The sequence below is a fragment of the Sorghum bicolor genome, chromosome 3 (genome assembly GCF_000003195.3).
Source record: "Sorghum bicolor cultivar BTx623 chromosome 3, Sorghum_bicolor_NCBIv3, whole genome shotgun sequence".
NCBI lineage: Eukaryota > Viridiplantae > Streptophyta > Magnoliopsida > Poales > Poaceae > Sorghum > Sorghum bicolor.
The window spans coordinates 13,392,495-13,463,557 of record NC_012872.2 but is presented as its reverse complement, the minus strand read 5'-3'; the positions used below and the strand labels follow the sequence as shown (position 1 = coordinate 13,463,557).

Here is a 71,063-nt window from a genome sequence, read left to right as displayed (position 1 = left end):
TGCCGCCCTTGGCTGGCCAGTGGGCTCGGGACTGCTTTTGTACCCCCTTCTGTGCAGGCTGCTCTACACCAACCTTGCCTTTGCTCGTGAATTTAACACACTCAATGCCATTCACCAGGTCTCTTCCATTGGTCTTTCCTCCTTTTGTGTGGCCAAGTCCATCCTTGACTTTGGGATTTCTCCCATCCTTGTAGTTTGGCCTATTTTGCTGAACTTCTTTACCTTGTGGTTTGTTCTCACACTTGGTGTTCAACAGATGTGTGAGCCTCGTGATCTCCTTTTTCATAGCCTCCATGTTTGCAAGATTTGTGGAATACATGTTTAAGTCAAGATTATTGCATTTTCCACAACTTTCACTAATGGAGGGAGTACTAGTCTCATTTGACTTAGAGGACTGTGAGGTACTCTCCCAAAGAAGATTGTATTGTTGCTCAAGACCTTTATGCTTTTCATCTAAGCCATAATACTTTTGCTTGAGTGCATCTACTTCCTTCTTTGTGAGAGTGTGGCTTTCTTTTTCTTTCTTTATACTTTTCTTTAGTGCAGCCACCTCACTCTCCAATGAGTCGATTTCTTTAATTTGAGCCAGATTTTTCTTAGCTTGCTCCTTGATGTCATCATTTCTTAAATCAATTTCATTATTGAGATCTAGTACTTCCTTCATTAGCCTAGAGATGTAGACTTTAGTTTTATGATCACACTTTTTAGTCATTTCATTAAATTCATCATCACTAGAGTCATCTTCACTAGAGGAGTCACTTAGTTCACTACTAGAGATTTCTTTGGGGATTGGAGAGGATTTGGATTTGGTTTGTACCTTCCCACCCTTTGCCATAAGACAAATGTGGGGGCTGCCATCTTGCTCATCATCGGTCATGTTGTCGAAGAGTCTTGGTGAAGATGTTGACTTGAGGACAGCCATGGTAGCCACCTTCTCATCTCCACTTGAGGTCTCTTGAGTTGAGTCCCATTCATGCCCGATGTGTGCTTCTCCAACCCTCTTGTAATTTCTCTTGTTTGCCTTTGTTCCTTCTTTTTCTTTGCCTCTAGACATTCTGCAACAAGATGCTCAGTGCTGCCACAGTTAAAGCACAATCTCTTATTCTTGTTTTGGAACTTCCTTGGAGTGAACTTAAATCCATGTTGCTTCAGCCCCCGTCTATGCTTGCTTATGAAGAGGGCAATATCATCTATCTTCTCATAATCACCATCATCACCATCACTATCACTAGAGGATGAAGATGGATCACATTCTTGAACTTGCTTTGCTTTCTTGGGCTGACTTGTTGATACTTGCTTGCTGCTCTTGGATTTGCTGCAGCCACCTTGCTTGTTTGATTGCTTTGCCTTGAGTGCTATATCATTGACCTTCATGCCTTCTAACTTGGTTTGCAGCTCGCCAAGCTTTCTTCTCTCATTAGCCTCTTCTCTTTGCATGTCAAATGTCAACAATCTTCCAAGCACATCACTTGGGGTGAAGTGCTCGAAATTCTTCTTGTCTCTAATGAGAGTGACCACGGACTCATTCCTCGGTGAGTATGCTTCCAACATTACTTTCACAACTTTATGGTCATCAAGGTCACCACCATAGCCTCTAATTTTTCCAACTAGCACCATCAACCTATCAAACATTTCTTGTGGCCCTTCATCACCAACAATCACAAACCTATTGAGCTTGGCCATCATCAAATCAATTTTGGCCTTCCTCACTTTGTCAACACCTTCATGAGCTAAAACCAAAGTATCCCAAATTTGCTTGGCCACATTCACATTCATCACCCGGTTGTACTCATTTCCATTGAGAGCACTAAGGAGAATGCTTGTGGCTTGATTATTGAAGTGGACAGCAATCATTTCTTCATTTGTTGGATTCTCTGGATCTGCAGGTTCCTGAAATCCATCACAAACAACATCCCAAAGACCGGGGTGAAGAGCTCCAAGATAGAGACTCATCAAATGCTTCCACTTAGCAAAGTCGGTCCCATCGAAATGAGGCAACTTGCCAGCGGGCACGTTGACAAGACACTTCTTGTCTCGGTTAGACAAATAAGAATAGTTAAAGGATACTGTGGAGTATTTCTTTTTGTTGCTGTTGTCCTCCTTCGTTGATTTGCCCTTCTTGTCCTTATTGGAGCGGTTATATGATTCATCATCATCACCATCATCCGTACTAGATGATAGCTCACTTGATGATGTATCATACACCTCCTTTTCTTTCTTCTTCTCTTCTTCTTTCTTTGCTGCCCTTCTTTTGGCTCGCTCTTCTCTTTTGGCTTTTCTTTCTTCTTTTCTCTTCTTCTTGGCAGCTAGCTTTTCATCTTCTTTTCTTTTTGCTTTAGCTTCTCTTCTTGCTTGCCTCCTTTGCCTTCTCTCGGGGTCGGTAGTCATACCACCATCAGGCTTGAGGGTGGAGTTGCTGGCTGTTGAGACTGATAGCTCACTGCTATCACTCTCAACCAGCGCATCCTCAGCTTGTGCAGCTGGAATGGACTTATCCTTCGCCCCCGAGCTTCCCGCAACTTCCATGCTTCACGCGGTGAAGCGTATACGAAGCAACTTAGCTCTGATACCACTTGTAGGATCTCTGGACGTACAGAAAGTGGCCTAGAGGGGGGTGAATAGGCCTGTTCAAACTTTTTCAGCAAAGTTTATCAGTCACACAGGCAAGGGCGGCAGTGAGGCCCTCCCAGGGCGGCACTACCGGCCTCAACAGAAAAACAGACAGAAGCTTAACTGAATTGATTCAAACTTTACCCAGGGAAATTTAGATCGACTAAATTTCCAAGCTTCCTGCAAGATGTTAGAGCACAAGTATGTGGCTAGAAAGTGCTGGAGCCTCCCCACCACGTAGATCGGCCTCAAATCCTAACACAAACTCATACACAAGTGAAAGCACACAAGACACACGATTTTTACCGTGGTTCAGCTGTTGCCACAACAAGGCTTGGCCTACTCCACGTTGTTGAGGCGCCCACACTAGGACCAGCTTAGCCACACAGGCTTACCTTCTCCTCGTTCTCAAAGAAAGGATTTTACCCCTTGCAAAGAGTAAAGAATGTATTAGCTGCAAGGGTAACCTTACAAACCTTCCCTTGGCTGCCACACAAGTTGGCAAGCTCTAGGGCGACGCCTCGCCAGCTAGGAGCAAGCTCCAAGAGTAACAAACTCAAGGCTGCCGGCCAAACGTGAACCAAAAGCTCTTTTTGACGCTGGGAAACAATGGATCTGCTCTCCAATCGAAGTTTGCTGCATTTTCCCTCAAGTTTTGATGGTTGGAATCAAGGAATGGCTTGGGGGCTTGAGGAGCAACAATGGAGGGAGAGAGAAGTGAGCTCTGGTCAGTTTGCAACGGTTGGGAGCAAGGAAGATGAGCAGGTTACCGTTTGAGACGGTCTGAAAGGGTATTTATACCCAGCTCTCCAACTGTCACAGAGTAGGGCGGCAGTGCCGCCCTTGCCTGAACCAGCCTGAAAACACCAAAGTGTAGAGAGAAAGATATGCTGGCTAGGCTTGGGTCTGAGGATGTTGAGGAGCTTTTGAGCCTTTGGTTCACAATTTGATCAACAAACTTAGAGTCCCTCTTTATAGTACGGCTTTTCCTATACTCAAATTCAAACCGAAAATGAATTAAACCTCTTTTGGAGCTAGGAAAACCATCCTTTAGAAATGGGGGATCCTCCATGGTATTCAACAACCTCTTTGCTATATTCCCTGCTTGTCATCTCAGCAAATCTCATTAGTTCCCTAATTCGGTGGTCATCAACGCCAAAACCCACAATAGGCTTGATTGCACTTACAAACTTGCTAGTTGCCTTCTTGCTTGTGTAGCTAGAAGTAGTTTCCTTGCGTGACTAATTTGGTTTGTGTAACCTTGTTAGTCATATTGCTTAGTTTGTGTAGCTAAGTAAGTTGCGCTCTCTAATTTGGCATTAGTTGCCTTGTTATTGAGCTTGCTAGTGAGCTTAGGCTTTGTGCGCTTTGCCTCACTAGTTTGAGTAGGAGCTCCCCCGGTTTGCAAAGTACTAGTTGCATAGGTTTGTGTGACCTTGCTCCTAGAATTGGTTAGGTGAGCTCTTGCTAAGGTAGCACCTTGCTTGCTTGTTTAGGATCTTTTCAAGGTGCTAGAGAACTTAGATAGAGGGGTGTAGTCTTGGCTAGACCGATAGTTTTAATTCCGCATTTGTTTTCGGTTAGCCGGCGTAATAAATTTTAGAAAGGACTATTCACCCTCCCTCTAGTCCGCCATCTCGACCCTTCACTATGACACAGTGAAAATGAAATACAGTCCTGCCAATTGTGATTTTGTTAAAATATAGGTCTTGTTTGACCTGTAAGTTTGCTGGGCAACTACAGCAGAACAAACTTAGCACATACCCAAATTCAAATGACATAACATGTGCTTTTCACTTTATGAGGTCTTGCAATCACACAAATAACACCTAAAACACCCTAGGATGATATGCCTAGTGGCAAAAGTTAAGTTGTGCACAAAAAAGATATTTTAGTTGAGAGTTGTATTGAATATTGATATTGCATTAATTATCCTGAAGATAGTAAAAGGGCATGCTTTTTGACAATCAACTAACATAATAACTCTTCCAGAAATTAATAGTACACTTTCAAGTACACTTTCAAGGACAGCATCAGATCCTAAACCAACAAAAAACTCAAAATAGCCATACCAACAATTTTTCCAAGGTGCATTGATACTGAATTTAGTTGAGCCTTGTTTTCGTAAAGAATACTAACAACATATCTTGATCTTACAAGTTCTTTAGGAAGAGCCTGGCATGAAAAAGATATCACAACATTAATAGTACACCAAACTGTTAGGCTTATTTTGATATAGTGATGCCAAATTGACAATGTATGTCTGTTATCAAAACTTGAAACCTCAAATGACAAGGAACAAAACACACAGAAGTGCCTGTACATGTGATAGCCAGTGATTTGGCACACACACATGGAGACCAAAGGACGTTCCGTTTACCTCATGGGCATTCCATCAAACACCTCATGTACGCTATTGATGTTAGCGTCGAGTCCAGTGTTGAATGTGGTGGTGGTGGGCGTTGTCGGGGCTGTGAATGTTGGTGTAGATCGATGAGATGCCTTGGCTCCTTCCCCTTCGACTTGGGGACCTCTATTGGTCCCTCGTCTCCTGGAACCTGTCACAGACGCAGGAGTAGGCCGATGCACACACGAAGCCGCCGATGGTTGAGCTCGGCCTCACGCAGCGGCATGGCGGGCCTACCCACTGTTGACCGCTACTCACCGTCGACCGTGCACTACCCTCGCTCGAGATTGCCAGCCATGATTCGGCGTCCAAGCGGCAGCGGCGTTGGCGTTCGGTGGCGCCTTGCTGGTCAGGTAGGTGCCCGGCGCATGGCGCACAACGACTTGGTTGGTAGAGCGGTGGCGCCCGGCGCACGACGGCTAGGTGGGAGGGGTGAGAGCTAGAAGGTGAAAGGGAGGGGAGCTCGCTGCCACCGCCGCGTACGTAACTGGGGCCATTGGTGCCCGTAGCAAGAAGAAAAACAAGATGGGGATGGGGATGGGGCTGGCGGCGGGCGCGGCGACGGCCGTGCTCGGAGGGTTGGCGAGGGTGGAGGAGAGCCTGGAGAGGGAGGACTCGTACAGCGGCGGCGGCGCGCGGCGGCAGCTACGGGAGTCGCTGTGACCATTTCGGTCAGGCCAAGGGTAAGGGAAGTGGATGTGGACGATTTGGTCGGAGGCGAGGGGAGTGGATGTGGATTGTTTTCTACGTTTTTTAGTTGTAGAGGTTAGTCAAATTGTTTTTTAATTAGTCCCCTCAATTCATTTATCTTCTCATCTAAGAAAAAACTTTTATTCAAAAATTCTTTTCACCATTTGCATGTATGACTGTTTTTCACTTATGACTTCTTATGCCCATAATGATTAAATACAAATTAATTTTTCTTTTCAGCCGTATTTTTTCTACCAACCGGTAGTAGTTTTTTCTCATAATAAATTAGCCAACAATAGTTTTAGTCTTGACTTTTCAGATCAGCAAACAGACCTGTCAAAAACTAAAACAATAAAGATAAATAAACAAAAAAAGTATTTAAAGAAAAAACATCTTCTATGCAGTACATGACTCTAAATCTAATAATATCTCTTCTTTTCATTCATAACTCTTCGATGCACCTTATTCAAAAAGAGTATTTAAAGAAAAAACATCTTCTATGCAGTCTGTACATGACTCTCTAAATCTAATAATATCTCTTCTTTTCATTCATAACTCTTCGATGCACCTTATTTGCGCCCTTACTAGTATCTTAGGCACGGCTTTACTTTATCAGTGAAATTTTTTTAAGCTTCAGATCTATAAACAACTTTATTGATGAAGCATGAACTATTTTATTAAATCGTTTGATAACATAGCTCATTTTTTTAAAATATACTCTCACATAAAGTAAAATTGAGAAAAACCAATATTTTTAACTCCTTCGCACCTCAATTTAAAATATGCTCTCACAAAAGTAAAACTGAGAAAAATCAATATTTTTAACTCCTTCACACTTCAAAGCTTGTGAGAATATATTTTTAAAGACTTTATTAGTGAAGATATTTCTTTATTTCATTTAGCAGAAAACGACTCCAAAGAGCTTCGAAAAATGCAGAAGTCCAGGGACCTTAAAATACTTAGTATCCTTTTTTGTCAAAACTATTTTATAAACAATAGCTAAACTAGTAAATTTAACTAGTCTTTTCTATTAATTACTTAGATTTATTAATTACTTAGATGAAGAACATGTGAATTGAAGTACCACGTCTAAGAGCATCTCCAACAATTTGCTAAAGCACTTGCCATCCTAAAAAATTTAACAAAAGAGGCAAAAAAAACTTGCTCCAACAGTTTGGTATTCCCACTTACCAAATTGTTTCGCTTGCCAAATATCTGACCCGCGCGCGTAAGTTTCCGCCGCGCGGACGCGCTTGCCATCGCGCGATTCAGCCTATCGGTGCCATTCCCGCCAGACATGTGAAAGTTCTGGCCTGTTCCTGCCGTCCTGCTTGTTGCTGCAGAGATGCTGCAGAGCTGCTCGTGATGACATGTTGCTACTGATAGTGATGGATGAGACACTTTGTACAGCCAATGATTTAATTAAATGACGATGTTCGTAAAGGTAAAGCAACTGAGAATTCGTCAGAGGTCAGACTAGAAGCCGCCCGTTTTTATGCGAAAAAATTTTAGATTTCGCTACTATAGCATTTTCGTTTGTTTGTGGCAAATATTGTTCAATTATGGACTAACTAGAATCAAAAAATCATCTCGCGATTTACAAGTAAATTGTGCAATTAGTTTTTATTTTTGTTTATACTTAATACTTCATGCATGTACCGAAAGATTCGATGTGACGAAGAATCTTGAAATTTTTTTAGTTTTCAGGTTGAACTAAATGGTAACAGGAGACGGCGCCACAGACAACAGCGTGCCCTCGCGACGGTTGTAGCGGGTACGATGGATCCATCGATCTGGTAGTTGGTAGTTTATAGTGGTGGGCCTGTTTTTTCATAATTTGGCAAATCTAATTGGCAAACTGTTGGAGATGACAAATTATTTCACTTGCCAAATCTTTTAGCAACTTGCCAACACACAAGATTTGGCAAACGTTTTTTTAGCAAACTGTTGGAGATGCTCTAAGTGTATATTCCCTTAGTCCAAAAAAAAAAGAATGACATTTTTTATGTTTAATCGTTCATTCTATTTAAAAATTTTTCTATAAACTATAAAATAAATAAACAAATATTAATATTAAAACATACTTAATTGATAATATAATTCATAACAAAATAGATGATATTTAGAAAAAAAATTAAATAAGACAAATAGACAAACAAGATATCTAAAAATAAAAAACAACACTTCTTTGAGAAGAAGACAATATCAAAAGTTCAGCCTCTAGAAAAAGCCAAAACACCTTAAAAGCAAGCAATCTATTTTTGTGGTAATTTCATGGCAAGTCCGCTGGTGCAAAAAAATTTTCAACTAAAGAATCTTGGCGGATTTGAACCACCATCCATCCGAGACAGCACGCCTGGGCTTGCAGTCAACGGAGGACCTCACCGTGCTGAGGAAAGATCCACATCTCAACGAGCAGACACCAGCAACCACGTAACATTTTTTTCCCAGTTATTTAGAGGCAACTATGCTCGTTTTTAGAGGGGTCGTTGCATATGATTGCCTATTTTGTACAAGCCTACAATTTCCACGGCCTACATTATTCTTGTATGATTATATATATAAAAAACTGGCAACATCTCGAGCTGGGATAAGACTACTAGTATGCAGAAATGCACAACATGGAGTTCCAAGTTGTAAAAAACTCTGTTTGGCTGACGAGCCATAGCAGGAAATACATTAACTGATTTATTATAAAAACAAATATTGTTGAATAACTGAATGATTTGACTGATAAACTCGAACAAAACGATATGAATAGAACTCAAGGGTAGAAATCTCAGGCTTGTGGTTACTTTCTGCGATGCAAACAAATTCTCAATCAAAAACCTTCTCAGCTACTCCCCTCGCTCCAAAATTGTAAGACATTCTAAAAATATTTAAAGAGTCAAAACTATCTAACCAAAATTTATATGATAAAATAATAACATTTATCAGGTATCATTAAATTCTTCATTAATTATATTTTCATATTATACCTATTTAATGTCATAAATCTTGTAATTCTTTCTATAATTTTAATAACTTAATAACTTAAAATACTGACTCCAAAATTCTTAAAATGTCTTATAGTTTAGAATTCTTAAAATATCTTATATAATTTAGAATGGAAATGGAGAGAGAGCTAATCTACCCAACCACCTTTACCTTCTGCCGCCAACTTACCTAAACTTCCACAACATCAAGAAATTTCCAAACCATCAAATGAATATAATAATGAGAAACTTTGAAACAAATTGGTCTCCTGGTAAACTTGTGTTCTCATACCCCTCGAACTTCTACTGCAACTGCCAAGAAATAAATTGTACAACAATATATACAGTGCCATCAAAAAGAAACTTATGACCAACTGTCCATGTGCAGTGCCGTCAAAAAAGCAACGTACAAGTAGAAGGAACACCTGGGCAGTCACAACCACCGTCAGCAAGATGGACCATTTGGAACGAAATCTTCACCAATCGATTCCGTCAGCATAGCCACCGGCTCCATAGCATAACCACGATTTAAGCACACCATAACCCATCAGTTGCATCAGCACTGCCCTCCAGCATAACCAAGATTGAGGCACCCCATGGTCAAGAAACTCTTATAATATGGAAATGGAATCCATCATACTGCAATTTTGCGACCATCTAGTCTACACAAGCCCAACAATTGCTATGGCTTGACGAACATAAACCACGCTAACAGGCTTACAAAAAAGAACAAATATCCGATTTGACCACATATATATGATAAATACAAACGAAAATCCGAGACATGATAAGATACAGGAACATAGAGTTGCTTACAGATAAATTTCTAATGAAGTCCAAAGCAATTAGGCAAGAAAAATTGCAGAAAATATAATATACAAATGAAATAGAAACGCAGTGCCATCAGACAAAAGGGTTTTACAGATAATACGCGAATGATATTATCAGGCTCAACAGCAGAAATATAATTTGCAGATGCAACCTAAACTTTTACACACTTCTGAAGTTCATTGAATCATTAATAACGTGTGCTTCTTTGAGTTCATGCCAGTCTTCAATTATAGAAGACTAACTTCAACTGAGCTGGGCAAAGTGGAAGTTGATGGAGTGGAAGTTGTTGGTAGGGTGTTTTAGGATCTTCAGTTCGATGGCTATTCATGGTTGTTTCAGCATATTTTGAACATGCAAGCGCAGAATAAGAACATAGGCTTCGTGTGGAATAGAAGGAACACGAAACGACTTAAAAGATTGTTTCAACTTAATTAACGATTGTACCTTGGGATTCTCGCTGTAGCTTCGTTGTAGATCTCCGTATTAGTTGCAAAAAAAATCCGACGTGTTCTGTAGATCTCCGTGATAGTAGATGCAAAAACCCGGCTTGTAGCTGATCAACACGAGCGGAGAACGCAGGCAACGGACGCAAGGACAAGGGAACACCATGGGGGAGGAGAACCCGGGGCCAAAAAAATCAACCCCCGTGCGATCTCCTCCCCCGGGACACAATAATCATCTTTTTTTTATTATCACCGTGGCCTGCCATGCGAGCGCACCCATCATGGCAAAGGCCTCTAGCATCACATCTTTTTTTTCCTCTTTTTTTCCCCGACGCACGCAGAGACTCTTGACTCGACTCTTACATGTTGCATCTTACCTCGCCTCTTCAAGGCGGCCACATCTCTTAGATCTACTAATAATTATCGAAATTCATCCAATAATTATCAGCGCAGAGACAATCATCCCGCGAGGTGGAGCAGACCAATAGATCCCGCCACCGCCGACGCCTCCTTCAGCCACCGTCGCCACAGACCCGCTCCAGACAGAACCACCGGTAACGTCGCGATTTCGCCGGATCTGAAACCTGAAGCAAAACAACGCGGCAGATCAGCAAAAACGCCGCAGATCAGCAAAAACGCCGCAGATCAGCGCGTTTGATGCTTGACCACCAACACGAAACAACAAGAATCTTGCGGGCAAGGACTAACCGGTGCCGGATCCAACGCGTCATGCGCGCGCGTTTGGTGTATCCCCCGGGATCAGATCCACGCGCTCCAAGCTCGATTCATCAAGACGAAAGACGCCGAATCCAGCAATCAGATCTGAGCCTGCGCAACATGAAGCAAACAGAATTTCCCGGTAAATCAAAACGAACGCAGCTCACCGAGGGCGCGCGGGCGATCCTGGATCCGGAGGAGGAGGAGGAGGTTGCGTGCAGGAGGGGAGCGCGTCGAACAATGGTTTGGTGTTTTGGTTAACGAACAATAATTGGGGGAAGCAAGGTATTTATGGTCCCGTTGGCCAAAGCGGACGGCGGAGATGAGGCGGTTCGATTCGGACGGCTCGGATGGAGATTGCGTGTCGGGGTATCATTGGCCGTGAGCTGTGACAGCCGGGTCGCGAAGGAGACCGGCCTGCGCTGCGGAATTAGCGTCATTGCATGCGTCATCGTGTGGTTGTCGGATCCTTTGTGGGCGGAAGAGAAGAAGGTCGTTTGTGGCTGCCACAGCGCTTGAACTTTGAAGGCCCTGGTTGCCTGGTTCGTTTCCTCCGTGAAAATTTGTACTTTACACACAAAACAAGGCCCTAAATGTTGTCCTGGTGTCTTTATATATATATATATATATAAGCTTGACTATGTCGTTCTATTCCATCAAATGGGAAAAAATAAGATAATAGAATGTCAAGATCACATTATGGAAATAGGTAAGTTGTACATTGATATATTTAATATTAAAAGTATTGGACTTAATAGAGATGACATGGATAATTTTTATAATTCATAAGAGATGAGATAGATAGCTTTCATGAAAGAATTGCAAGTTAATAGAGCACTTAGTAAAAAATGATACGAACACTATACATGAAGAGATAGATTAGCTTTATTAGTAGGAATATATAGATAATGAAAACCAACTTTGTTTATAACTCCATTTAAATTAAATCTATTTTTTAAGATTGAATTTGTTTCCATTTGTAACTTACAAAGCCCTGCCTTAATCCCATAGAAATCACTCTCTCTCTCTCTCTCTCTCTATTTTTGCCTAGCAAGAAATTTTAAATAAAAGATCGCTAAATTTAGATAACCAATTAAATAGGAGTAAAATGTTTTAGGGTATTTTTCGTCAAATATTTATTTCTAATTATTAGAAAGAATATAAAGAGATATTTGAAGTTGCTCTTAGTTTTCGCTTCTTTTTTGACTGTGTAGCCATTTCTTTTTTTCTTTCTATCGTTGTATTTTTATTTTTGTTTTTTATTCTCCACTTATATTCTTTTAGTAAAAGTCAAAAAATAGAGATTACCCTCATCAAATTGTTGATATAATTTTTATTATAACTTATTTTTATTACAAAATACCTAGATCAACCCATAATCTAACTAATCAAACCCTTTCTTATTACAAAACTAAAATTCTTAATGGTTTATTGTTTATTGTCTAATCTTGTTTAAATAAGGGTTTGTTTGGTATAGCTCACAACAGCTCTATGAGAGAGTTGTTTTTTTGCCAAACACTTATTTCTAAAACAGCTTCATGGGTGGAGTTGTTTTCCTTCTCTCATGAAGATATGAGTTGGGATGAAGTTGAAAAAAGTAGCTTATTGCAGCTCTCTCCCTCATTTCTCTCTCTCATCTATACATGAAGTAGTTAGTGAAGCTATTTTATCAAACACTTTTTCTAAAACAGCTTAGCTTCATCTAGAAAGTTGCTCATGAAGCTATTTTCTAAAAAACAACTTTACTAGTGAAGTTGAGTTGTGCCAAACAAGCCTTAAATATACCCATGCAATCTCCAATGAGTCTGGGGAACTTGAAAGAGATTTCTTGTCATGATTATTTGTAGATAAACCAATCATTGACATGTCGGCAACTTACTCATTTGCAAACTTTAATGATATAATTTTAGATTTTTATGAGTCCTCAAAGAAAGACATCCAACTCAATGTTTAGATGTAGCTTTACATGGATAATATAAAAACTAGGAGGATTCCCACGCGTTGTCGCGGATATGAAGAAAAAATTTATATGTATGATATTAGTAATGCGGAAACATAATATAATATATGTATAGATCTATTAGCATAATCGTGGAGATTGTATCCATAGTGGATGGTGTGTCTCGTTAACATGGATATCATAATTCTTGTGCTACTGAACTTTAATTACAAATAATTGTGGACTGTTGAGGTGGACATCTTGTATGTCAAGGGAAATTGCTAGTGACAAATGATAGTAGATTGCTAAAGTGGACGTCTTACATGTCAAAAGAAATAGCAAGTGGGGTTTTGCTTTATAAGAGTTATCTGAATGTTTATGTGTTTTGCATGGGATAAAAAAATCTATCTAGGTTGTATTTTACAATCCTCACTCTCTTTTATAAGACACACACATATCAAGATCAAACTTCATGTAATTTGACTAATAATTTTTATTTAAAATTATTACAATACATACTTGATATGGTTAGGTTCGTAACTAAATCTACTATCCAATATAATAAATTTATAAGTATAAATAATATAAAATAAAATAAATAGATGCTTACATTGTAATTCAAAAGATCGTGGCATGTCAAATTATGTCTTATAAAAAAGAATGGAGGGAGTAATTTGATATAGGCTTAATAGGACATTATCATATTATTGCCAACTTATTTTTTTTTTGATGTCTTAAGTTATTTTGTATAGATGTCAAATAAAGTTATATTTCAATTAGGAGACCCACCAATTTGGAAGGATGGCTTGAAAGCTCAAAGAGCTAGTTTATATTTATATTTTATCTTTTGAAATCGACTATAGGACAAGTTGTACTGTTAAGTGAGTGCTCATAACTATATACTCGAACATATTGAAAATGCCAAACCTACATAGAAAGCTAGGCCTACGTAAAAACCTCCACGCTTGGAGGCAAATCCTCCGCGTCGCTGAGCCTTCACGTGTTATGGGAGGAACCTCTATAATTTGCCTAGTCAACTGTTTTGTGGGAGGTATTTTTATACTCTCCCACACTCTTCTCTCTTCTCTATTGATGCTCTCAACCTTATTTGTCCAAAGCTTTGATTGGCTCCTGCAAAGAGAGAAAAGGCTAGAGAAGAGTAAGATCCAGACATCTTGAACACTTGGTGAAACCCTTGTCACTCACAGTGTTTGTTACTCTTCAAGCTTGAGCTCTTAGACAACTAGAGGTTGCTTGGGAGCTTCCAATTAGTTATGATTGAGCACCAAGAAGTTTGTATTTCTCTCTGTGACTTAGTGGATACCTCAAACTCACTACATTGGTGGTGCGTTTAAGAAGAAGTGTGTGTTGAAAGAGACTCTTTAGCCTTTGTGGCTTCCTTAACAACAATATGGACGTAGGCAAGCCTTAGTGGCAAGCTAAACCGTGAGATAAATCTTTATGTCTTGCTATGCTTTTTGTCTTGCTATTGTTTGTGTTTGAATTTGCATTTTAGAGTTTGCACCCATTCTACCTTCCCAACAAGATCTAGATGCAACCACTGCTTTGAGGAGGTCAACAAACTCCCTAGAAAAATTGATATATCAATCAATTCAAAGTTCATTCATTATATTTTGTTGTAGTTCAATTTTATACTTTGCAGCGCGGAGGCTTCACGCATTTGTTGTGAACCACCACGATGCAGAGGTTCCATGAGGATACTAGAGGCTCCGTGATTTGCCGGTTTTGGTTGGGTTTGGCCTGGTTTAGTTCCTAATTTTTTTTAAGATTTCTTGTAATTTTTGGACGCATGCATGGAACATTAAATATAGACAAAAATAAAAACTAATTGCATAATTTGCCTATAAAGACGAATCTTTTAAACCTAATTAGTTCATGATTAGACAATAATTGTCAAATACAAACGAAAATGCTACAATAGCCAAAGCCAAAAAATTTCACGAACTAAATAAGGCCGACCTATTCCTCCTCTAAATCCTTGCCAGATCCTTTCATGCCCTGTTGCTTTTTCTTGTATGTAGTGTTCCATGACTATTTGCTCGTGCTTTCTGCTCTATTAATAGAAACAGACATTGTCGGTGCCGGTTCATTCAAAAAAAGATAAACATATTAAGGGCATGGCCGCATGGGACGAGCTGCAAAGAAATAAATAAATTAAATATATTCATTGATCTTGATATAAATGCAATATTAGCATGAGATATATTCTTAAATATTATAAGGCAACGTCACCTAGCGCTTAATAGTTGTGGACTAGTTTAGCCTATCGGTATGCAGTCCCCATCAGCTCCTTGTAGCCTGTAGGGCAGCAGACCACTCGGTTGCCTCACTGCAGCAACTTAGGCCTTGTTTAATTCCTACCAAAATTCAAAAAGTTTTCAAGATTCTCCATCACATCGAATATTGCGGTACATGCATGAAGCACTAAATATAGACGAAAACAAAAACTAATTACATAGTTTACCTGTAAATCGCGAGATGAATCTTTTGACCCTAGTTAGTCTATGATTAGACAATATTTGTCACGAACAAACGAAAATACTACAGTAGCGAAATTCAAAATTTTTTCATATCTAAACAATGCCTTACACGGGTTCACTGACTAAACGACAAGTGCTTTGCGAGTTGGATAAACAAGTGCCTCACTGCAGCAACTTACACAGGTTCATACCATGATGCAGTTTGCTTTATTTAAGTATATGTACTGCATTAGCATTAGTTAAGTTGTACAGTCAAATGATTAAAATATGTAACTTGGGTAGAACACGAGAACTGAAAGCCAACAATTTGAGAAAAGATTCATATGGAATGTAGCTAAAGGTCTTTATAGGATCGGAGCAGGGACCTTAGCAATGATATATCACCATTTGCTGGTTTCGAAAGTAGAAGAGTATCCATCCTGCAAAAGCAGGGAAATCGAGCATCCAATACTGCAAGCACTACTGAAAAGACAAAAGTTCTGAAGCATGCAAAGGGTGATTTTGCATATCCTTAATAGTCGCATCAAGTATGGCCTAAAGACGGATTCCCAATGCGATATGAAACACATAGCATTACCGCCAAATCATTGACCTAAAATAAAGAATGGAGTCATCAGTCAGATGCTTTTGGATAAGGAAATACTAGTGGAAGTCCAGGGCATCCATCAGAGGTATAGAGAAATAAAAGAGTAAATTGCTTCATTGCTTGGCTTCCACTCACGATTTACTACTGGATAAATATATATTTACACATTGTACGGAGTAGGAGGAAACAACGAAGTTCAAAATCTCAAGGGTAATGAAGGTAGCGGAGTGGCATTTTCAGCACTATATATAATGACACTTTGTTGTATTATAAGTTAATAGTGCTTTCCGATATATACTTTTGAATACAGCATATCACTAAAGAAACAATAATGGTGCAAAAGGGGAGGCTTCAGGTCCATCTTCAGACTTCATTTGGAACAATGCTTCACCCCCCAGGGTGCAGTTGTAAAAGGCAGAATTCAATGTCGGGCAAATCTGTTCAAGAAGCATATGGTGGACAGCTCGGCCTATGTCTCCTGCGGCGCAATGGAGGCGGAGACGCCAGAACACCTGCTGTTCTTTTGTGACAAGGCATCACAATTCTGGAACAGCATTGGCGTCCACTTACCCCAAACAGGGATCTCCACTCGTGACATCCACTCTTTTCTCAAGATCAGTGCAGTTCCAACTCTGCAACACAACATGTTTGTTGCCTTTTACTGTTGGCAACTATGGAAATGCAGAAACGCTTTCATCTTCCTTAATGAAACCATGACTCTACGACAGCTGCTGCTCTCTTGTGCAGCTGAAGAGCTGGAAGGCAAGGATGTCAAAGAGGCAAAAGCCAATAGCCGAAAAATGGTGCAAGCTGTTTGAAGACACAGCACAAAGCATTAAACGATCTAATGTTGTATTCAAAGAGACCAATATTAAGATTACCCTAAACTTCTAAACAGTACTTATTACCCAAATGCATGACTTAAATAGTGACTCTTCAAATTAGGCGGTTCTATGATTTACCCTATCAACAAAAGTTGAAACATTATAGGCGTAAAAACATGTTTCAGTACAGGCTAGACTCTAGACTTATAAAGGGCAGGGGCTACAACAACCAGTAGTCAGCACAGCAGAGAACATGCTACAATAGTTCATACTTTCATCAAGAAATTGAAGTGAGCGAACAAAGGTAAAAAGGCATATATAGTTGAGCGCAACAACAGTTTCAGTTAGAGAGAGCCTTCCCAGAAGGTCTCATCTTGCTGCAGGAGAAACCATCAAGAACAAGCTTATGGACAGCATCTCTCAGGGTCTCATACTCCTCCCTGACATTGTAAACCTGATGTGAAATTCTCACATACCCACTGACTTGATCGCCCTTGGCATCCTTGGCCAACTCTTGACCTTCTTCAACACTTCTTGAGTTGTGGAATATTGGCACCTCGACCTTGAATTCGTTCCTCAGCATGTCCCTTACTCTCATCGCATCACCACCGCTCTCAATGGCAAGGCAACCAGGCAGCCCGACCATAGCCATGCTTCCGCACATTTCCGGCGGCGAGCCAAGAAACGTCCCCCATGCCTCGGCGAGCATCGTGCCCATCTCGATCACCTTGTCATGGTTCCGTCTGCTTATCGCCTCGACGCCGCCCTCGAACCGGCTCATGAAGTCAACGGCATCAGGCACAACGAGCTGGGCACTGTAATCCCGCACCCCAATCCAGGCGCTCTCCATGGGCAGCCCGTTGCCGTACTCGCTAGACACGACGGGGTGGTGGAGCTGCTTGGCTACGGGGTCATCCTTGCGGATGTGCAGGAACGCCACGGCGGAAGGGCAGAAGAACCACTTGTGGAGGTTGCTGGTGTAGAAGTCGGCGCCGATGTCGCGCACGTCGATGGGCACCTGGCCGATGGCGTGCGCGCCGTCGACGAAGACCTTGTCCACGCCCTCCTCGCGGCAGATGGCGACGAGCTCCTTCACGGGGAGGAGGACGCTGGGCATGGAGGTGATGTGGTCGATGACGGCGAGGCGGACGCTGCGGCCCCCGGCCTTGGCGAGCGCGAGCGCGGTGCGGAACTCGGCGACGACGGCGCCCGGCGAGGCGACGGGGAACGGGAGCGGCACCTCGACGACGGTGGCCCCCGCGCGGACCACGTACGCGTGGATGGAGTTCTTGACGGAGCTGTAGGTGTAGTGGAGCATCAGCACCACGTCGCCGCGCGCGAAGACGCCCTCCGCGAAGCTCCAGGCCACGTGCTGCATGATGATGGCCGCCGCCGTGGTAGCGTTGTCGACGAGGGAGACCTCGGAGGCGTCACACGCCCCGACGGCAGCCGCTACCGCGGCACGCGAGCGGGCGAGCCCCGGCTGCAGGGAGTCGAAGTAGAACGCGTCGGGCTGCGAGAGGAACAGCCGCTGCCACCGCGCCCGCGCCGCGAGGACCGAGGCCGGGCAGCACCCGAAGGTGCCGTTGTTGACGCGGGCCACGCTGCCGTCGTGGTGGGCGAACTCGGCGCGGATATCGGCTTCCGTGATCGGTGCGCTGGCGCGCTTTGCCGGCGGCGCGGCGTTCCTGACCTCGGCAGCGTCGCCGTGCGGAGCCGAGGCCATCGGGGATTTGGATTTGGAGGATGGAGAGGGATGCGGGGGCTGGGAATTGGGATAGTGAGGAGCGGAGTAATGGTTGACTTGCAAATGCTGTTTTGGGAGGAGTCAGGTGGCCATTGATGTAAACGACTGGTCAACGGCCAAAGGCATCTCTCCGCATAAGGTTCTCTTTGTCTTTGGGGTTTGGGCCTTCTTTATTTCCATCCTAAAATCTAAATTTTTTTAAAATTTCTCGTTACATCGAATTTTTAGACGTATCTATAAAGTATTAAATATAAAAAAATAAAAACTAATTGTACAGTTTAGTTAAAATTTACGAGACGAATCTTTTGAGCCTAGTTAATCCATGGTTGGACAATAATTACCACAAACAAATAAAAATGTTACAGTGTCGCGAAATTTTTCCCTTCCGAAACTAAACACGGCCTTGATGCACGAATTTTGTAGGATTGTAAGTCTACGAATTTTTTTTATATATGGTCATTCGAAACAAAGTTTCTATAAAATGGCTCAATCTATGGGACGTGCGGTTCAACTTTTTTGAAACTTTTATTTGTGTTTATCTCTCTTCTAATTCCTATTTTTCTTCTGTGTTGTATCCAAATGCTCTATTAAAGATTTTCTGTGTTTTTTCTAGGGTTAATTGGAATGGTGACATTACAATTTTCACGATTATGAGAAATATTATTATATTCATTATAATTCACTTATTTTGATATATGACATTACAATTCTACCACTCCTTGAGATACGTCACACTCTACGCCTTTCAAGGTCATGGGCCCAGCTACAGGCGATGTCTGCATACGGTATTTCTGTATGGACTGTCATGGCCTTTTCTTCTTCCTTGTCCTCTCTCGTCCTACTTGCTGTGAAGTCTGAATCCATTGAAATCCTTGCTCTGTGTCGTCTGTAGCCTCCTTACAACCATCCTACAACCATCAACGTTGGTAGCGCACGCGTGAAGGCCACAAGACGATAGCGTAGGGCACACGTGAGAAATAGCGAGGCGCGGTATACGCAGAGGTGGCCATGGCCGGGCTCGCAGAGGTGTCACGCCACTCGTTGGGCTCGTGCGCTAGCTCACTACCATGCCACTCTCCGTGTCTCTCGCTACATCTTTCCATCCTTACTGGCCACGCTCGCACTCGTTGGCACTACTGCCCTCCATGTTGAGCTTTTGGCAGCTATTGTACCTAGACAACCACAATCAGTACAGTGAGCCGTTAGTATTACTTATTTGGAGTGTGTATGCTGAGCTCTCCGAGGCAGAGTAGGAGGTGGTTGAACTCTCGGCGTGGAGCTGTGCGGGGCCGCCACGTCGTGCTCTCATCGAATCGTAGCTCCACGCCCTCGCTGCATACATGCATACACCATTGTCGACGAAAGCTGGTCGGCAGTCTACCCTGGGGTATACCCACGGTAGTAGTTTATCGGTAGACGGTGCGCAAGCTACGAACTCGATGGTGACGCAAGACACGGACAAGCTTTTTATCCAGGTTCGGCCGCCGTGTGGGCGTAATACCTACGTCCTGCGTCTTGTTGTATTAGATTGTGTTGAGAGAATCATGTCTGATGTATGATCTGTCCTCTAGGGAACCCCTACCCCTCCTTATATATCGTGAAGGGACAGAGTTACAAGTAAACTATCCTATTTGGTACAATATCTTGTAGCCTTGCGGTGCACGCTAACCAGCGTCGTGTGCCGCACGTCTTCATCTTGTGGGCCGAGCCACCTCTGATAGTGCGGCCCATATAGGTCCATGAGGCTATAGGGGTTTATACCCCCACAGCTAGTCCCCGAGCACCATGTATTGTGATGTAACACGCCATCTTGAGCTTCTTCGATCAGTGAGGCTTGACGTCTTCAATAAGTAGGAAAGTCGCCCAAACAGTTGCAACGGTATTTTGACCAACTCAAAAGACAGTTGATCAACATTGACATCGAAGAAGCAGGTTGTTTGAAGAATGCATGGTGCTCTTAATCAAAAAATATTTCTTTCCTTGTGAAGTGTGCCCACTTTACTTTTCTGAAAAGTATAGACTTTCCAAAAGCAAGCATATTCACCGCAAGGTGAAGTGTGCCCACTTAGTCCCCGAGCCTGGTAGTAGGTGACGTAGGCACGTGGTGTGCCAGGGTCTAAAAAGAAAATCATAGAAATTTTAAAACTGAGATGCATCGCCAGATGCATCGTACCGATGTAGTCCCCGAGCTTGCTGGAAGGCGAAGTATGAGCCTTGTAGCAAGGTCAAAAAAATTGAATTTACCAGTCCCCGAGCATATCATGCTCGTCTGCAATTGAATAGACTAATCGACCAGTCCCCGAGCATATAACGCTCGGTGGTCGGTACAGTCCCCGAATTCTTAAATTGGTGGGCTGGTCAACCAGTTCCCGAGCGTATAGTGCTCGGTGGTCGGTACAGTCCTAAAACTCTCAAATTGGTGAGCTGATCGAAAAGTCCCCGAGCGTATAGTGCTCGGTGGTCGGCACAGTCCCCGAGTACGGTGTAGGGACCGGTGGACAAGTCCCCGAGCGTGGTTGGGAACGTAAACATGCTCGGTGGTCGGCACAGTCTTCGAGCACAGCATAGAAAGTAGTCGACAAGTCCCCGAGCATGGTTGGCAACGTAAACGTGCTCGGTGGTCGGAGCAGTCCCCGGGCACAGCGTAGGGAATAGTCGACGAGTCTCCGAGCGTAGCTTGTCGACTGGGCCAAACTCCTGAAAAATAAATATAAAGAATAGGTAGTACATGATGTATAGATAAACTTTAGATAAAAAATCAGCACTAAGATAAGTTTTAGATTTTTTGTTATAAAATTAGCACGAGTAGTGAATTCATCATAGAGCTTGTACCAGCTCTGGTCTAGCCAACAATTAGCATGAGGTGCGGAACCTAGACATGCGTGGGATTGCCAGCCTCGCCAGAGAGCTACTGCCGACCACCCGGAACGCAGAGGGCGGATCTCATACACGTGTAGGGAGAAGTCGGAGACAGTACCGGCTCTGGAAAACTCGTGTAGTTGAAAAAACTAGTCGGCTAACCAAAAAGTTATTTTGAAGAATAAAAAATATTATGCTAAAAATAAATAAAATATTAGAAGTGTACTTATCTTTGGACAAAAGTCTGGTCGGGAGAGTTGCTTAACTTGTTGTCGTGACGGTGGTCGCGGTTGTCGTAGCGCCGTTCTTCACGGCGATTATTATTGCGACTCGTGGTCAGAGCAAGTAGGCCAAACAACTTGGTCGATAGCCTGAGCAGGTCGGTGTCGTCGATTTGCCTCCCTTTGTAGCAGAGAAGCGGCGACGCGTTGTCGGCGTGGTCGGAGACGTTGCTGGTGTGGTCGAAGCCGTAGCCAGCGTGGTTGGAGCTGCAGCCGACGTCGGTGAAGAATTGATCGACACAGATCGGATCTACGCCTCCTTCACGAGCGTGGTGGTGAAGCTGTTGAAGCTGACGGTGAACGTGAAGCCGCCCGCTATGGCCGCGAAGTCGGGGATAATGGCCATCTTGTTCGTCGGGAGAGCTGTACGCATACCTCCTACCTGGCGCGCCACTGTCGACGAAAGCTGGTCGGCAGTCTACCTTGGGGTATACCCACGGTAGTAGTTTATCGGTAGACGGTGCGCAAGCTACGAACTCGATGGTGACGCAAGACACGGACAAGCTTTTTATCCAAGTTCGGCCGCCGTGTGGGCGTAATACCTACGTCCTGCGTCTTGTTGTATTGGATTGTGTTGAGAGAATCATGTCTGATGTATGATCTGTCCTCTAGGGGACCCCTACCCCTCCTTATATATCGTGAAGGGACAGAGTTACAAGTAAACTATCCTATTTGGTACAATATCTTGTAGCCTTGCGGTGCACGCTAACCAGCGTCGTGTGTCGCACGTCTTCATCTTGTGGGCCGAGCCACCTCTATGGTGCGGCCCATATAGGCCCATGAGGCTATAGGGGTTTATACCCCCACAACCATATATACAAGCGAGCGCGCAGGGCAACGAGTGCTCGGAGCCAACGACACGGATGGGGAGGCAAATCGGAACCGTTGACACAATGTTCCACGTTCATGGGGCGACGTGCGGTATGGCGGCCTAGCGTGCCGCGCCCACGGAGATGGCGCGTAGCGAGCAGGGATACGACCATGTGTAGTGCAGCGAGTGTCTCGAAGACAACATGGGCGACGCCATCCGTGGGTGGTGCGGGCGAGAGGCCGAGGAAGAAGATAGTAGAGATGAAGGGGGCTGGCGTTAGGCCCACTTGTGAGGTAGAGAGAATAGAGTAGCTAGGATATTTTGGTCCATATAAAAGTGAATAGTGTTGCAGCTAGGCCTAGTGGCACTACAGACGTAGAGCGTGGCATATTTTAGAGAGTGTTAGAATTGTAGTGGTATATCTCAGAATAGATGAATTATAATGTCATTTCTCAAAACCATGAAACTTGCAATGACACCATTCTAATTAACCCTTTTGTCTATCGTTTCGATATCGTTGAAAGAGACCCTAAGGCTTTTTTATGATCACAACAACTTGACATAAAATCATATAGTAAAAATGTAACAGAAAATAATTATTTTTATAAAATATATAGAAAACAAAAGAACTTTTCATGTTTCCGTTGGGCCTAAATATGTAAGGGTCTGTTTGGAACATAAGAATTTCACATAATTCGCAAATAAGGAGGTGTTTGGTCGTTCTCTTGTTTTTGCACTGGGTCTCTCTCATCTTGTACCTAATGTGGGTTTGAGTTGCATCCGTAACCTGGCTCACTAGAAATATAACTATTTTCGTTTTCCCATAGCGAGGCCAAAAAAGCTATCCCTTCCACTCGCATAATTGGACTTTGTCCTTGCTTCAGCCAACCAAACATCAACCTTTATATCGCATGGACCTCGTTAAGATAAAAGCGACCAACCAATCATGCCCTAATAAGGATATATTTGGAATCTAGATACAAGAGCTAATTGCTAGCTAGCTCAGCCAAGCTTTCAGTTACTAGTTGTTACCTACTAGCTATCCAACCTTAGATAATTTAAGCTATTTTTTAGACCAACTAGTAAAGCTCTAACTCATCCAATCATGCCATAATACCCGTATTGTTCTGTTGCTATTCATGATACCTACTTGTATTTTTGTTCAAGCGGTGAGTTGAGTCCAAGTGGCAGCATTACGGGCTTAATTATTCCATCCTCAATTGCTCATACCTATTTTAAACTTCCTTCTCGTCACTAACTAGAGACGGTAACTCTATGTTATTGTCCACTAAAACTCAACGGATCAAGTGCGGCTATATAACGACCTCGGCGTGCCCAGGCTCGGTTCTAGAGCTCCTACAGCTCCAAGAATCTCGATCAGGGAATGTCGTCGTGGTGCCGCGGTTGCAGGCGTGGTCTCTTGCTTTCCACGGCCTTTCGACCGTTTGGCAGTCGATGGGCCGTGGGACCCGTCGCCGCGCCCGTCCACGCAGCAGACGACGCAGGCGAACGGCTGACGAACCCGGGCGGCCCAAGTCCGGCCCGTCGCGGACCGCCTCGAGTGGCGTCTCCAATCCATCCTCAACAACACACACGCGCACACTACTGTCTCTCTCCTATCACTCCCAATTCTCCCTCTCTCTCTTCCCCATCCGGGCCAGCCAACCCTAGCGCGGCGGCGATGGCGTCGGACCCGGCCCCTGACGACGCGGCCGCGGCAGAGAACGGCCACGGCAACGACAACGGCCACGGCAACGGCAACGGCAACGGCAACGGCAACGGCCCGTCCCCGAAGCGGGCCCGGTCGGTGATCTCGGCGGACGAGATCCGCACCGAGTTCGCGCACCACGACGCCGCCGTGGCGCGCGTCAACAACGGCAGCTTCGGCTGCTGCCCGGCCTCGGTCCTCGCCGCGCAGGCCCACTGGCAGGGCCTCTTCCTCGCGCAGCCCGACGCCTTCTACTTCCACGGCCTCCAGCAGGGCCTCCTCCGCTCGCGCGCCGCCGTCGCCGAGGCGGTGGGCGCCGGCGACGTCTCCGAGGTCTCCCTCGTCGACAACGCCACCACGGCTGCCGCCATCGTCCTGCAGCACGCGGCCTGGAGCTTCGCCGAGGGCCGCTTCGCGAGCGGGGATGCCGTGCTCATGCTCCACTACGCCTACGGTGCGGTCAAGAAGTCCATCCACGCCTATGTCGCGCGCGCGGGGGCCACCGTCGTCGAGGTGCCCCTCCCGTTCCCTGTCGCGTCGGCCGACGCGATTATCGCCGAGTTCCGTGCTGCGCTCGCGGTCGCCAAGGAAGGGGGGCGTAGGGTCCGGCTCGCAGTCATCGACCACATCACCTCCATGCCCAGTGTCGTCATCCCCGTGAAGGAGCTCGTCGCCATCTGCCGAGAAGAGGGCGTTGACAAGGTATTCGTTGACGCTGCACATTCTATTGGGCAGGTGCCTGTGGACGTGCGTGACATTGGAGCTGATTTCTACACAAGCAACCTTCATAAGTGGTTCTTTTGCCCACCTGCCGTGGCATTTTTGCATACTCGCAAGGACCCGATAGCTTCCCAGCTCCATCACCCTGTTGTCTCGCATGAGTATGGGAATGGGCTGCCTATGGAGAGCGGATGGATTGGAACGAGGGATTACAGTGCCCAGCTTGTTGTGTCTGAGGCCATAGATTTTGTGAATCGGTTTGAGGGTGGAATCGAGGGGATACGAAGCCGGAATCATGAGAAAGTTATTGAGATGGGTATGATGCTTGCTGAGGCTTGGGGCACTTTTCTTGGCACACCTCCGGAACTGTGTGGTAGCATGGTTATGGTCGGGATGCCTGGTTGCCTTGGTGTCGAGAGTGATGATGATGCATTGAGAGTGAGAACTATGTTGAGGAAGGATTTCCAGGTGGAGGTTCCAATATACTACAACTCAAGAAGGGTGGAAGGACAGGAGATGGCAAAGGATAGGAATGGTGATCCAGTGACAGGTTATGTGAGGATATCACACCAGGTTTACAATGTCACCAAGGACTATGAGAGACTCAGAGATGCTGTCAATAAACTTGTTTCTGAAGGGTTCACCAGCATCAACTTGCGGCCTTCTGAGAAGGTACACACTCTGCTGAAATGACTGCTTGCATGGTTAGTCCCTTAATTTTCTTTGTTTATTGGCTTGGATTCCTCCATTAATGATTTCCCAGGTTCATGCCTAGTTTAATTCTAGGAACGCTGTATGAGTATCTGTTGTTTTAGTGGATTTAGTCCTCGTCTCCTTGAGAAGGCGTGCTTGTACAAAGATATTAAGTCCATATGCGAAGACATTCTTATGTGTACTGTTTCCAGACTGTTAGAACTTGAATGTAGCTAATATTGATGATTGTTACTGGTGTAAACTTGTTTAGTGAGACATTAAGCAAATATTATTTATGAAGAATGCATAAAGAAATTCAGTCTGAAATACACTACATAACCACTGGGTACCAACTATGATGGCAACACCTGTAGGAAGTAGGAACAACATGACGCTTTTCCCTTTATCCATGGCTTGTTTTTGAACTGCTCAATTTGTGTTGAGGATGCTCCCTACTGAAGCATAATCATTTTCTTCTGCTTTGTGAAAATGCTTGAGTCAATAACTTCAAGTTAGTCGTGAGTCAAGGGAGGTTTTTTTTTGTTGAAGAATTGATATCTTTTCTTGTTTTGTTATAATAAAATGATCTCAGTTATCCTTTTTGGACATCAAAGCAGTTCCTTCTTACTGTTAACATCTTATTATGCAGTTCAGGATTGTCCTTTAGCAACATTTTTTTTGTTTCATAAAAGGATGTCTATAATATGGTAATGATTTACAAAGCTGCTAGGAGTATAGGCATCGCTTTGTGCATGCCTTGAGGGATATAGACATTTGTTTGTCCAAGATTCTTGCTTGCGGTTTCTCGTTCATGGTGAGGCAGTGTTGTAGCACTAAAAGTTTTATGATTTTGTGAATGAGTTTGTGCTGTATGTCAACGTGTCTGAATCGCTGGTTTGAGACCCTATCCTACTAAAGCTAAAGTTATGGAATCATTATCATATTGAGCAAGTACATTTGCTAGCACCTAGAGAATACAGAGCTGTATTCACATTTTCCTTGAAAACTAGGAAGGCATGAAGTAGGAACTTCCCTTTGAAAAGCACTTGATTTCCATTCTTTCTTAAATGGTCCAATGATGTTGCTTTCTTTTTATTGTTTCCTGTGTGGATAGGCCATGTCAGATTAGAAGTTGAGAACTAATCTTAAGAGAAGGATAGAGTGAATTTGAGAACTAAGAATATAAGGATAAGTAGTTCTAATTTTAAGGGTATTGCAACTAGATAGGTTCATGCAGTCTTAACAGTAAGGGCCATTTACTGGGAAATCAGATCGTTGTACCTGTAGATATTGAGCTGTATTTCTTGTGTATGCCTTTCAACTTCTATTGGTTTCCACCATCCATTATCGGGAGCACATGCCAATGCCTAGTGGTAACACTAAATGAATCATATTGGTGTATTGCATGTGCTGGTTAGAGGTATGCTTTGCCTTAAATTCAATAAATGAAAAAATTGTCACCCCTCCATGGCATCGGACATAGAGCCCCATAGTTGAAAAGCATGATGCATGGATGCTCAAATTTCACACGTTGATGGATATTGATTGTGTGGGTTTCTTTTTATTGCTTACTTCACATTGTGACATTTATAGAGGTAATCATTTTAATCTGGCAGTGATTGCCACTATGCTGGCAAACCTATTGTTGGTTGATACTCTTAGTATTTACTAATACCTGATTTTTCTGTCTGATTTCAAATCTCCTATGTCTGATGTTTGTTTTCCCACGATTATGATGTTCACAGCAAGAGGCTTAGGTGTAATGATCTTCCAGCCAGGTATCATCCACCTGAAGGCGCTGTGGCCAACTACTTAAGTGTGGATCGGACCAGCGCAGCCAGTACTGCTGCTTCGTGATCGTGACGTAGTTCCTGGCATAGCCAGCCAGTTGATGGATGTAGTGTACCTCCAGGAACTGACATGTGTTGTATTTGGCGTTCAGTGTATGTAACAATAATGCCCTGGCATGTCGTCTTCCCTCTTCACCAACATTTTGGGAGTTGCTGTAACCTAAGAATAATCTGAATGTAAGGATATTTACAGCTGCTGTACATCGATTGTTGGTTACTGATAACTTATCACATTGATCATCAATACAGTACATCAAAGTGGCGGTGGATTACGTTGGGTTGTGTCAACTTATGAGGCGGCATATCGTTTGAATTTTCATGCCGGATTTAAATTGATCATCTGAACTCGAAAACAGAGTTGAAGCTTTAAGCTGCACTAAACACGCCTTGAAGCTTGCCTCGTCTGACCAGTGGGCTTAGGGGGGCGGCTTTTGCTGGACTGGATTGGACTTCTTGAGATCTGTCGATTACCCGTTTGCGTTAGCACAGCAGGACGGCTCACTTCAAACCGTAATGAAAACACAAAGAAAAAAGTCCACATTATCTCCCTTAACTTTCGCGAAAGTTTGTTTTTTATCTTTAAACTCTAAAACCGGACAAAACACCTCTCTCAACTTTTAAAATTATTCATCTTACCTACATGCCCCTAATATAAACAGTTTTGAAGATGGTTTTGTTTTTTTGTTTTTTATTTATTTCGACTGAATCTTTGAAAAATCAAAGTAAATTTTAGAAAACCATAAAATATAAAATCTAATTTTATTGGACTTCACATGATTAGATCTACACAATGAATGCTTTTAGTATAATTTTTTTTGTTGTGGCTTTAATTATGTTTTTCTATAATTAATTGGAAGAATTTATAGCTGTAGTTTGTATGGTCCAATCGTGATGAAATTTTTATGGATTGAACTGTAGTAAATATTTCATACTCATTGGATCATGTATAGCTTAGTTCTAGATTTATTTATATTTAACAAGCATAAACCTAAATAAAATCTATAACTAAGTTATACATGATCCAATGTGTATAAAATTTTTACTATAGTTTAAGCATACAATAATTTTATTCAAGAACACCATTATTTTTTTTATATATTCAATAATTTGCAGTAGGGGCTAAAACCCCTCATATCTTTTTTTTTAAAAAAACAGCCGAAGGGTTCTCACATCTCATTATGCTGTTAGCACCTAGTAGAAGTTAGACCCTCATTGCCTAGCAGTTAGAGTATTTATGTTGCATAAGGGCACTCACAATGCAGACTCTATCATAGAGTCTAAAGTTATTTATTATCTCGAACAATGTGGACTTAAAGTCTAAATAAGACTTGGAGTCTTATTTTTTCTACCTCTCTCTTCAATAAATATGTTGTCAGCTAATGCTGGAAAGTGTACTCTAGTACTCCCTCCGTCCCTAAATACTACTATTTCTAGAAGAAAATTTTGTCAACAAATACTGCTATTTCTACTAGCATACTCAGTCCACCAGCCCATTTAATTATCCTCGGAACTTGCATGGTTCACCAACTCATTTAATTTCTTCTAGGGAGTAGTACTTTGGCGTATGGTAATTGGTTGAGTCTATTCAGTTGACATAAATGCAGCTCGTTGGAACCAGAGAATCAGGACTTAACGTGCATGATTAAATGGTGGAACCTAAATTAATTAAGGGTAGAATGGTCTTTTGTTTGTCACACTAATCTGTCTGAAATCTGCTAGAAATAGCAGTATTTGGAGACGGAGGGAGTATTTTTTTTTTCTTTCTGTGGTGTGTCTCGTTAACAAGCTGTTGTTGTTAGAATGACAATACTACACGTGGCCGATGCGATCTGGGATGTCGTGGTATTCTATTTGTGCGTAAAGCTTGAACAGGCATGTTGTGTTCACTGTTGAAGAAGTGTACTCTTTTGCCGTGTTTAGTTTGAGGAGCTAAATGTGGTGAGTAAAATGAGATGTGTCAACCAATCACCCACCTCTAGATTAAGACACGAGCAGCAAGATTGCTATATGCCTTTGATCATTTTTAAGCTTGATGATTTTGCTTGTGAATTCGTGATCAACTAGCAGCAGCAAAGAACGTCGAGATGGCAATAGTGATCTCTGAACAAGTCTCAAACAAGCATCGCTATGTATTGCTTTCCATGCATGAAGAAATCCACTTTACCTCACTCATCTTTTGCGAATCGTTATAACTAGCGTCCGGACGTCCGACGTGCAAGATGTGTCCGGACGCCGAGTGGCTGCCTTTTTTTTCGTCCCAAGCGCCCTCTCCATCGCTTGCATGCGTGGTTACATGCAGCGCTGCCTTTTTTTCGTCCCAAGCGCTCTCTCCATCGCTTGCATGCGTGGTTACATGCAGCGCTTGCACGTCCGCCCCACACGTTGCTATCGCACATGCAGTGCCCACCTGGCCACACACTCCTGCTACTGTTGCCACCGCGCGCTACTGCTGCTGCTGTTGTTGTGTGCTGCTGCCGCTGCTATTGCACCTGTCCGTGTGTCGCTGCTGCGTCTGGCCGCATGCTGCCGCTGCTGTTGTGCCTTGAGCCGTTGCCGCGCCTGGCCCCGCGCTGCTCCTGCCGCCAATTCCTCATCCATATGGAGCACGAGACACTTTAAAAAGTACATCATTAAAAAAATGTAAATTGCATAATACAATATCGAAATATAAACATTGGAACATTGTAAAATATATAGTACAATAAATAATATATACTGCAACATAAAAAACCTGTGTAGTGCAACATTAGAAAAGTATGTCCTGCAACATCTCAAGGAGTAGTACTACAACATTTCAAACATTAACACTGCAACATCGCAAAAACAACACATGAAACATAGAAAAATCAAAACATCTTTCTCTACTGCAACATTTGAAAAAAGGTAATTTCAACAATTAAAACTATTTGTTGAAACAATAGAAAAAATGTCAAACATTAGAACTCCCTTTCTGCAACATATGAATCACCCTATTGCAACACTCAAAAATCATCGATTCAACAATTAAAACTATTTGGTGCAACAATAGAAAAAATCTCAAAATATTAGAACTCCCTTTCTACAACATATGAATCACCCTATTGCAACACTTAAAAATCAGCGATTGCAACATCCAAAATTCCCCTTTTCTGCAACACTAAAAAATCATCGATTGCAACATCCAAATATTAGAACTCCCTTTCTGCTGCAACACTCAAAAATCATCGATTGCAACATCCAAATATTAGAACTCCCTTTCTGCTGCAACACTCAAAAATCATGCCAGGACACCGAGGTGGATGAAGGAGCACCAGTATGGAGGAAGGAGCCGTCAAGGTGGTTAAGGAGGATGCTATGGTGGAAGAGGAGGACATCGGGATAGGCGTGGGCACCGCCGCTAGCTAGGGAGGAAGCCAGCATCACGCACGATGGAAGGGGCGAGAGGCGCACGAGGCACAGGCGCAAGGAGCAACTATGTGGGATGGCGAGGTGAGTGGCCGAGGGCATGCGGTGGTGGTGCGAGGCGGCCGCGCGCATGCGGCGGTGGTGCGAGGCGACCGCGCGCATGAGGTGGTGGTGCGAGGCGGCCGCGCGCATGCGGTGGTGGTGCGAGGCGGCCGCGCGCATGCGGTGCCGGCGGGGATAGCCATGGCGGCCAGTAGAAGGCCAGAGATGTGTGGCGCAGGTGGAAGGCATCCAGGTAGAGGCGGCGTGAGCGGTGCGGACGAGAGTCGCATGCGATGCGAGCTGGATCCATAAATGAGTGGATCAGGATGAACGGTTGGGTCTTTAAATGAATAGATAAGGCTCGTCCGGACGAGAGTCACGAGACGGACGCATGGATACAAGCATTACCGTTTGCAAAAGTAAGCTTTGCCTCTTTGAACTCAAAAACTAGACGCACGTCCTCCCTCATCTATCAAAACCGTGCATCTAACCCCCAAGACTGGTATGCACGCTGGTTTTTGACCTCCTGGCACCACGTCGGATGTGGACCCACGCTGAGTTAGCTCAAGGTTAAATGAAAAAGAGTAGGTCTGTGCCCTTGGGCTATTTGTGACAAAAAAAATCTCCCCAAATCGAAACCCTAGCTCGCGTTGTAGGGAGGCGGCCATCGCGGCTCTGGTTGTGGCGGCGACGGACATCGAAGCTGAGCTAGCGTCCGGCAACGGCTCCAGTTGTGGTTGCACGGCAGACACTAGGACACATCAACTCAGCGTGGTGACCACGGTAAGTGCTAAGCCACACATATCCCCATAGCTTTGAGTTGTTTTTGTTTGGAAATGGTCGATTCTCTTGGAGTTTGTGCAATTAACTAGTAATTGGTACATCTGACCTTGATTATAGCTAATGCTTTGCAGTGTTCGTCATATTTTAAAGCCAACGATCACCTTTATGTAGCACTTATAGTCATATTTTAAGCACTGAGCCTGATTGTGTGATGTTCTTTATTGGACCTGTGTAGGCTACATGTGCTTAGCAATGGATGTTTGCGACTTCCTCCCTGTTCGATTTTATTTTAATGGGGAGTTCTTGAGCAATAGCAATGAACTATTTTATGATGGAGGTACTCAAGCTATATCTTATATAGACCGAGACAAGTTGTCAGTGGCTGAAGTTGCTGGTCACCTCCGGGACCATTGCAATGTCAAAGAAGGCACAATGTTGCATTGGCTTTTTCCAGGGAGAGACATGAGTACAGGCCTAAGAGCTTTGGTTGATGATAGGGTGTGCCAGTACATGTTTGACTGCATTATTGAAGGTGGACTTGCAGATGTGTATGTTGAAACTCAGGAACAGGAAGATAATTTAGAGGATGATGAGTTAGAAGATGAAGATCTGCAACCTTTGAGTATTAGGCAAATTGAAAGCAAAGAACATGCAAATAACATGCCTGGACAGACATCTGGAGATGAGGAGTCCGACACTGACAGTGAGTACATGCTTGGAGACTCATGCAGTTCAGGTGATGATGAAGAAGCAACCCATATATATAAGAAATTTAAGAATTTCAAGAAGAAGTTCAAGAGGGGTGAGGCAGCAAACTTAGATGATGTGATATATGAGGGTGCTACATCTATGCCAGAAAGTAGGCAAGAGGATGAGGATGATGGAAACTACACTCCATATCTAGACAATAGCGATGCTGAATCTGTTGATGAGTTAGGAAGTCTGGGTCAAGGTACCATGTATCCAAGATTTAATAAGAATAATCCTGTTGTCAAGTTTAAGCTAGGAATGAAGTTTAATTCGAAGAAGCAATTCAAAAAGGCTATAATTAAACATGGCTTGGATGAGAGAAAGGTTATTCGGTTTGTTAAGAATGATCCAAAGAGAGGGAGGGACATATGTTACTCATAAGGTTGCCCTTGGGTATGTCTGTTGTCAAATACTTCTTGGACTGATAGTTGGCAAATATCTAGATTTACCTATAATCATGTGTGTCCACCTAGAAGAGACAACTAGTCACCTCAAGCAGAATTGCTAGAAAATATGAGAAGTTTATTTTTGCTAACCCTTGCTAGAAACTTAGGCATATGTTGCAGACAGTGCAAGAAGATATGTTTGCCAATGTTACTACGTCGAAGCTAAAGAGAGCAAAAGCATTAGTGATGAAGAAAGCTTATGATGCAACTAAAGGGCAATACTCTAGCTTATGATTTAAAGAAGCTAAGGATGGCGCAGAAACAAAGCGTCGAGGAAGAGTGCTGCTGTGATGTCTGAGCGGCGCAGAGGGGAAGGAGACGAGATGGAGTCGAGATGAACGAGCCTCTGCTTTTCATTGAGGGTCTGTTTAGATTTGAAATTTTTTGGCCCAAAAGAGAAAAAAATTTGTGGAATTAGGGCCTGAAACTAAACGGGGTTAAAAAATTTTGGGGCAAATTTTTGGGCTGCAACTGTACACACACTCCAATAGAAGCCCACCAATAACAACTGCAAATGCATGCATCCCAAGTTGTATCAGAAAATTTTTGCTAAACTAAACACTTAAAATTTTTCGCGTGTTCTAATCATAAAGTTTTTTACCATTTTGGCCAATTTTTTTTATCACTTTGGCCAAGGGCTAAGTCAGCGTGGGTCTCCATCCGACGTGGCGACTACAGCGCAAAACCCGGTAAATTTCGGCCCGTCGAAGCGGCCCATCGCCGACGCCCCTCCTCCCCCCACCTTCGCGCTCCCCGAGACGTCCTTCCGCATTGTCCGGTGGAGCCACACAGCCACGGCCCACCAGCTGCTCCTCCCATCCAACTAGTAAGGCCTTGTTTAGTTTTCAAAATTTTTCAAGATTCTCCGTCACATCGAATCTTGCGGCACATGCATAAAGCATTAAATATAGACGAAAACAAAAACTAATTACACAGTTTATCTATAAATCACGAGACGAATTTTTTGATCCTAGTTAGTCTATGATCGGATAATATTTGCCACAAACAAACGAAAGTGCTACAGTAGCGAAATCCAAAATTTTTCACAAACTAAACAAGGCCTAAACCCTAATAATTACTCTCTACAATGGCCAGGTTGAAGGAAGCAAAGTAGATGAGACACGTCACCTCAAATGTTTGATTGGCACACGTGTCCACCTACAGTTTTTTTTTCATGTTGCGTTGTGCTCCTCTCTGTGATGTGTATTTGGATAGAAAAAAAAAGAGCGTTTCTGGTATCTTCCAACCTCTTTGTGGTCAAAGCGGTGGTTAGAGAAAAAAAGACGAAAAAATAAAAAGTCTACTCTCTCTGTCCCACAAATAAATATATTTCTTTGACTGCTACGATTCATGTTTGACTATTTGCCTTATTTAAATTTTTTTGTGCAAATAATAAAATAAATAAATCATTATAAAAATATATCTAACAACAAAACAAGTCATAAATAAATAAATAAATAAATAATATTTATTATAATTTTTGAATAAGACGAACGGTCAAACATAAATCATAGAAGTCAAAGAAATACAATTATTTGTGGGACGCAGGGAGTACATAACCTCTCAAACTATTTAGGGTGGAACAAAAACTATAAAACTGGATATTCTACACCATGAACTTTGAAAACCGGTTAAATAACCCCTTATAGTGGTTTTAGAGGATAGTTTTGTCTTTTTATTTATTTATTTCTGCTGAATATTTTAAAAATTATAATAAATCATAGAAAAATTATAAAATAAAATTTAATTTTGTTGGGGGTCCTGATGAGTAGATCTACATAATTGATATATATAATATGGTATACTTTAGGCCTTGCTTAGATCTAAAATTTTTTAGGATTTTAATACTGTAGCACTTTCGTTTTTACTTGACAAACATTGTCCAATTATAGAGTATCCAATTATAGAGTAACTAGGTTTAAAAGATTCGTCTCACGATTTACAGATAAACTGTACAATTAGTTTTTGTTTTAATCTATATTTAATGCTGCATCCATGTGCCTTAAGATTCGATGTGACAGGGAATCTTGAATAGTTTTTTGTTTTTGGGGTGAACTAAACAAGGTCTTAGTACAAAGTTTTTGTTGTAGCTTTAAATCTATGTTTTTCTATAATTAATAAGAATAATTCATATATGTAGTTCATATTGTTCATTTGTGGTAAATTTTTTATAGTGGGCTCATTATTATATGTTTAAACTATGATAAAAGTTTCGTACCCATTGGATCAGGTATAACTTAGTTATAGATTTATTTAGCTTTATTCTTGTTAAATCTATGCTTTCTTCTTCCAAACTATCCACCAATACTCAAAGCCTACATGTAAGTGGCACGTATTACAAACTCCCTAACCCAGACATAAAAAAAAGTAAGATCATACAATTAGATTTCCTAAATAGTTTCGTATTTTCTTAGATATAGAAAGATTTTCACCGGTGCGGAACTCAAGCAAACATGAATGCGGCTGAGAATCCGACCATAGCATGAATTACTGATCATCCTTCTATGCAGCTTGAAAAGAAACACAAAATAAACGCTATCTATGCAGCTTGAAAAGAAACACAAAATAAACGCTATGTTTTTAGCCAACCGATGACCGCTCTACCTTATGCCATATCATATATTAGTTCACATGTGTAAAATACTTTTATAACATAGGCCTTGTTTAATTCCAAATTTTTTTGCAAAATATGAACAATAGTACTTTCGTTTGTATTTGACATCTATTGTCCAATCATGGACTAACTAGACTCAAAAGATTCGTCTCGCAAATTATAGATAAACTGTGTAATTAGTTATTTCTTTTATCCATATTTAGTGCTTCATGCATGTGCCGCAAGATTCAATGTGATGGGAATGTGAAAAATTTTGTAAAATATTTTAGGAACTAAACAAGGTCATATTATCCTTCTAGATCATTCGTATCAAATATGTTAGTACTCTAAATCTATAACTTATCCTTCCATATTCTTTCTACGTACCGTTGACAAACTCGATAATTGTTAATAAACATAACTATAATATTTAATATTTTTAACATATATCATTATTTATTTTATCATTGCTCAAAGCACCGTTGTATCATTTGCTCTTGCCTGGCGCGCACAATCCACTAGTAAACCCTATAAATCCCACCCCAGTCCTCACTCCTCAATCCACCACACCACCCGCCCCACTGTCCAGCCATCCTTCCGATCCAACTAAACCAAACCCTAGCCGCCGCCGCCGATGGAGAAGGAGGCGAAGGTGGACTCCGGCGACATCTCCGCCTCGCAGACGGACCTCCTCGCCCGCGCCCGCTTCATTGGCAGCGGCGGCGGCGGAGCCGTTGAGGAGGGGTCCGAGGTGTTCAGCACGCCGCCTCTCGCAGACCAGGACCCGCAGAGGCAGGGCCAAAGCCAGCGAGGCCAGGCGGGAGAGGGGGAGGACGGCATCGCCATGTGCTCCGTGCCCTTCACCCAGACCCAGCCTTCCGCTTCCCCCTCTTTCTCCCCTCCCTCGGATACTCCGACGCCGACTCCGACTCCGACGCCGACGCCGACCCCCAGCCCCGAACTCGACCCTCTCGCCAGGCTGATTCTCATGGTCCCCAGCCGTCAACTTCCAACCACCGGTATGAGCATCCTCGAGCTTGCTCGCAGCCGCGGTATCTTCGACGGCATGAAGCCCCAGCCCCCAACTCGACCCTCTCCCCAGGATGGTGCTCATGGTCCCCACCGCTCCTCTTCCAACCATGGGTCATAAGCTATGTCATGCTGAGTGAGTAAGTAGCCCCTTATGTTCTGCTAATCCATCTTCATATGCTAGTTTTGTGTGATTGGTTTTTATGCTTTGTCCAGCAACTATATACGACTGTCTTCTCGGTTAATGTTGCAAGTCATTGCATTTTGAGCATGTGGAAGTTACTATGCCTTGTTTGATTGCCGTTGTTCATTCTCTCCACTGATGCAATGTGATATTTTCGGTAGAGTAACCTGTAATATTAGTGTTTTGCGTTTTGGAATTCAGATGATACATGGCCTTGTTGGATTACATCCGAAATCCAAAAACTCTTTATCACATCGAATCCTGCACATGCACAGAGCATTAAATATAGATTAAAAAATAACTAATTGTACAATTTACCTGTAATTTGAGAGATGAATTTTTTGAGCCTAGTTAATCCATGTTTGGACAATAATTGCCAAATCCAAATGAAAGTGTCACAGTATCCAAAAACTTATCACCCTGGGAACTAAACAAGCATCAAGTTTCTAGTATGCCCACTTGCCCCAAACCCACAAGTCTGGAACCTGTAGTAATACTAGATACTAGAAAGATAGGTGTGGCCTTGCTGCGCCCCAGCATTCGTAGCAGGGCCAGTGCACCTGTAATTGTGTATGGGCTCGAGTCCAATCGGTGGAGATTTGCCGTGCTGTGCAAATCTGTTGCCTTCCATTTTTTCCCTGTATCGTCTCTGCTAGTGTCACTGTTCTACTCCAGCGCTGGTAGTTGTTGTGGTTCTGGCCCTTGTGCCCTTGCACACGTAACGGCCAATCATATGTTGAACCTGTCTCTAAGAAGTAAGCCAGCAGCACTAGTTGTCCGCTCCACATTTCTCTCAGATTCCTCTCTATTTTTATATGGAATCAGAAAAGAGCAACTAATAGTCCGTTTTGTTTTATCAATTTTGGGCATGGATTTTTATATCAGTTTTGGGCATGTGTAAAGTACAGTCTACTTCATGCAAATCATATGTACGCTTTTCTTGGCAGTGGTTTGCTAGTCTCTCTGGAAAGCATCTGTTTTCTTTGAAAAAAACAGTGATATCTCCGGCTCAGTGTATGCATGATGTGTTCTTTTCTCTCATATTTGGCAGGGCTCCAAAACAAGGGCCTCCGTGGAGCAAGGTGTGGAGATCTTGAAGACCAACGCTTTCCATTCCCATTAGCAAGCGCAAGCAAGCAAGGAGCAGCCAGTGATCTAGGACAGGCCCTTTGTTCAAGCTGGGTTCCGTAGGGCCTGAGAATAGGCTGAGTGCTGTAATCTGCTTTGCTTTTGTAGTGCCCTTGTTAATGCTGGTACTATGTAGGCTGAATGGTATGTTGGCTATTTTGGTCGCCTTGCTCTTGACCCCTAGGTGATCGGAGTAATGGCTGTGAACTCTTTAATTTCGTTGCTTCTAAGTAATGAAATCAAGGTTTCCCCGTTGACCGTGGTGGGAAAAAACCAGTATTCTCTCTCTCTCTCTCTGGAGATTTAACTTAGATGAGTAGTCTCTTTTTCCGCTTGATTAAATTGAGCCCCGCCTAATTTTCCCTGTCCTGAGGATCGAAAAGTTCTCCGATCGAATTTGTCTGGCTTTTCCAGATCTTGATAAGCAGCAGGCAGACAGACGAGTGGAGTAGTGCATGGAACTGTGCCAGTGTTTTTTTTGGATAAAGCAAGATATTGCTGCTGGTGCAAACAATCAACTCCAAAATAGTACTGCTTGCAAGTTTAGGCGATCTTGATCCTGTCCAGACCTTAGCAGCCAGGGTACGGGAACATGGGCACGTTCCCCGTTCCGGGAACTTCGTCCCGAAACGTGGAACGGGAACATCATGGAACGTCGTTCCCAAATGTGGTGGAACGCGAATCATATGCAGAAGCAATCATAGAAACGTCAGTCCAAGTGACTATGGAACTTTGTGGTGTGTGTGCATACTGCGCCATGCCCGTCCGTGAGCGGCCGGCGGCGGCGACCGGCAAAAAATATAGTTGGTGATTGACTCATTGGCTTGGACCTACAATGAGCCTTATGGTTGGAGACTTGGAGTTGGACAGCCCAAAATGAAACAAAATATACAACAGTAAACTATACCACGCTAGGAATCGAACTCATTTGGTTCAAAACAACACGTAAAACTACTTGAGCCAACCACCACGTCCCAGACACACGTTCCCTTGGAAAGTGGAACGCGTTCCGCAACTTAAAGGAACGAGACGAAGCTGTATACCCCCTACGTTCCAGAGTTTATGAGAATGTCGTACCACGTACCACGTTCCCGTACCACGTACCCTATGTTCCAGGAACTTGGCTGCTAAGGTCCAGACTCCAGAGCATGTTTGTCTTGTATAAACATCATGTCCTACAGGATGGTGATATGGTGAGATAATCTAAATGCTTCGAGAGCTCTATCTATCCGTGGCTAGTTATAATTTACACCAAAATACTCTCAACTACAATTCCAGCATTAGTAGATTGGATAATTTTATTACCAGTTCCTGAGCTCTAACTCAATCTAGGACTATACAGTGTCTTTTTCAGCAAAAGTGCAAGCACTGTTTCTTTAGAGGATAGTAACTCAAAAGGTAGCTCTTCAGTTTGCGATAAAAGGTTCCTGAGATAAGAAGAGACTTTTTCCTGAGATAAATAAAAGGTTGGAAATATAAGAAGAATTGTAGCCTTTGCTATCACTGCATTCTAAATCATACTCCTCTTCTACTCTGAACATAGAGGCTATGGGCACATGGGCCTTGGCACTCCAGCACTCCAGTACTCTGAACAAGTAACATGGGTTGAGCCAGATTGTTTTACTTATGGTTTGCTGCTGGACTATCTATGCAAGAATGGAAGATGCAGTGAAGCTAAATTTTTTTCTGACTATGATTAGGAAAGGCATAAAACCTGATGTAACTATCTATGGTATTTTGCTTCGTGTGCTCTTTCTGAAATGCATGATCTCCTAAATTGATGGTAGCAAATGGTATTTCACCTGGCCATCACATCTTCAACGTTGCTAAATGTGGTATGATAGATTCACAAAAATGAAGCAGCATGGGTTGAGTCCTGATGTAGTAAGCTATGGATCACTAATAGATGCACTTTGCAAGGTAGGCAGGGTGGATGATGTTGAGCTCAAATTCAATCAGATGATCAATGAAGGACTGACTCCTAATATTGTTGTTTTCAGCTCCCTAGTTTATGGACTCTGCACCATCGACAAATGAGAGAAGGCTGAGGAATTATTTTTTGAAATGTTGGTTCAAGGAATCTATCCTCACACAGTGTTCTTCAACACATTAATCCGTAACTTATGCAATGTAGGACGGGTTATTGAATCCCAGAGGCTCACTGACTTGATGGAACATGTAGGAGTAAGGCCAAGTGCTTTCTCATATACACCGTTAATGTATGGTTACTGCTTAACTGGAAGGATGGATGAAGCCAAGAAGGTATTTGATGGTATGGTCTCAATTGACCTGTCACCTGATGAAGTTACTTATAATACTTTGCTCCATTGCTGTTGGAAAGCTGGTAGGGTAGTGATGCATATAGTGTTTTCCGAGAAATGCTGAGCAACGGCATTACAGCTGGAGCTGTAACTTACAATAATATACTGCTGGTTTGTTTCAAACTGGGAGATTTTCTGAAGCAAAGGAACTCTATGACAATATGATTAAAAGTGGAAAGCGGCGGCATATTTACACATACACCATAATACTAAATGGTCTTTGCAAAAATATTTATGTTGATGAAGCATTCAAAAATGTTTCAGAGCCTGTGTTCTAAGGATCTTCAACTTAACATTGTTACATTCACCATTATGATTGGTGCTTTGCTCAAAGGTGACAGAAAGGAAGATGCCATGGATTTGTTTGCTTCTATCTCTGCTTATGGTTTGGTTTTGAATATTGAGACCTACCGCTTAATGGCAGAAAATCTTATAGAAGGATCGCTAGAGGAGTTCGATGGTCTGTTTGCAGCGATGGAAAAGAGTTGTACTGTTCCAGACTCGTATTATATGCTAAATTCTCTAGTTAGGAGATTGTTGCGTAGAGGTGACATAAGCAGTGCTGGGGCTTACCTCTACAAACTTGATGAGAAGAACTTCTCAATTGAGGCTTCCACTGCTTCCATGCTTATATCACTTTTCTCAAGGGAGGAATATCAGAACCAAGCAAAATCCCTGCCTGAAAAGTATTGTTTCCTTAATGGATCCAACAAATGAGTGTTGAAAAAAATGAATTCACTTTTCAACTATACTGACCATCTTTATGTGACAATGTCAAATTTTTTGGAGTGACGACTCTATCTTGTGCTCTAATTTTCTACCATTCTCTGTGCCTCTGTGGTATTCTTTGAATGATGAAATTCTCCAGAGAAATGCTTAGTGCACTTCAGCATCAAGTTTATCAACAGGTAAAATAATCTTGTGGACAATCGTAGTTAGCTTTACAGCAGGAATCGGTTTACAAATTAATGAGCTCTGTACTCTACCTTTGGTTGCATAGTTTGTGAACAAACCCTGCACTCCAAGCCATAAAATCAGTCATATGTAGTGTACCTCTTGATCATTCATGCAATTCCTATAATTTAACCTTGTGTATCTTCCCCCCACTGTTAGCGGTAGAAAATGTGCTTATGTTTCCTCACTATGTTGACAGCAACAGCCCTATATTGCTTTATTGTTTTGATTGGTACCTATAAGATGCCCCCTAAGAATTTTTCACTAACAGTATCTGCCCTTTTTTATTGTTTATAATGAATGCAACTGTGCATAAGGCGGATCACTCCAGTTCTTTGGAAATGAGGTTAGAATTTTTTCCCTCCCCTCTGCAATCAGGTCACATTTGCAGTACCATTTTCCTAAGGAAACCTACAAATAAGCATTATGTTAAATGACTTGTATCCTCAATTGTGCCCATACATCTTCATGTGCCATGTAATTTTTTTGGAGTGATTATATCTGTCTACTGCTCTAATTTACTGACCATGTAGTTAAGATGCCTCTTTCCGATTTTCGGTGATCCACACCATCCAGTAAGTTGACAAAACTCTTGTGGTTTACTAATTTAAGTGTATATGTAGGCAACACATACTGTTTGGATTTGCACACTTGTAAAACGCATGAACCCTTGCTACTCGTATTCTTCTGAGTAGCTTTTTCCCCCCTTCCAATTCGTCTTCTAGCTTTATATGTGCAAGCTCAACTTAAAGATGCCTCATCAGTTCTAAGGCGGAAGCAGGGGCTCTAGCCTTGGCAGCAAGAATTGTCAAACTGCTCAGCCTTACTGAAGTAAACCATATCTTTGGTAATGCACCTTCTGTCAACATACTGACCGGGAGATATAGACGACTACCACACGACTGGAAAACCAAGCCTCTGGTCAGATTTCCAAGCTCATAATAAAAGCATCCAGCATCAGATTTTTCAAGATCAACAGGACTGAAAAAGTAACTGCCCACAGCCTTGCCAGCAGAGCAAGATTTTCTTCCAGTCTCAATTTCTGCTGCTCACATCCTCTTGATGCTACTCAATGTCCAGTTAGAAACTCTTTGCTCGATGCTATTTGGGAGCCATTTGAACTCCTCCATGTAATCTGTTCTTGATTTCAATATATCGTCTTTTTTAGATAAAGGAACCAATGTATTCCGGCCTCCCACATTCATAAACGAATGGGTGCAACCCAGATACAAAGTTATGATCTAAGATCAACAAACTGCTATGCAGTAAAGATTTCCCTCTAGACTACTGAAACTCATTCAACAAAAGCAGTACTAAAACACTGCGTTCCAGCTATCGTCTGCTATTAAAAAAATCATTTCATATTTTTTGTAGAAAAAAACCCTTAACTTACACGAAGCCCCCTAACCGGTGATGTCTGCTGCCAGTGCTGGGGCTAGCCACTGCTCCTCTCTTGTCTACACAAGTGAAGTGCCATTGCTCCTGAAAGATTGGCTGGTTCGCTTTAGCATACAAATTATAACATTGACCTATAACTGAACGACTTTTAGGTTGCTAAAATCATTGTATTTCCAGTATTCCCCTTTCTGCCTTATGGAATTCAGTTGTTGAAAGTGGATTATATTGTGGCACGAGGCCGTTTAATTTGTTATAATCTCAAAACAATTCAAATCGTCAAAGTCAAGGCACTGGTTGGCTTAGGTAGAGAAATCTAGATATTTGACGCCAGATCTGCATGCAGGGGCGAAGCTAGCTTGTAGCTAGTGAGTGCAAATGCAACACTCAACTTTGAGAAAACAATAGTTTTTTTCTAAAATTTTACCATATATACACCATATATAGCACAAGTCTACAAGGCAAGTGCATCGTCCTCTAATTTGCTCTAGCTTTGCCACCGTCTGCACGCCTCACTACTAACCAAATCACACACCTTTAAAAATTTGGCATTCCAGCATGATTTTCTCCGATTGAAGTGTTTCTTCCCAACCCTCCCCACCCCTCTATTTTCCTATTTTTCTTCTCATTTTGTATTTCCAGGCCAAACTAAAAAGTCCTTTTCTGCCTCTGTAAGGACCGAAAGATTGGTAGATTTTATTAGGCTATAAGAGTTAAGACAACGACCTTTTCATTCGTATATAAAATTAGAACTATATATATTGGAAATGCCTTTCACTTGAATGAATTAGAGGCAGACGTTAATAGCAAAATATTGATCGCAAATGTTAATCGCCAAGCTAGTAGACTGGAATAGATCATTTCTATCTACAAAATTAATTAAATATATTGGACTAATGGAGTTTGTTCCATACGTGCAAACTCGGAGTCAGATAATCGGTGCAAATATGGCTTGTGCTAGACCACATAGGTAATTTTTTGCGCCCATTATCTGATTTCTTGCAAAGATCTATGTCAAATTGTTAATTTCCAAAAAAAAAAAAAAACAAGAGGACAACATCGGCTGTGGCGGTGGCTAGGGATGAAATGGGCCATTTCCTAGCTATGCTCGACCCTATAGACAAAGCAGAGGTGGGCAAAGCACTAGCTAGTCAGTCTTCAGCAGGCATGTTTGGTTCGTCTCTCCATCGGATGGAGTTTATAATATAATTATTGCTTCTGAATAAAAATGAGGGAGGGATGTTTCTCAAAAAAAAAAAACTCAAACTCTAGTACCATTTGAACTCATGAAACGGTTCAAATTAACTCCTATCATGGTTTGGAATGGCTTTGAAGATGGTTTTATCTTTTTTGTTAAAAATATTTATTAAATACGTGAGAAGATATCTAAACCACATAAGTAATCTATATGCTTTTAAAAAAAATGAAAAAAACCTAAGATGGATAATCCAAATCCAAATATTTAGACCTCATCAACATATCTCCAAATGCTTACAAAATAGATTTATCTCTGGAAAAATAAAAAATATCTAGAAAAATCAAGAAATTTAAAAACAATCTAGTCGGTGTATAAATGTGTGTTAAAAATTTTCACGGCAAAAAATGAGATGTAACTTAAATTAATACAATATACATTAATGTTGAATGCATTCATGCTATGATATTGTGCTGATTAGTTATTGTGTTTTACAAGTATTTAGAACACACTGATACATCGATTAGAATGTTTATGGATTTTTCTAAATATCTTTTTTATTTTTCTAGAACTAAATCTATGTTTTTGAAGCAACTAGAAATTCTCATGAGCTCTAAATATTTTATTTGGATATAAAGATTCCATTGTATATCCCTTGAACTTTATTCGAAGTTTTCAAAATCCTACAGACATTTTTTGTGGTATCGAGTGTTTACTAAGTTTTTAGCTATATACTCGCACCATTTCAAATTATAAGATGTTTGACTTTTTTGACTCCAAGTTTGACCATTTGTCTTATTCAAAAAAAATTGTGCAAACATAGTCAAATTTAAGTCATTTTTGAAAAACTTTTATTAATAAATCAAGCCAGATAAAAAAAATGATATTTTGCACAGAATTTTGAATAAGACAAGTGATCAAACTTGATGTTAAAAAAGTCAAATGACTTATAATTTGAGATGGATTGAGAAAAAAAGATAATTTGAATGATTTTGAGAGTTAACGAATAACACGTCTGATTTTAGAGTTCAAGAAAAAAAACCAGACTTATAGAGGAAAGCGTAGGAAGGTACTTAATTGATCCTGAATTATAAGATATTTGACTTTTTTGACATTAAATTTGATCACTCGTCTTATTTAAAATATCACTTCTTTTATTATGGCTTGATTTATTAATATAAGTTTTTTAAAAATGACTTAAATTTAACTATATTTGTATATAATTTTTTGGATAAGACGAGTGATCAAATTTGAATTTTGTTTTTAAAATCAAACGTCTTATAATTTTGGAGAGAGTAGTATCCTATCCGTTCAATGGCTATTGGCCAACAAATATATCCACATTTAAGGTCTTGTTTAGTTGGTGAAAAATTTTGGGTTTGGCTATTGTAGCACTTTCGTTTGTATTTAACAATTATTGTCTATTATAGACTAACTAGGTTCAAAAAATTTGTCTCGCAAATTACAAACAAACTGTGTAATTAGTTATTTTTTTATCTATATTTAATGCTCCATTTATGTGTCCAAAGATTCGATGTGACGAAAAATCTTGAAAAATTTTAGGATTTTAGGGTGAATTAAACAAGGCCTAAAGCATTAGCTATAGTTATCAAAAGAAAAAAATAAAATGCAGCAGGTATCACCAAGTCACTCACCTGTTGTTTTCTCCATTGATTTTCAGAACTTGATTCGTGGCCCCATGGGTCAGTGGGTAACAGCATGATTTATTCCGCCTTTGACGGTTTGCATCTACTCGGCTTCATCCGATTGGCGATTGGTGTGTCCTATTTATCCTCCACTCTTCCCCTCGAGCTCTCCACTAGCTTTCCCCAATTCCCCTTCTCTCCGGTCCCGGATTCGGAAGCACACGGCAGAAGCTAAGGTACCAGATCATGTCCTAATCCCTAGCTGCTGCTGCTTGATTACTTCTCGCCACTATTCGGAGTAGAAATTTTAGTTACTCTCCGTTTTGGGGCTGTTCATGTTCCAGTGTTTGGTGCCTTTCTTGATAAGTTGATATACAGCCATGGATCCTTAGAACTTCGATTTTTAGTGACTCCGCCGGTATAGGATAATAGAAAAAGAGGATTCACGTGAACTACCGGTTATATTTCTCCCGGATTTCGACAAAGCTTTTTAGGGCCTTTTTGGAACCAAGGAATTTCATAGTTTTTTTTTTCATGAAGAGTTTTCGAAGACACCAATGAATTTCTCGCATAAATAAAGAAAAAAAACTAAATCATGCCCGATTTCATTTTCTTGCCATGAGCAATTGCTAGTCAAGCACAGAAGAAGGTTTTCCTAATTTTCCACACTTGACAACATTATTTTCACAGTTTCAAAGAACTTTCAACATCCCCCCACCCCCCACCCCAAAAAAGTGAATACAACCATTTTTTAGAAACCATAACCTTCAAGTTCAAGGAAATTTCTAAACAGTAATTCTTTTTTAAGCTGGTGAGGGGTCCCGGCCCTCCTGATTCCCTAAAAAAAGACGACTGAACAAGGTAGTATTACATCCACACACGAATTGTATAGCAAATGTTTCCCTGATTGGAGCTAATTTTCTCATGGAGATTAGGGACTATGGGGCAGAAGCACCTTTTGTTGCTGGCTTGTTTCTGGGTCCTGTCATGTTCCTTGCTACTTCATGCTTCCTCCGATGGACTGTTAAGAATCAACCTGAATAAGAAGAAACTGGACAAGGAAGCTTTGACTGCTGCAAAATTGGCGAAGGAGAGCCGCCTTCGAAGGTCTGTGGGTGCTGGCCAATATCTTGGTGCCTCAACTGATGACATAGTTCCTTTGGACAACTACCTGGACACTCAGTACTTTGGAGAGATTGGTATTGGCACACCATCACAGAACTTCACGGTGATATTTGACACTGGAAGCTCCAACTTGTGGGTTCCCTCATCCAAGTGCTACTTTTCGGTATGTTCATTACTATCAGATAATGGTGCATATTTTGACGCAAGTAAGGTATTCTAAGTTTGGTACTTTTACGTCCATGTATTACAGATAGCATGCTACTTACACCACAGATACAAGTCAACCAAGTCGAAGACTTACAAAAAGAATGGTACATAATAATCTGTTGCATCTATTCAGTTTTGACTATTACTGTGGCGAGTTTGAGAGATGTTGGTTAAACAGTACCCTGTTATTTGAACTGCACAGGAGAATCTTGTACAATCACATATGGTTCCGGGCAAATCGCTGGCTTCTTCAGTGAGGACAATGTGTTGGTTGGTAACCTTGTTGTGCAAAATCAGGTAAACTGGTCACATAATTCCTCAATTAAATGTTCCTATCCACCATTGTTATGATACTACTACTACTTTTTGTTCAGCAATTTATTGAGACGACTCGTGAAACCAGCCCTACTTTCATCATTGGGAAGTTTGATGGAATTCTTGGCCTCGGATTTCCTGAAATTTCTGTGGGAGGAGCCCCTCCAATTTGGTACGTATTGATTTCGTTTGTACATAGTGTCGAAACTCAAATCATTCTGTTCCTTGATCATTTTCTCTGTTGGATGAACCAAACAGGCAGAGCATGAAAGAGCAGAAACTGGTCGCAGAGGATGTCTTCTCTTTCTGGCTTAATCGTGACCCTGATGCATCTGCTGGAGGCGAGCTTGTCTTTGGTGGTGTTGATCCAAAACACTACAAGGGGAACCATACATATGTTCCCGTTACTCGCAAAGGCTACTGGCAGTTTGACATGGGAGATCTTCTTATTGGTGGCCACTCGACTGGTTACTGTGCTGGTGGCTGTGCTGCTATTGTGGACTCAGGGACTTCATTGCTTGCTGGTCCAACAGTATGTATTCTAGAATTCCTAAATGGTGAATGCACATTTAGTACTTTTTCAGAAAAATGGTATGACTTATTTTCAATTATTGTTCTGCTCCAGACCATAGTGGCTCAAGTCAATCATGCAATTGGGGCTGAGGGGATCATCAGTACAGAATGCAAAGAAGTGGTGAGAGAGTATGGAGAGATGATCCTTGAGTTACTCATAGCACAGGTTTGGTGTTGGTTTCCCTTCTTTTGAGCAATTTTTTTTAGCAATTGGTTTCCCTTCTATTTGGATTGTTATTGCGATTAGTGTTTGTACATTGGTATGGTTCTAAGTATGAAACATTTCGTAATTGAGCAGACAAGCCCACAGAAAGTGTGCACTCAGATTGGTCTCTGTGTATTTGATGGTGCCCATTCTCTCAGGTTAGCTCAGTTTATAAATTAATTCTAAGTCCTTTCGTAGTATCTATGCATTATATTTTCCATGACATGTTTTTATTGAACTATCATGCAGTAACCCAATTGAATCTGTTGTTGAGAAACAAAATCGTGGTTCTGATCTTTTCTGTACTGCTTGTGAGATGGCTGTTGTCTGGATACAGAACCAACTCCGAGAAAACAAGACAAAAGAGCTCATTTTGAATTATGCTAATCAGGTTGGGATACTTTTTTATGTTTGGCCAGTTTTTTATGATTGGGAATTGTGCAAAATGTGACAGCATTTCTTGTTGTAATGTGCATTGCAGCTCTGTGAGCGTCTCCCGAGCCCCAATGGCGAATCAACTGTTGATTGTGATCAGATCTCAGAGATGCCAAATCTTGCATTTACCATAGCAAACAAGACTTTCACCTTAACACCAGAGCAGGTAACTCCCCACTTCAGTTTCTTCATTTGAGTTAATAGCGAATCTTTGTCTGGAGGAACCATGATCTCATTTTCACAGTTCAGTTCATGTATCGGATGTTCTTTGGTGCATACATACTTGTTCTAGTTCTCTTGAATGCACTGATTGCCTTTGTGCTGCAGTACATAGTGAAGCTGGAGCAAGCAGGACAAACCATCTGCATCAGCGGGTTTATGGCATATGACGTGCCGCCTCCTCGTGGTCCTCTCTGGTATGCTGACCATATATGTACATAAGTGGCAGTAACCCAACAGTCTTTGGTTTCCTTAGCAAGAATCAAGCATGCAATCTGATATCTGTCTTGTAAACATTCAGGATACTTGGTGATGTTTTCATGGGTGCCTACCACACTGTTTTTGACTTCGGCGAGAACAGGATTGGGTTTGCCAAACCTGCCTGAGGACTGGAGTTCTTCGCTTAAGTAACATGTCCGCTTTGTTATCCGGTATTGTACATATATTGCCGACCGGTATAAGCTGCAATGCTTAATACTTTAGTATATATATTCACGCAGAAACCTAGAGGATTGTGGCAGGATATGTGTTTGCAAATGAAGCTATGCTATGTATGAAGATCTGGGACATGAAATTTGATGTAACGAGCACGAATACATGATGAGGATTAGAGCTTTTAACCTAATATCATCATGTTAGTTGGTTCTGATTACTATGTGGAGGTATCCTCCATCTGCGTTATAGACTGTTTTTGATATTGGGTACTTCCTCCGTCCTATTGAAAGTGTCAGTTTTTACTTTTGAATACCGTGTTTGATCATTTGTCTTATTCATTTTTTTACAAATTATAAAATAAACAATTGATTATTAAAATATGATAAAATAAGTCATAACAAAATAATTAACATTTAGATCCTGTTTGGTATGGCTTTATTTTATCAGTGAAGCTGGTTTTTGGGGCTTTAGCTCCATGAAGAGCTCTATCGGTGGAGTTGGAGCCGTATTGGTAAATTGTTTGGCAAAACTTCTTAAAATATGCTTTCACAAAACGCTATATAGGATGAGGTGAAGCCGTATGCTCTCACAGAACGCCATATAAGATGAGGTGAAGCCGAGAGAAACTATTATTTTTGGCTTATTCGCACCGCAAAACTCTGTGAGAGCACATTTTTAAAGGCTTAGCCTCATTTTCCCCCGTTTGGTAGAAAACGGCTCGTGAAGCTGCTGGAGAAGCCCTGCCAAATGAAGCCTTATACAAACTTTTTGAATAAGAGGAATGGTTAAACACGATGATATGAAGCTGAAAACGTCACTTTTAATGTCCTTCAACCTGACAGAGGGAGTATGACCAATCTCCAGGCGGAACGAGATCCTATAACATTCTAGCGTTGTTTAGTTCACGCTAAAAACCAAAAACTTTTCAAGATTTCCCGTCACATCGAATTTTGCGGCATATGCATGAAGCATTAAATATAGACGAAAACAAAAACTAATTGCACAGTTTGCTTGTAAATCGCGAGATGAATCTTTTGAACCTAGTTAGTCTATGATTGGACAATAATTACCAAATAAAAACAAAAGTGCTACAGTACCAAAAACAAAAAAAAATTGAGAACTAAACAAGGCCATACTCGGCTTTACATCAGAGGCACGTTGGTTAAGCTGGAGCGTGGATTACGCATCGGACGGCAAGCCAGAAAGAGGCCAACTTTTGCTCACGAGTATGTGCGGCCGGCCCATAACGGCCCAGTTCAGCATCTTCTTCTCCATGTCCATCGTCGTTGTTAGCTCGCAAGTCTTCTGCGTGCGGCTCGGTGGTGGAAGCTGCTCTGTCAGCAACACAACTACGACACCTCCAGAAGACAATGCTGATGGGCCAAGAAGGAGTGTGCGCCAGCGACGGCCCAACCCACATGTTCAAGGCCCAGACTGGGAATAGGTCACCTGCACTACTAGTTGGACGAAACAGGATGAAGTAGTATATGTATGACTCAGAGAGAGGGGAGAGCCGGAGAGGAACCATGGAAGAACTAAATTGTAATCCTTAACTCCTAAGCACTACTCGTTCTAACGAGATTCCTCTGAGTTCTTCCTCAAATTCTTGCTAATCTGTCTAAATTCCAGCTAGCTATATCTCGCTGCTTACATCTGGTACCAGAGCTAGCGTGTCTTCCGCACACCAAATTTTTTTCGGATCCGTAGTTCGAGCCGCAAACGCCTCTGGTTGTCGAGTTCGATTTGCATTCGCGCATCTTGAGCTCCGTAATTCCACGCACGCGCTCGATCCGGGTTCGATTCGCGATCTGGATCAATCTTCCCCGCCGCCGCCACCGTCGCCGCCGCCGCCTCCACGCCATCACCACTTCACGCGTTTCGCTCGCAGCCGCGGCGCCATGAATCCCGATTCCAAGTTGATTCTCGACGAGATGCACCGTCTCTTCCAGGAGCAGCGTACGGAGTTCGATTCGCGCTTCGCTGCGACGGACCGCAAGCTCGATTCCCTCGAGCAGCGCTTTGTTGCCAGCGACCGCGCCCTAGAGGCTCGCCTCGCCGAGATCGATGAGTCCGTCACCAACAAGTTCAGCGACATCGACGCATCCCTCGCCAAGCAAATCGCCGACTCCGATCTGAACTGGGAGCGTCGCATCACTGATTCAGAGATGCGCCAATCCATGCTTCTGTCCGATGCCGAGCTTCGTCAGGACACCGTCGTCGCCTCCGTACTCAAGGCTACTGGGTCGCTGGAGGCCTGGCGCCAGACGACGGAGGGTGACATGGACGACCTCAAGCTGAAGATGTCCAAGCTCACCAAGTACATGGATCGATCCGTCTTCGACAATCCATTTCCTTCAGCCGGGGTGATGTCTTCATCGCCGATGTTGGAGCAGACCGCCATGCGCTCACCTGTAGGCAATATGGCTGCTCGGCCCAGCGGGCACCACGATGACATGATTACACGGGTGGATGGTGATGGGGAAAAACTTTCCCCGAACCATTCCCCGACCAATGGTACGTATTCAGACCTACAGCAGTTTCATGTACTTTGTTTGATTCTCAGCATGCCACTCATCCACCAGATCTCGCACTTAATGACCATAGTCGCTTGCCTAAGCTTAATTTTCCTACCTATGAGGGTGAAACCACACGTCTCTGGATTTCACAAGCTGAGGATTACTTTGAGATGTACTCTGTTCCTCCTTATCGTTGGGTAAAAGTGTCGCGAATGCACTTTCGTGGTGCTGCTGCACGATGGATTGAATCCCTCCATCATCCTGATCGCATTCCTTGGCCGGATTTCTGCAAAATGCTCCATGATCGCTTTGGCCGTGACCAGCGCGATCGGCTTTCTCGCCAAATGTTCCACATTAACCAATCTAGCACTGTCCTTGATTATGTGGAGCGCTTTTCTTCCTTGTTCGATCAGCTTAAAGCCTACCAGTCCGACCCCGATATGCATTATTATACTACTCGCTTTATTGATGGTCTCAAGCATGAAATTCGCATAGCTGTCGCTATTCAGCGTCCCTCCAATCTCGATACTGCGTACATGCTTGCTCTGTTGCAGGAGGAAATGGTGGAGGCACCCAAGAAAAGTGAATTTCACGGTTACGACCGTGGAGCAAGACCAGGATCTCGGCCGGTTCAGACTTCACCGCGTCATCCAGCAGGGGCCAGTAGTGTCAATGCTGAGAAATCTCTGACCAAGCCGCAAGTTCAGGATGACAAGATTTCGGCATTACGAGCATATCGCCGAGCAAGGGGTCTTTGTGACTTCTGTGCGGAGAAGTGGTTTCGTGGCCACAAGTGTGCATCTGCCATATCCCTCCATGCTATGCAAGAAATCTGGGATTTGTTTCACCTTGAAGCGTTGCCTGACGATGTTGATGAGGATCGACCTATTACCGAGTCACCGCCAGAACATCTCTTTGTGGCTCTCTCTCAAGATGCACAGCGGGGATCACAAGGCCGACAAACTATCCAGTTCCTGGGATCGTTACAAGGCTTGACAGTCACAGTACTGGTGGATTCTGGTAGCTCTGCTTTATTTCTGGCTACATCTGTTGCGTCTCAGCTACAACACCTTCCCAGGACAGCCAGTTCAGCTTCGGTCAAGGTTGCCAACGGACACACTATGCGTTGCACTGCTTCCATTCCAGATTGCAATTTTTCTCTGGGCACAATACAGTTTCAGCATGACTTGCGGATCTTACCTTTGGATTCCTATGATCTCATCCTTGGCATGGATTGGTTAGAGTTGTACAGTCCAATGGAAGTCCACTGGAAGGAAAAGTGGTTATCTATACCATATCAGGGCACCACTGTGTTGTTGCAGGGTCTCACACATCATGCGAAGAATGACATTGTTATCCAGTTGCAAATGATTGATAATGTGGATCCAGAGCAGTCGGTATCTCATCTGCCAATTGACATTCAGGCACTGCCCAACCCACATGTTCAAGGCCTAGAGTGGGAATAGGTCACCTGCACTACTAGTTGGACGAAACAGGATGAAGTAGTATATGTATGACTCAGAGAGAGGGGAGAGGAATCATGGAAGAACTAAATTGTAATCCTTAACTCCTAAGCACTACTCGTTCTAACGAGATTCCTCTGAGTTCTTCCTCAAATTCTTGCTAATCTGTCTAAATTCCAGCTAGCTATATCTCGCTGCTTACATGCTCGCAGGTGAAACAAGTTCCATCTGCCATGTGCGCAGGAGAGGTGAAGCTAGTCCCCGAGCTAGCCTCCTCTACCACCGCTCCCCTCCTTCCTCGCGTTTACCCTCCAGTAGTATGACATGAACAATGCTGCTGCTGACAAGGAAGTATGGAAGTCGAGGTCTGCACCGCCGCTGCCGGCTTTCAACTGCACTTAGTTCAACACCAGCATCTTCATTTTATTCTCACAGATCTGCCTACCAACGCGTCTGGCAAGTCCACACCAAGACACAACGTCGTGTGGTCTGAATGTTTGTTTCAGAGTAATTGAAGGTTGTTACTGAATTGAAATCGTGAATGTAGACGACGTATTGTTAATTTGTTGTGTCAATTTGAACATGTACATGTAAGATTGTAATTTCCTCGAATTCTTGATGTCAATTCAGTATGGCAAAAGAGATTGAGCCTTGAATGTGGCAAAACAAATTCCAGGATAAGTGGCATGCTACCAGAAAGCTCACATGTAAAACAGCAAAAAAAAACACTTACATTGAACTAGAGTATCCATGGTTTTCATTTCACCAAATTACCATGTCTCTGATTAACCAAAAACATAATTCTGCATGCTGAACCCTGAAAACAGAATTGCATATGGTACTTCTCCGTGCCTAGAATTGCCCAAAAGTAAAAGTACTTCCACATGGACTCATGATGATGCATTGTGTAAGCAAGCTTATTGTGTTTCAACCTCTCATTCAATCTCGGTAGTACAGAGACAACATCAATCGTCTGTTTTTCCATGAGAAAAAGAGAAGCTCGATCAGGTTCAATGTAATCTGATGGAAGTTCGATCAACTATAGTGAGCCATTCATACGGATGACAGGAGGAGAAAGATGGAGTACTTACACACAAGGCCGACGAGCTGAGCCTGAGCAGCTAGCGTGCTCTCGTCCGCTCCGGCGATGGATTCTCCTAGTCTTCCAGCAATCCCGCGGACCGCGTCGCTGCAGGTGCGCTCTGTTTTGGCGTCGCTTGCTTCTTGCCGTCAGATGCCTGATCCACGGCACACAAACGTTTATGTCCCACTGACGTAAAGCTGAGTATGTGCCGTGCAGGAAGCAGGATAAGGTTTCTAGATAATTTGTACAGTAAATAACTGATAACAAAGTCTATGGCTGGCCCGGGAACTGAGTTTTTTTTGAATGAACTGGAGAGGCCGAAGCCTCTACAGGAATTTATTAAAACTCAAAGAAGAGTACAAAGCAAAGTAACGAGAAAGAAGCAGTAGAACAGCGGAGGAAAACAAAACAAGTGTCTCCTCAGGAGACAAAAAAAACAATGTATCTTTGCCCACGCGTAAGCACGTTGCTCTCTGGATGCAAACTTCTTGCGACTGATATTTCGATTCAAACATACTTCTTGTGACTGATATCTCGATTCGAACCGTCCGTAATGTCCACCTTTTGTTTTGACACACATGGTTTGATTGCCACAGTGTTGTCTGTTCGATTTTGCTACGCCACGGTTCGATTTTTTTCATACACTGGAGGTACTCTAAGGGGGAGGGCACAATGCGTGTTGTACTTTTCCCCAAGCACATCATCTTCTTCCTCATGCCCTTCGTCTTCCAAGCGCTTCACCATTGCAATCTCGCGTCTTAGAGCCAAAATTGAGCCCTAGCATGCACTTTGTCATCTTCTTCTAGTTTGTCCCTCAAGCCTTAGCGACTTTCCCACCTAGATCTAAAGCCTCGCACTCTTAATCTTATCTATTGTTTAATGCAATCTATGGTGAAGGAGTCGATCGAAAGCTTCTAGGAACCAAAGGATGCAAAGAGTTGTTGCTTCCCATTGAGGAGTTCGTCCTCGCCAACGTGATGGAGGACAAGCCCATGTCTTGGAGGAGATTGGTGTTCTCCCTACCAAGGCGTTGATTGGGTGGCGCATGGTGGAGGTGGGGCAATTCCACACCAACAATGGGAAGGTAACGATGTTTGTCTTTGCGCCCTTCTTTGAGCATGGCTTCTCGGTGTCCATGCATGGTTTCTTCCATGGTCTGTTTCACTCTACAATCTTGAGCTATAGTTACTCAACCCTAATGGGTGTTGCTCATTTCTTATTTTATTACCTTCTACGAGAGCTACTTGGGGATCAAACTCCACTTTGGGTTATGGAAGTGGTTGTATACCATCAAGTTGGACCTAGAGATGACATATAGAAGGAAAATGGCACCAAACTAGGGCCATATATATATACTTGGTGGTTGACTGACAACATGATGAAATAGACTATGTGGTTTGCTAGTATACAAGGTACTTAGTTCATTTGGATACAAGGATGGTTTGGACAAGGGCAACGTAAAAATCGAATGATCAACACCTCAAGAAAGACATTAGAGCTAATGTTGAAGACTTGCAAGAAGTACAAGACATCAGTTAGGAAAAGCCCAAGAGAGAAGACACGAAGAAACAGAGCCAAACTAGCTCTACCTAGTCAATGGAATTCTCTAGTGGTGCTCTGGCAGAGGCACATGAGATTAGGGTTTAGAGAAATACCGATTGGTCTGAAACATCTTAGCACTCACCAAATTTCTCTGGTGGTGTTGACTATCTAGCACTAGAGCATAAGCTCCAACACCAACAATGGGCAACTATTTTTGTAGAGAGTTTCAACATGCACTGAAAAACTCCAATGGTATAAAGAAGGGGTCACCAGAGAAAAGGGTGGTGTCTAGAGACTCCATAGGAGCTTTAGAGGGGCACCAAATGGTACACCGGTGAAAGAAGCCCCAATGGCCAATAATGGCTAACTGATGTGGTGTTCACCAAAATTCTCAAGTGAGGTTTACCATCACTGGACATGTTTAGTTTACCACCAATGATTATATTAAGGGGTAGAGCTAGCTATACACATCCCTTTGGCTAGCCATTTCAAGTGTGTTGGAGTGTGCTAAAGATAGAGGAGTGTTGAGGTTCTATTCCTAGTGCTCTAGCCACCGAAAGTGCATATGGATATGTTAAGTGATTAGCGTAGTGCTTTGTGAAATGCTTAGGCTAGTTAGACCTTGCAATTGATGCTTTACTCTGGCTTAGGTTTAATGTTTAATAAGGCTTGCATACCTCTTCCATCCACCATTGTTGCACATTAGGTTCTTGTAATCTTGCGAGATCACACCCACCATGTTTGTAGCATGGCTACCTAACTTGTACCGGAGGAAACGAGGCCAACAATGTTTGAGCTGGAAGCTCGATAGTGAAGACAACATAGAAGACCACATGGAGATCCACTTGTGCGTGGAGGACTATGGGCTCCACGGAGTTGCCCGACCTGTGATACCCAAATGATTTCGTGTTCCGAGGCAACTACAAGTATAGGAGGCATGTGAAAATGAACTAGCTGATGACGATGAGTTGTCTTCGAAGAATAATAACAACATGTTGATGGAAAGTTAAACTTGCCCGACCTATGATACCCAAATGATTTCGTGTTCCGAGGCAACTACAAGTGTAGGAGGCATGTGAAAGTGAACTAGCTAATGACGATGAGTTGTCTTCGAAGAATAATAACAACATGTTGATGGCAAGTTAAACTTGCCCCTAAGAACAATATGTGTCCCATATACATCCTATCTAGTGTCCATCCAACCATGACATGCATGGCACTACTGATGGAGCTTAGTTAGGACCATCCTGGGCCATCCCCCCTCAGTTTCGCTAACTTATAGATAACTGATCAGATCTAGGCTAAACTACACCAAAGACTTGCCATTATTTCTTATGTAAGAGCAACTCCATTGGTTTTTCAATTGAGTTAGGCATTCTTGTTTTTTTGAAAAAAAGCTCAAAAGTTAGTCTCCAACGGTTTGACAATTGGTTTTGGTAAATTTGGCAACTTGGCAAATGGAGAGTCAAACTGTACATATATGCAAAAGTCCAGGAGGCTTGGCATCTGTTTCTAGTCACGCCCGTACCTTCTCCCGCGTGGACTTTCTTCTACCGCGTGCCCCTTCTCCCGCGCCGGAGCCTCCTCCCGTGCGGCCCTTCTCTCACGCACCGTCGTGCGGGTGGTGGCATCTGCTAGGGTGGCGGCATTCCCTCCTTCTTCCTTTGTTCGGCATCAGGTGCCGACATCTGCTAGGGTTTCATGTACTCCATGCATCGATTTCCCTTCTTCTCCCTCTGTTTTGTAGATGGTAGGGGTTTGTAGATCGTCTGCTAAGGTTTCAGGCACCTAGGAGTAGTACATGGCCGGTTGGCAGAAAGATGATAGAAAGATGGCCGACTGGCAGAAAGATGGCAGAAAGATGTGAACAAGTGACGGGAGAAGCTGTGACCTTGCGACGGGAGAAGCTGCGACCTCGCGACGGGAACGCGCGAACCGGCGGCGGCGCACGAGGGAAAATAGAGCGGGCAACAAGTGGGTCCATCAATCTAATTTTTGCAAAAGAATTATGAAGAATGGTTGGAGATAGACTTTTTTTAGCTTTAGTTGGCAAACTCTATATTTTGCCAAACGAAAAATACAAAACCGTTGGAGTTGCTCATACACAATTAAAGATTTCCCCTTGCTGAAAATTTAGTCAAACTCCACAACTGTTGCATGGAGTCAATGAAGGCAAGCTGGGCCAAGGATAGCAAGGCCGTGGACTTGTCTAGTGTCTCAATCGTTTTACTTGGAGAAATAGGGACTGCGACATGAACGGTGGGCGACGTCAATATTAACCGCGGGGAAACACGGTAAACACCTCCGTGCCGTCATGCTCATGCCGGAGCTGCGTCTTTGCCGACGCCGACGCTCACAGTCAACAGATTAGGCGCCGGCGTCGACTTTCAGTATCTGACGACCTCAACTCAATCATGTTCCACGAATGTCGAAAGCCTCGGTCATCGCCCTTCATGGACCGTTAGCTTCGGACGATTAGTTGGGTGATCCAGTCTATACGCTATATATATATTAGCTTGTTCCAAGGTATTTGACCATTCATTTTTTTATTCGCCTTTGCACAATTCTTTCCTTCGAAAATACAATATTCTATTTCAGCAAAAATTACTGTATATTCCAAATTTTCATCTGTACATGTACATAGTACAACGAGTATGGTACGGTATATCTCATTTATGTGCATATCAAATATAATACACTCATCAGTTTTACAAATAGTCGTAGTGCAGATCGATGATCTCTGACAGTAAAACTCTGCACTCCTAAAATTACCTCAAGTTGACGTGGTGCAGGACTGCGTCGCGAAACGAGGTGACCCGGCAGACGCTGCATGTGCTCCGGCTGCCGTCGGACCTGCAATGGCAGCAGCACCCGCACTGCCGTTGGCCTGATCCCCGGCGGCGATGCCGATGATATTACTCCCACGTGGAGTAGGCTGAGCCTGGTGCGCTGCTCCGCCTGCCATGACCGACGAGATGGCCGCCGCAAGCGCCGTGGTGAAGTTGGGGTCGGCCGCGATGGCTGCTGTCACCGTCTCCATCATCACCGACTGCTGCTGCCGCGCGACCTGCAGCCCGGTGGGCATCGGCGGCCCCGTGGGCGCTCGCTGTGGAAGGAACATCGAAGCCAGCGGCGATGGCACCGGGAACGGCATCGCCGGGACCGCCGTCACAGGGTGGATCCCGCCGGGTGGGCGATGGAGCCCGAGCCCGTGAGGCAGCAGGCCGCCGCCGCCGCTCCCGGCAACGCCGCCGGGCGCCTGGGTGAGGTCGAGGGTGATGGTGGGGAACGGCGCGGAGGCAGAGAGCGTGGCCATGGTGGACGCGTAGGGGATGCTGCTGGAGTGGTGGAACAGCGCCGGGTGGCCGAGGAGCGCCGCGGCAGCGCCGTCGCGGCTGGTGGCCGGGCCGGAGAGCAGCATGGCCGCCGCGGCGGACGTGGTGTTCGCCATGGTGGTGGCCGCCGGCGGCAGCGGGTGGTTGTGGTGTCCCTCGTAAGTCGTGACCAGAATTGTCTTGTCCTCGGCGCACCGTTGCACCTGCATGCATCCATGTACAATTAATCATGACACATGCATGAAACCAGTATTACTATTACCACCAGCTGCGCTAGAGCTAGCTTTAATGCATTGCATGCCGTCACGTAAGTCATATAGAGTACATGCAAGCGTGTGAAGTTCTGTCTTTGGCTTTTTCAGAATATCGCAGCTACTGTTCGGTGAGCTATCCGCGTCTCATCTGCGCTGAAAATAATGTGTTGGCTTGCAACTATAGCTAGAGATGGTCGCCCAATATAATGGACCATATTATACAGTTTGTAGACGTGTGTGTATGGCCTGCTTTGATATACAGCTAGAGATAGATGGAAGAAGGTAAGCGGTAATATATAATATATGCTTTGGGATTGGAAGTATATGCACGTGTACGTGCAGCTTATATTCCGAAGGGTATATGTATGTTGACATTAGCATGGAGTGCTTCATGTTCATGTTACCTATTGAGTAGTATGTATATCTTAGAGAAAGCTATAACTGTAATAAGGCCGTGTTTAGTAACACTATAACATTTTCGTTTGTTTGTGGTAATTATTGTCCAACCATGGACTAAACTAGGCTCAAAAAATTCGTTTCGTAAATTCCGACCAAACTGTGCACTTAGTTTTTATTTTTGTCTATATTTAATACTCATGCATACGTCTAAAGATTCGATGTGATGGGAAATTTTAAAAAAATTTAGATTTTAGGGTGGAAGTAAACAAGGCCTTAAGTCAACATATGCATGATCTCCTGTTCAGTCAATTCACATATCGAGTTAGAAATAAACATGTCACAAATTATAGGTACTTATATGCATATATGCAAAAGTAGAGGACTCTACTTGACTCAGAAAATAGTTCTTTATATTATATTGGTTTTTGAGAGATGTTAGCAGTAGCATGCATTTTGGTTCATGTAGAATCATGCTATGATTGTGTACCATACAAGCTAGTTATCATATTACGTTGGACCTGATGATTCACAATTCTTTGAGCTAAAATGGTTAAAGTTACATGCCATTTTAATTAGTTCTTTTTTTTTAAAAAATGAGACAATACCAAACTGTTGCTATGATAATGTATATATAAACACCAGATACTCAAATTAGAAAGATGATAGTATATATATAGCAGGTACGGTAATTCAAACATATATGTTAAAGTTTCTCAACAAAACAAACCTATGAGAGTGAAATTGGTATGGAAATGGCATATATGCATGTAATATTATCACAAGATATGACATATATGGTTAGGTTATGCATGTATTACCTGCTTCCTGACGGGGCATGCCACAGCCATTGTGCACCGGTAGTATGCCCTCGGGCATGGGTTACCTTTGGCCATCTTCTGCCCGTACTTCCTCCATTGACACCCATCACTAATCTATAGTTAGACAAAATGCAAGCATACCAAAAAATAATTAATGTCATATACATATTGGAGCACGTACCAGTAGCAAATTAAATCATGACAAATTAAAGTTTATGTGCATTGGATGAAATAACCATAACTATGCAGAGAGGTGGACAAATGGTAAGTCTTGTTACTAAATATCCAACATGCATGTCAGTAGATGTGTAATTGAACACAATGTTTCATAATTTGAGTTTGTGTGCCCTCTGGTCAGTCTGAAACCTATTTCTAAAAAAGAAAACGATTACAATGTTCATATGAGAAATGAATGAGAAACAGCGCTAAAACTTTTGCAGCCTCTTCCCTCTATACAAATTAGGTACGCGTGGTTGTTACAGCACGTACGTACTGTACCCCCATACTGTGTTCTAAATGTTTCTGAACACCTCTTTCTCATATAATCAATTAAGCAGATCAACATATATATCAGGAATATCTAAACAGTGAAAAAAAAACATAGCCAGGAATCAAATTGTTACCATTGGTGCCTCAGATCGCGCGCGCACGGACACCCTTGCCTTCCGGCCGGGCAGCTCCGACGACGCCTGCTCGCCGCCATTCTCTCTCGGTGGTGCTGTCCTATCCGGCGAGGTTTTCCTCTTGCCATCGGCGTCGTCGTTGTTGTTTCCTCCATTGCTCAGCGAAGGCGACGCCTCCTCGGCTCCGTCGCTAGCCTCGTCGTCCCCTCCAGCGGCGACGGCATGCGGCTGCGCCATAGCAGTAGAGGACGCGCGCGCCTCCAACAGCTGCCGAGTGGACGACGTGTTGTGCGAGGCCGCGGTGGTCGTCAGGTGGGTCTGCATCCAGATTTGGTGGTGATGGACACGTACGTGTCATTTGTTTAGTCAAAGAGGAAATTTAAAGCGAGGAAGCAACTGAAAGCGTTCGTGCATGAGATCGACGAGCACATGCTAACTACTACTAGTACAGACTACAGACATGAGAGATCAAGATGTACCAGTAGCTGTGTATGCATAATTAGTGTCACTGTATGCAAAAAAAAAACATCCAAATTAGACGCCGTGTGCATATATATCAAATCGTTTTGAGGTGAATATGCTAGCTAATTCAGTGCTCAGTTTGGATGAAATTAATTGGTCTGATACTATCACTCCGAAAGTTTCGGAAGAAATTAGTAATGTACAGATTGAGAGTGACTATACTATCCGCTGTTCCCATGCCCCTATGTTTTTATCATATTAGTACTTGATTATATTATCTGCTAGGATACTTTTTTATATGATGAAAGAATCAAATTAAGTAACTACCGAGGCATTCATAAACTCATGTGACACGATTTGACGAGGATCTTACATGGATGTGCGTGCATGCACGCAAATTTAGCTGTGGCCTGTACATTATTATTGCACGAATCTTCATCTTGAAGAATCTCTCGGCAGCAAAAATATTTCTGTAGCAAGGTCTAATATACGTGGACAAAAAGCGAATTTAAAAATTGCACAATTTTGATGCCGACTCAACTGGATCGTCTAAGGCCGTGGTAGTAACAATTCCACAAGTTCAGACAAGCTTAAGGCACTTACATTAAGATGACAAACAAATTATTTTCCTTGATCTTCGATTTGATTCTCAAAGTCAAATATAGATTAAATAGGCCACACACGAAATAATTGTTCAAATGTTGGTACCTATATCTATAGAAAACTTACAAGTCTAGCTTGTTGCCTGATTTATGGAAGAGTAAGCCTGATTAAAGCACAAGAATTGGACGGAAAGTAATCGGCTGTACTGTTGGAATAAATATGAAACTATTTTCCACGTTGAAATCAACAATTCGATCCAGGCAATAAAAATGAAATAAGATTGAAAAATTGAATTAGGAATATGAAACTCGCTCAACGTCGAAATCATATCAACAATAATCCAGGCACAATTAAAGGAAATAAGGTTGAAAAAAAAATGATTTTGACAGCTAGCGTACTCAAGAAGATACACGGGAGAGATAGTGATACAGATGCAAGTAGTACTTCCATATAATCGGATGAAAAATAGCACTTACATGAGCCAGTGATGATCTGTTGATCATGAGATCAGCAGGATGCTGTCGGTGCTGCGTGACCTGGAGAAGCTGTTGGTACAGCGCGCCATAGCTCCGGTTGAGCTCCTCAAGCATGCCACGCAGCCGCCGGTTCTCCTCCACCACCCGCCTGAGCTCCACTTCCACAGCTGACGCCTCTATCTACACACATAGGAATGCAAGATCCAATCAAGAAATGGCCAAAGACACGGGAGGAGATCTTCAGAGAAGAAGCACGCATAGATATATATATGAACGAAAATGAACCAACAAACCTTTTGATTCTTGACCGCCATCATTTCCTCGCCGGCGGCGCTTGTCGTGGCAGCGGTGGCGGTGGTCAGCAGGTCTAGCCCGATCTGCACAGCAACCACTACACCCGATAAATTCAAACGGTGGGCAAAACAAAGGGGAATTGATCATCATACAACCGCGCGCTTAATTTCAGACAATCCGCACAAAAGCCGCGGCAGCAGCTGATGGTCGAGATCGGCCGGGAGACTCACGTTGACGTCGTCGCGTCCGCCTCCGGGCACCCCGCGCCCGCCGCCGTCGTCCTGGCCCCGGGCTCCGGAGTCCCTCGAGAAGAAGTCCACCTCCCGGATCTCGCCCCGGCGGCGGCGGTCGGCCTCCTCATCGTGCTGACGCCGGCGCCCAAACAAGGTGGCTCCGCGTTGCAGCGAGAGAGCAGCGCCGTGTTCCATGACTGCTGCTGCTGCGTCGTCCTCCTCCCCCTCCTGGGCTTGCTGCTCGTGGACGTGGTCGTGGCGGTGGCGCTCCGGCCTCGTCTCCATGGAAAGGACGGAGAAGGTTTGGGCTTTATGGTTACTTGTGTCAATTAGGGTCAAGGGTACACACAAAAAGAAGCCAAAGCTGACGGACTTGGACTTGCGCCTGCAAAAGAATAAATAAATTGATAAATTAGAATAAAAGGAAGGTGGGTGTGGACCAATGGGAAGGCGGGAAGGGCCGCATGAAGCCGGTGGGCCAGCAGCATCAGGCGCCGCGTTGCATGACGTCGGGGAAACGAAGGAGGGGCAGATCGGTAATTGTGGATGGGCATCCACGTGAGACGGGAGGTTCATTAGGAAAGGCACTGAGGTCAAGGAAGTCAATTTCGGTTGGGGAACCAAGTGGCGCCGGAGGACGACACGACGACGACTGATAATTCCCGTCTTCCGGTTTTGGCGTTTCTTTTTTTCACAACCGGTCAAAAATATCACGCCGTTGCGAAGTCTACACGTAAGTGTATGTCTTTAACTTGCTCTGTGGTTAACATGCATGCTCAATGGACAGGTAGAAGATAAGTTAGTGAGAAACCTAATGTGAATGCAAATACAAATACGTACAGTGTTAAGAGCAACCACTGCAAGAGACTTTCTATATTTTTTTTGACCAGAACAGTAGGGGAATCCCCTACCTGTATTTTTGTATTTCAATTAAATGAAAGAATAGTATGTATAAATGAAGTAAAAGAAAAAGAGGAAACAAAAATATTACAGGGCAGCCAGGCCCAAAAAAAAATACAACAGAGGTATGGCTGAAAACTGTCTCGCCAAAGAGTTAGTTGGGTCCGTCGTTTCTCACTGGCCTTGATGCATACAAGAGATTTTCTATATTATTTCTAATTATTAGGAATAGAGATTTTGTTAAAAATACACTACGCAACATCCTCTATAATTGGTTATCTAAATATAGCTAATCTCTATTCTGAATTTCTCGCTAGGCAAAGATAGAGAGCGACAATGGCTCCGCACAAGATATAGAAAAGCTACTAAAGAATAAAAAGATATAGAATATGATTTTTATACAAATGACTCTCTAAATGATAACTTAGAGAGTGAGTTTTAGAAGGATTCTTGGCGTTGCTGTAAATATGAGAGGCATCACATCCTATTTATTTTATGGCTTACGACTTCCTTTAGCTATGTTTTGTGTCAAATTATTGTTCTAACATTAAGTCAACTAATTAGGTGGTTAGTTGACAACATAGCCATTAGGACTAACAATATTTCTAAGTATACACGGTATATTAGTTCTAGGATGCAAAAATGGACCTAAGAGCTAGCCGAAGGTGGAGATCAAGCAATCAATACCTCAAAGTTGTAGATCAAATTAAGAGAGGAGCATTGAAAACCCTAGGAAACAAGTATAAGAATCTAATAAAGACATCATATAGAAGTGAAGCTTGAACAAATGGACATGAAGAAATAACTCGGAAATGCATCAAAGAAAGCAATGAAGAATTCTGATGAGGTCCAGTTCAAGGCACCATCGGCAGTGCATAGCATGGTGGTGATACACCAAAGATTGCATCAGAGATTTATTATGGTGAGACGGTGTGGTCCTAGTCCCTTGTCTTGAACACACCAGAATTATCCAACAGTACACCGGAGAAACCACAAGAGATTGAAGCTAGCTTCTAATGGTCGATCAATGGCTAGCTAGCTAACATGGAAGGGCATACGCAATTTTTTCTCTGGTGCGGACACTAGAGAATTCTGGTGCTCATTGCAAGTGCAGCACTTGTATGTAACATCTAGTGGAGTGTGTTGGGGGCTATATATATGCCAACCCAACCCCATTTGGAATGTGTTGGATCTTGAGAAAGCTATAGTTGAGTTGAGGCTCAAACATTTATGCTTTAGCCATCATATGCGCTTCCTAGAAGTTTAGGTGATTTGCTAAAGTGCTAGGATGAGTGCTTAGACTAGTTAGAGGATGCCTTGGTGGTGTGGGCATCGACAGTGTATGGGGACAAGAGGTCCTTGGTGGTTTGGCCAGAACTCTTCATAGTGAAGATGGTAGGGAGTGGTTCAAGGGAAGCTTGGTGGAAACCCACTTGAATGTGGTGAAGGCCCATGAGCTATCCATGGAGTTACTTGACTGCTGAGATTGGCCATTGTGATGGCATCCATACAAGGGGCTCCAATGATAACTTATGGAAAGCATGAGCTTCTTGATACCTCAAAAATATGATTATGTGGGAGTTTTCATGCATTCTCTACCTCAGTTTTTACATTTCCATATTTTCTTATTGCATTCCTTGTGTGCTTTACCTTCCTACTCTAACTTGGTAGATTTGTTAATAGGATTAGAACTAGGGTGTAAACTCTTTTTAATTTTATGTTAGCGATAACAACACTTACAAAACATAGTGCACACCAAGATAGAACATGTGCAGGTTTCTAAAGTTGTTTTGGCCCTTTAGTTTTTAAGTGATCTAATTCAACCCCTTTTAGGCATCATTGTACCTTCAGTTATGTTTGGCTATCCTTCACACATGCTACTATGGTAGTGAATGGGTGCATCTGCACACTATTGTCATGGGATCAACAACCACAATGGTCGCCAAGGTTGTCCTGTGGATGGCCCTTTGCTGCAGGACTACGACTTCATCCTAGTTGGAGAGGAAGGCTATGTCATTTGACTTGATCTAGGATGGGCGATGATAGACCTCTGGGCTAAAGGGGAATCAAATGGATGGCCATTAGTGCTCTATGCATTGGTAGTAGCTCATCTTCATTGATCTATTTGTGGATGGCTATGAGTCTGCTCATTAAGTGATTAGAACATCCTCATTTGTAGTACAAGGCTTGCTCAGAAGCTAGATCCACCTTTGGCATCAACTCATAGAATTTCTACTCAACTCATCCTATATGTCTTTAGGTGGAATATATGGGTTTTGGTCATGTGCCTCTTTCATTTGGCTATTTCTCAACATTATCATGTGTCTAAACAGAGCTTGGATGTCGAGTTGTTCATGGTCATTTGCAGTATGGCGGCTTTGGCTCAGAAAGGAGGGGGAAACAACACTTGGGGACTTTGGTTTAGTGGTGCTTGTACACAACACTAGTCAATGACTCGATGAGGGATCCTTATATTCTTGCTTATCTGGTTGTACATGTCAATGGTGAGTATTATTGTCTCATCTTTTTGAAGGAATTGTCCGTAGTTTGAAGAAATTGGTTTGTAAGATGAAACTATATGATATGACCTTGACTAGTTAGACAATGGTAATTGCAATGCATGTGAGTGCCATTTCCTTCTTGGAGTTGTTGCTTTTTGAGGCCCGTGCTCATGGTACAAGTGTTGCTATGGTGGTGCAAAGAACTATATATTATGTTGTCTGTTATAATTCATTGCAAAATATTATATATGGCGTATGTGCATCCTAATAACTTAGATTCACGCTGTCAAAATAAATATATGATTATAGTCTCCCCAACATTGCCAGGTCAACCCAAAATCTGGCACTGATGCCCTTATGTTGCTACCAGGTCAAGCCACGACCCCGACTAGCATATAAACCTTCAGTTAGTGGCTCAAACCGGGAATAATATTTCATTGTTGGGTCTAACCTAACAGTGTAGTGAGCTTCATTGCTTGGTCACCTGAATTTTTTTTTACAAAAGAACACCTACTATATGTTTGAACTGAAGGTAGTATGGATTGTTGAACATAACCTAGCTTTTACAAAAGCAAATTCCTAAATACATTAATTTTTTTCCCATCTAATAAAGGCCCTGTTTGGTTCCTCTTGCTAAATTTTAGCTAGCTAAAATTATTTTAATTACTTTTGGGGCCTGTTGGTTCCCCTTGCTAAATTTTAGTCAACTAAATTTTAGTCACTTTAGTAGCTAAACTTCTAAACACACTGACTAAAAAGAGCTAAAATAGTTTAGTCCCACTAGTCACCCAAGAGTAGCTAAAATTTAGCAAGGGGAACCAGGCCTTGGTTTTGGATGACTAATGAGACTTAACTATTTTAGCTTATTTTTAGTCAATGTGTTTGGAACTTTAGCTACTAAAATAACTAAAATTTAGCAAGAGAAACCAAATAGGCCTAAAATATATACTAACCTAACATAATGAGAAACACCATCCTTCCACGTATACATAGGAATATCTACACGCCAACCGTTGTAATCGGACGTACATCTCGAGTAATTTACGCAGTACACGGTACAAAGACCTTGAAATGATTTTTCTGCAACTACTGATCTCCGATGCTACACACCAACTAAGGTTGGTCCACATGGTTAATGGCGCGCCCTTTTCCTAGCAGAGAGATGGGTCGTGTTGTTTTCTCTAGCTACAAGAGGCGAGGGCGAGGTGTGTCTCGATCACTTGAATAATGACTTGTTTCTTCGTCTTCGAGAAGGTCCCCTTAGTCTTCACCTACTATGTGATTTTTGCAGACCGGGTTTGGCATATCTATTTCTTTTTTATTTCCTTTAGCATGGTTTCTGGTGTTGCGTGCTGCCTTTCTCTCCGATCCAATATGTCGACATCTCACGTGGAAATCTGAAAATATTCCATGTCGCCAGTTCAACGGAGTGGGAAAAGGTATGAGAAGTACAACGTACAAGGTGGAAAAGATAGATTAATTCAAGGAAATTCTGCAGCATGCATATCTAATCTAATATTTTTGAAGTGGAAGGGACACAGTACTATGTATATTCGACACATGGTTGTTTTCTAAACGCAGCGCCGAAACTGTATGCCCTACTAGCTAATTTGTTTGCTGAAAAGACATAGTAACATACAGCTTGTTAAGGGTGTGTTTGGTTGGAAGTACTAAAGTTTAATAGATACTGTAGTATATCTGTAATTATAATAATTAATGTCCAATCATAGATTAATTAGGTTTAAAAAATTATCTCGCAAATTATTTTTAGTTGCGTTTTTAGTTTCGTAAATAGACTACATTTGATACTTCATGCATATATCTAAATATTCGATGTGACAGAGGCTAAAGTTTATAAGGGAGAACCAAACAGGACCTAGGAAAAAGGTCATGTGGAAATTCTGAGCTTAGTGCATGGATGAACTTCTTTTTGGTCCATATGGTCAATACGGTCTCAAAGTGAAAATATCTCTATTTGGAATCTTTTGTTGTGCACAAACTGGTGGTTGTACTCGAACCCTGGTAGACTGCCTGTACACCAAAAGCACACGAGCTATTAATTGGGCAATTTAACAAATTATAATATGATACTTCTATAATACATGCAATATGCATAACACAAAAACAATGGATAAAAATAACTATCCCAGCTCTTTAGAGCAATTCTAATAGCTTGGCTATTCTTGTTGTGAAGATATTTTAGAATTTTGTATAGCAAAAAATAGATTCCAACACATATGTTATCCGACTTTATAAAATATAAAGTTGTCTTTCTCTTGATTTTCGGTGGTTATATATAGTCAACCACATACGCTCTCTATATGACTTAGTAAAATAGCAAGGCTGTTCTGGACCTTTTTTTCTGAGGATTTTTTTATTATTTTTAGAAATTATAGCTAAACAATAGAATTTGATTACTAATTTTAACAAAGCTGATCTTAAATTTGACAATTGATCCACCGAGGGCACACACATACGTTGTGGGGGATAAAAGTAATACTAAGGGCATTGTTTGGCATAATACCAGCTCTAAGATCTATGTTGAATATGTAGTAATTTTATAATGAATCTAGTAACACCGATCTTTGTGTTACTATTCTATATAGTATTTTAGATATTTATGAATTAAAGAAAAAGTTTAACGTGTGACAAATATAAAATGGATTCATATTTGTGAGAGTATCAGATTACATCCTATGGTGATTGGTGACCGGGGAGAGAAGAAACCAAAAAAGAAGAAATATCCTACTATAGAGGTTAATTACATGACGGTCGGCAAAGGCGAGAACTAGTAGCAGACAAGAAGTATATCTGAGAGGACTCAGCCTGGAGTGGCTCTGCAAGTACTACAAATAACAGTGTAAACATGGTCACCTTTCCCATTCAAGGCAGTTTGACGTTTCCCAACACCCGAGGGCGCACGTTGCATGGTACGACAAAATATGGGAGAGCCATCCTTGATCCACCGATCCACAGAATCAAAGTATGATGAAACCCATGTACTTGTTCACCGGCCACACGTTGCTTAATCAACATTATCCTGCTGCAGTTGATGTTGAAAGGTGTGGAAATCAGGGTGAAGAAGCTAGAAAGGGAAGAAAAAGGCCAGGCATGGAGGTCTGAGAGGAGACAAGAGAAGACCTTGGCTGCAGCTGGCCACTGATAGTCAGCAATCTTACCAACAGATGATGAACAAAGCCAAGGCTACCACATCACATAAGTACTCCTATATGTTAATGTAATAAGACTTTGATATGTATGGTCCATGTGAAGCTTGCTTCTACAAGAAAGATGCCGCCGTGATTTGCATGTGGAAACAAGATTGAGCGGCAGCAACATGCATTGCTGTCTTCACTGTCCTTTCTTGTTTTTGTTTATTGATGGACTCTTCTATTGCTCCATTCAGATTCAGGAAACATTGACACTTTGGCGTTGGTGGTGTTTTCTTCCTTGTTTTTCCCTTGTGTGTGTGACAATTTGTCAAGGCACATTGATATGATGTTAGGTCACACACACCTTTCTAGTTTACTATGTTTTAGGTATACATGTAGAGTATGGGTCACTCTTTAGTATCGCTAAGCCTTCCTAGCATGAATCCTGATACGACGAGTAAAGGGATTCAGATAGATGCCCACCAATCATCAAACAGTTCTCATCCTGCAAATTTTATTCATTCAGAGTCGTCTGAGATATGGCAACATATATCAAGAGACTACTGACTAGGACCAAACATATAATCTCTTGTATACGTAAGGACTATACGTAGGGTTGCTTATTTGTCTTGTATTCCTGAAGTCACGGCTTAATTGTATTCGAAGTGGATGGGAACACGCAAATCACCCAGCTATTAGTTAGCAGATAAATCTCGTTGATTGTCGCAATCGAAATACAGAGTGGAGCAGTCAAATCAAGAAGCAATACGTAGAGAGTGTGAAATTCACCACGGGTCTCCGCTACGTAAAAAAGCTTTAAATCCATGTTTCGTCTACAAGCGTCACCACGTACCTATGTGCGTATATAGTAAGTCGCCGGTGGGGGTCACCAGCCCGGCAAAATCAACACACATCTGGAATAATATATTATTATAGACGTATATGTTATTTTCCGAGTCTAGGATAGCAGGATCAAATAATACGGACGTGTATACGATACACGCGTTGGTAGTAACATCTCTTATTGTAGACGTGTATTCTCGTGCAAATATTTGTTCATAACACGTGTCTCAACTAACATCTCTTATTGTAGACACGTATGCTCATGCAGACGCTTGTTCGTAACGCGCATCTCGAGTACTTATACTTGTACCAGACACGTTGTTCTATTCGCGTGTAAATTATAGTAGATGCAAGTTAGGCTATGCAAGAATTAATATATATATATATATATGTGGTTAATAAATTGTATGTACAAACAATTATTGATCATATAAATATCACTACCACTTTTGACAAACAAGCAACAATATATACGTATATAATGCATAGATCGATGCATTTTCAACAAAAATACTTAGAGGGCATCAGGTACCACATAACAGAGTTTGCATCACAACGTTTTACTGTCCTATTACATCATCAACAAAAGTAAGTCATCATAGTTTGATTCACATAGTTTCATCACTAAAAGTAAATACAACATCACATCACCATTAGTTGTTGTTTGCCCATGGCAGAGGCATGACACCACACACCTTGCTCCGGAGGTTGTTCATATTCTGAACCACAGAACGTAGGTACTCGCCAAACTCGTCAAAGTTCTTGTTGAAACGCTCTTCCTCCTCTTCCTTCTTAGCCTTCTCTTTCTTAAGTTGGTCAACACTACGCTAAAAACCATCAATACTGCACTGAAGAAGGCCTATGCTCTCCATGAGGGGTTTCACTACTTTCTTTAGGGCCTCGTGCAGGGTACTTGGAGGGAGCACATAAGATGGAACCTACATGTATATATGTTGGTATTGGAATAGCCAGCCTTGCTTGTTGCTGTCATACCTACCCAAACACAACT

The 71,063-nt window shown here is 42.5% G+C and overlaps 5 protein-coding genes and 1 pseudogene across 10 annotated transcripts; 3 read left to right on the top strand and 3 right to left on the bottom strand.

Annotated features, from left to right (window-relative positions):
- Window positions 8,897–10,962, bottom strand: LOC110433815 (annotated as a pseudogene). The gene is made up of 3 exons (XR_002451157.1): window positions 10,665–10,962; window positions 10,078–10,540; window positions 8,897–10,031 (listed from the first exon to the last, which is right to left on the bottom strand). The product of XR_002451157.1 is annotated as an uncharacterized LOC110433815 (transcript).
- On the bottom strand, window positions 16,501–18,348 carry LOC8078148 (putative L-cysteine desulfhydrase 2). The gene has a single exon (XM_002455445.2). It carries the CDS (start codon window positions 18,247–18,249, stop codon window positions 16,864–16,866), a length of 1,386 nt encoding a protein of 461 aa, XP_002455490.1. The 5' UTR covers window positions 18,250–18,348; the 3' UTR covers window positions 16,501–16,863.
- On the top strand, window positions 23,809–27,464 carry LOC110433861 (putative L-cysteine desulfhydrase 1). 2 transcript variants are annotated; one of them, XM_021456735.1, is made up of 2 exons: window positions 23,809–25,353; window positions 27,088–27,464. In XM_021456735.1, the coding sequence occupies exon 1, from the start codon at window positions 23,903–23,905 to the stop codon at window positions 25,340–25,342; it is 1,440 nt and encodes a 479-aa protein (XP_021312410.1). In that variant the 5' UTR covers window positions 23,809–23,902; the 3' UTR covers window positions 25,343–25,353; window positions 27,088–27,464. The 2 variants fall into 2 exon arrangements, with proteins under 2 accessions (XP_021312410.1, XP_021312411.1); XM_021456736.1 differs by having other exon boundaries at window positions 23,812–25,321.
- LOC110434202 (recQ-mediated genome instability protein 1-like) lies at window positions 35,738–37,811 on the top strand. 2 transcript variants are annotated; one of them, XM_021458012.1, is made up of 2 exons: window positions 35,738–36,355; window positions 37,455–37,811. In XM_021458012.1, the coding sequence occupies exon 1, from the start codon at window positions 35,825–35,827 to the stop codon at window positions 36,338–36,340; it is 516 nt and encodes a 171-aa protein (XP_021313687.1). In that variant the 5' UTR covers window positions 35,738–35,824; the 3' UTR covers window positions 36,341–36,355; window positions 37,455–37,811. The 2 variants fall into 2 exon arrangements, with proteins under 2 accessions (XP_021313687.1, XP_021313685.1); XM_021458010.1 differs by having other exon boundaries at window positions 35,739–36,359.
- Window positions 45,125–48,839, top strand: LOC110433911 (aspartic proteinase-like). 2 transcript variants are annotated; one of them, XM_021456987.1, is made up of 12 exons: window positions 45,125–45,278; window positions 45,978–46,330; window positions 46,418–46,478; window positions 46,577–46,671; window positions 46,749–46,861; window positions 46,948–47,221; window positions 47,315–47,428; window positions 47,561–47,625; window positions 47,717–47,858; window positions 47,949–48,068; window positions 48,230–48,318; window positions 48,423–48,839. In XM_021456987.1, the coding sequence occupies exons 2-12, from the start codon at window positions 45,983–45,985 to the stop codon at window positions 48,505–48,507; spliced, it is 1,506 nt and encodes a 501-aa protein (XP_021312662.1). In that variant the 5' UTR covers window positions 45,125–45,278; window positions 45,978–45,982; the 3' UTR covers window positions 48,508–48,839. The 2 variants fall into 2 exon arrangements, with proteins under 2 accessions (XP_021312662.1, XP_021312663.1); XM_021456988.1 differs by having other exon boundaries at window positions 45,126–45,278; window positions 45,973–46,330.
- On the bottom strand, window positions 57,729–63,022 carry LOC8078145 (WRKY transcription factor 42). 2 transcript variants are annotated; one of them, XM_002455444.2, is made up of 6 exons: window positions 62,656–63,022; window positions 62,425–62,508; window positions 62,132–62,311; window positions 60,591–60,908; window positions 59,968–60,081; window positions 57,729–58,699 (listed from the first exon to the last, which is right to left on the bottom strand). In XM_002455444.2, the coding sequence occupies exons 1-6, from the start codon at window positions 62,941–62,943 to the stop codon at window positions 57,935–57,937; spliced, it is 1,749 nt and encodes a 582-aa protein (XP_002455489.1). In that variant the 5' UTR covers window positions 62,944–63,022; the 3' UTR covers window positions 57,729–57,934. The 2 variants fall into 2 exon arrangements, with proteins under 2 accessions (XP_002455489.1, XP_021313677.1); XM_021458002.1 differs by having other exon boundaries at window positions 62,425–62,522; window positions 62,656–62,753.

Coding starts and splice junctions, on each gene's coding strand:
- LOC8078148 (XM_002455445.2), bottom strand. CDS start 18,249: ATGGCCTCGGCTCCGCACGGCGACGCTGCCGAGGTCAGGAACGCCGCG.
- LOC110433861 (XM_021456735.1), top strand. CDS start 23,903: ATGGCGTCGGACCCGGCCCCTGACGACGCGGCCGCGGCAGAGAACGGC.
- LOC110434202 (XM_021458012.1), top strand. CDS start 35,825: ATGGAGAAGGAGGCGAAGGTGGACTCCGGCGACATCTCCGCCTCGCAG.
- LOC110433911 (XM_021456987.1), top strand. CDS start 45,983: ATGGGGCAGAAGCACCTTTTGTTGCTGGCTTGTTTCTGGGTCCTGTCA. Junction 46,479..46,576: donor GAAGACTTACAAAAAGAATG/GTACATAATAAT, acceptor TGAACTGCACAG/GAGAATCTTGTACAATCACA. Junction 46,672..46,748: donor ACCTTGTTGTGCAAAATCAG/GTAAACTGGTCA, acceptor CTTTTTGTTCAG/CAATTTATTGAGACGACTCG.
- LOC8078145 (XM_002455444.2), bottom strand. CDS start 62,943: ATGGAGACGAGGCCGGAGCGCCACCGCCACGACCACGTCCACGAGCAG. Junction 62,312..62,424: donor TGGCGGTCAAGAATCAAAAG/GTTTGTTGGTTC, acceptor CTATGTGTGTAG/ATAGAGGCGTCAGCTGTGGA. Junction 60,909..62,131: donor ACAGATCATCACTGGCTCAT/GTAAGTGCTATT, acceptor ATCTGGATGCAG/ACCCACCTGACGACCACCGC.